We start from the raw sequence: 61,887 nt of genomic DNA, 5'->3' as shown, positions 1-61,887 counted from the left end.
TTTTTATTTTTTGTCTTGGAAGAGCATTTTTTTGCGTAAATATCTGCAAACCAATGATAAAAGATTGCTGACAAAATATCAGAGCACAGATTTGCATATTTAGTTCGAATATTAATGTTTTATGGCTTAAACCGTTACTAACGGTTTAAGAAAAATGTATAAAACATGAATTTTTGAACTTAAATATAAAAATCTGCGATCTGATTTTTTGTCAGCAGTCTTATATCACTGGTTTTCATGGATTTTCACAAAAATTGGCTTGTTCCAAGACAAAAAATACAAAAAAGTTGTCAAAACGTCTATCTGTGAGAATGCAGCTTTAAAGTAAAAGGCAAGAGTGCCAGGACTGGCCTAAAAGATTAATAGTGAATATGGGTTCAGACCATCCTCATCCGTATAAATTTCGGTTCCGAGGGTGGGCGCATATCGAAAGGTTGCGACCCTGAGTTACACACCCTTTAACGTCAAAATCCTGCACTCGCCCCTGCCCAGGGCCATGTGCATGTATCTCGTCGAAAAAAAAATGCACTGATAGGCTATAAACCACGAGAATAATTACCAACATAAAACAAATTTTGTATTATATGCATATAAAAAAATATGAGCGGAGCGTCGGACAATTATAATTACAATTATAAATAAAATCTTAAAACGCGTTCAACTTTACAGCAGTTTGGCAGTGGGGATTTTTGAAACTTAATAAATGCTTAGAAATTGTGCAGCCATGTCAAAAAATCAAAGTGACTAAACTTATTTCAACTGTTTAAGTGTAATAAGAATATATTTACTTATAATGTTGATACTACGTTATAATTCACAAATAGTTCCACGACATTCATCAAATTTATTGCAAAACTCGAGCACATAATTAACACACATTATAACAAAAAAAATAATAAAAATAATAATAATAATAATAATAAACGTCGATCTACATGTACAGCAGCACAAAAGTATGAAAAGACAAAATCACAATGCATTTCTCACGTCATGTTACATTGTCTCAAACAAACACTGTCTCTTAATTTCAAAACATTCTTTACTCCATTCCCCAATTCAGTCCGCTTTCCTTCTCTTCTTCTTCTTCTTGTTCTCTTTCCGACGCTCTTCATTCTCCGCCAACCGCCTCTCCAGCATTTCCTGTCGCCGTCTGTCCAGTTCTTCTTCTCTGAGCGCTTCCGCAGATACGCCGGAAACGCCGCCGATGCCTACACCACCGACGACACCAACAAAACTTCCTGAAGCCGATGCCCTCGCCGCCTTGCCAGCCATGTCGGATACCATGGAACGGAAGTTGAGCTCCCTCTCAGGGAAATTTGATTTACTGGCAGAGCACTCCGCATGTAACTCGGACATGAGGTGACCTGCCTTGATCCTCTGTGTAGCATGAGCTTCTTTGATAAATCTGTCCGCAAGCCACTCCGATCCCCCGTCGGCGGCGAAATGCACATGTGGCATGAACGTGCCCTTTTTTGAAGTATTCGAAGCAACATCTGAGATGTTTGAGAACTTTTGGCGGGCTCTGTCATGTGGATTTGTATGCTGATCCAGCCAAGAGTTTGCGCAACCTAAAGACACAAAAATAACTTGTAATGTGTATATTTATTTGTTATTGCGTTTCAAACTTTTATTGTGTTACTTATATTTGACATTATCAAGGGCAGTAATGTCAGGTGCGTCCATGCTTCCCGGTTCATTGTTTTGAGTGATAAACGTCCTCGATTCGGTGAGTATCGAGGACGTTTTCCACTCAAAACAATGAACCGGGAAGCATGGACGCACTTGACATTACTGCCCTTGTTATCTTATTAATAAAATTGTAAAAAGTTATCTAAGAATGTATATTTTGTGTAACTTATGTACCTTTATTACCAATGGGCGTCTTTGCAGGTTTGATACCGAAACCCTGCACGGCCAGCATGGGAAGATACTCTGACACGTGCTGAGTTCGATCGTCACGCGCCACGCTGTGGAGCCTCTCACGTGACTTTGTCGGTATCCGCGGTAAAGTCGGATTGTTCCGACATTCTACAAACAACCATGTGTATATGATTAGTAACAACATAATAGTAGACATGAGTTCCAGGACCCTTAAAAGTATGGAAAATTATTCTTTCAGAGAGTAACTGAAATTACTAGTATTAGCTTTATAGCAAAACTTTAACAAAGCAGTAGAATACAACCTACAGCTTTCAGCCAATGAAATTGCAGATAGGCAATCGTTTTAGTACTAATCTTAAGCATTTAGAATTTCTGCTTTCGCGGGTTTTCAAAGGTCCGCCTAATGCCACTCATCCGATACACAATCCCTGCGACATATTTTTATGTACAATGTGTCAGCCAATGAGGATTTACTCTAAGTCAGTTAGATGACCTAAAGTTCTATCTTAATGGTTAAGAAGGGCTCGTTCGCTACGCCCACTCTGCCCATTCTTGATCATTAAGATTAAACCTCATATCATTTAACTATTACATTAATTATAGAAATGTAGAAAAGAAGTAGACAAAGGAAATGTATAATGTATATACCTAACTGTGCACTGCATTCGCTTCTGTCAGAACACGACGAGCTGGAAGGGAAATCATTATTTTGCAGAAATGAACACCCTTATTCGATGTAATCACGTTTCTGAAGTAAGTAGAGATACAAATCAAAGGAATCGCATTAAATAAATAAAAACAAACACTTACTGTGTCATACTTGTTGTCTGTTTCTATGTTGATTTTGAAAATGTCGACGTTTCCAAGACGTGACGTTGCTGTGTATGACGTCATAATAAAAGACGTAATGATTTTGATTCGATTGTTTATTTCTTCAATATTAATACTACCTTATAGTTCAGAGCCATACATGATAACCGGGGTAATTAAAGAGTCTAATAGTGACAGATAGGTTTTCACATCAAATATTGCAGGACTATATATGGACAATAAAGGCTTTTCAATATTTTAACAATACATATGTATTTGTCATATATACAGTACAGAATAATAAAATCTTAACAAATCATCAACAATTTCAATATCTTCCTCATTAATGATGATGTTAAATTACAATGACGTTTTCGACATTCAAGTACACATACATGTATTGTTGTTTTTATTACAATATTTTAGTCCCCAATTGCACGAATATTGGTGGACTTAATATATTATAAACAAACAATCAGTTGTGCTTCTTTTGTCTCTTAAACTTAATTGTAAAGGACTAAACATGTTTTTATTTTTTCCACCAAATATCAGCCCTACTGCGTTAACATATACCGAAACTAATTTAGCCATAACATTAATGAGATAACTTCCTTTATAACTTAGATTTATAATAGTTTCTATAACTTCCACTATAATTGCAAAGCAACAATCGAGTTCTTCGACATATAATTGTACATTTTCATCGTTATAATCTTCCGCATTAAACGAGATGTTAAATGCAGTATAACTGCCACTACTTCTATGTATAAACTGTTAAAAATCATACTGACATCCTTTCTGGCATATATTTTATATTTATTGATAAAAACTTATAAACTTCCTGTTTACATTGTTTATATCTACTGATGAAGGTGTTACGGCGAATCGTTTAAGATAACTTTACGTGTTTGTGTGGTTTATTTAATTTATATTTATTGATAAAATTCCAAAACTTTTCTCGGATTGGTTTCACTTAAATTCGATGTATTTATTCTTTATCACAATATTTTCTTTTGGCATGTCTTTAAACAGTACAATAAACTAGCGGACCCAGGGGAGGGGCCTACCCGACGCCCCCCCCCCCCCCTTAAATCGTCCACGTGTACTGCATTATATGAGAGAAAAAGTTATATAATACCCCCAAAATGCACCATTACGGACTTGAAATTGAACATTCTCTGGATGGTGTACCCTTAACCCCCTGCCAACAGATTAATCCAAACAAATTTCGGTTCTGAGGGAGGGGTGCACCTTAAAAACTTACGTTCCTAAGTAACGCCCCTTTAACGGCAAATCCTAGAAGCCGCCCTTGCAATATATAGTTTTTTTTCTAACATACAGCAATACATTCCAAATTTCATTGTTGGCCTTCAAAAAGGTCCCTTTTAAACATAAAAAACCCATTACGTTGCCTACGTCTGTCATCGAACCATTAAGGCATTCTTGTGAGTATAACGTGTTTTTTTTGGAACGAGTGCCTTTAAAGCTGCACTTTCACAGATTTTCAACGTTTTGATAACTTTTTTTTATTTTTTGTCTTTGAACAACCCAATTTTTTGCGAAAATCCATGGAAACCAGTTAAGTAAGACTGCTGAAAAAAATAGATCGCAGATTTTTATATTTAAGTTCAAAAATTGATGTTTTGTGCATTTTTTTAAACCGTTAGGTTTAGGCAATTCATTTTCGAACGGATATATGAAAATCTGCGATCTGATATTTTGTCAGCAATTTTATATCATTGGTTTGCACATATATAAAGGCAAACATTTGCTCTTTCCAAGACAAAAAATTAAAAAAAAGTTGTAAAAAAGGTAAATATGTGGGAGTGCAGCTTTAAATGATTTACCATGAGAAGAAAAGAAATACCGTGATAATAGTTGAAACATGAGGACAGGTTGAGTATATGAAAGGTGCATAATAAAGATTCATGCATTTTATTTATTTTTGTGTATTATCATGTTTAACTGATAAAAATGCACGTAGCTATTAAATGTAATACTACATTAAAACAACTCTTTTATAAAAGCTAATGTATACCATAAAACAACTACACTTGCACCAAAAACTATTCCTACAGAATTTGTAGCATGTGAATAACCTTTTACTCTTATTTCCTCCATGTAATATGACGAACATAATGATAAACTGTATGTACATGTATGTACGTGTACACATCTTACATAATAGTACAAAATGAAGAATATACAGATATATAACCATAAAAAATAACTGTTGGTGTATCAACAACTTGTCGAATATAGCATTTTAAGCCAATGTGAGTACCACAACGCAGTACATGTACATCCAAACAAAATGTTTATTTACAACTAATGTAGCCATTAATCTACGTTTAAATAACTATTAATACAATAAATATCCGATTGTCGATGTTCAGTCAAGAAATTTTAAATTCAAATTCTGGAATTCAAATCACCAACAATTATAATATCACCGTATTGGTTATAATGGCATAACTAGGTATGGTAAAGTCGACGAGGCAACACATATAAACATCATTGTCAAAACCAAAGTAAGAAACCTTAATGTATCCTAACCAATAGGGGATTCAGGGAGGGGGAGGGGGGGGGGGGGGGCGCACCTTAAAATCGTCCAAGTTTACTATTTATTTCGATGTAGGAGAAGAAAGGTAATAATATACGCCCAACATGCACCATTTCGAACAAGAAATTGTTAATATATTTTTGGGGGAGGACCCTCCCCCCCCATTCGACACTTTAAACCAAATAAATTGCGTTACTGAGAGAGAGGTGCAAGTCAAAAGGGTACGCCCTGCAATTACGCCCCCCCCCCCCCCCCTCTAGCGGCGAAACCTGAAATCGCCCCTGATAACCATCATATTTATACATAACATTTCTCCCCCATCCTACATATCGTTTTGCCTTTTGGGCGAGGAAACGAAAATCATTCATGATTATAAACTTATAAATGTTAAATTTGCATTCCAAGCTTCCGTTAATAATAAAATGTCGTAACTACTTGTTGTCGCTGGCATAGGTCCCTGGACATTCCAGGACAAAAAAGGGTCAGCGGCTTCCGGTCGTCTCCCAAACCGTCAGTCGAGCGTCCGTCGGCATGGCTGCTTCTGGAGCCGTCAATGTGGTGGCCGTTCCCGGAGTTCAGGGAGCCGCATGGAGGCAGTTCCGGAACCGGTCTTAGGAACGGACGGCTGTGTGTAGTTATACAGCGTTTGTTTGGTGTTCCGTTTGGCTTCAACCAAATGCTTCCTGCGGCGTTCTTGTATGGATTTTGGCATTTGGACACTCACACGGATAACAATGTCCCTCAATTTCTCGCGTACTGTATCTTTAATTTCATCTTTGTTCGATGATAGTCACTAAACTCTGGGGCTGAATAACGGGTAATGGCTGAACATGAAAAACGGGAAATGGCTGATACCGCAATAACGGGAAATTCTACACATGGATAACGGGAAACGTCTTAACACGAATAACAGGATATAGCTTAAAAGACAGATCATGCTAACGTTAAAACACTCAAGGACAACACAACAATTAACATACTTCAGAAAGAGAAAAAAAATGAAATTATATTTTAGTTGGAAAGAGTACGAATTGATTTGAATTTAAGGTCTATCAGTTATTTTTCTGAAATGTGAAGTATGTCAGATTTAAATAAATTGATGACGTCGCCATATTAAAACACTTGGCGTCATTGACGATTCCGCTGTTCAAACGGCACAAGCTACCTCTCAAAATAAATACCAAGGAATCGAGCGTGAATAGTTATGTACATGTAGTGACAATCGAGTTAAAAGAAAATCCTTTTATTAATCCGACGTCAGGTGTCTGCGGGGTACAGGGTACGTGACACTGGCTTGTGCATACATATACGTTTAGATATGATTTCTAGTACAATTTACTGCAATTTTAACATTTGACTACAAATCGTGATGTAAAACATTCTTTTATGAATGAGTACTATATGTACATGGAGTCCCGAATGTGTGTCACTAGGTCACTGATGGGTCAATATACTCGGGCATGTTATAGAGGTTTCTGCTTTATAGTATTAATTATATACACCCACAAAATACTCCTTGTAATTAAAGATAGGACGTGAAATAAGATACAATCAAATGCCTGGTTTATTTTTCGCGATAAAACATATTTCGAGAGAATGTACAATTTTTAGCGATTATTAAACGGCCCTCATTTTGTTGCACTTACAGTGCGGCCCCTAGCGGCGGGTGGGAACTAGGTTAGCCGTAGTATGCACTAGTAATTTTATACGCACTAAAAATAGTTCTAAACTTGCGTGGAAAGTTTAAAGTAAAAATCCGGTTGTCATGATAAGGGCTTTATATATTTTGGTAAGATATAAACACATAAGAAGATCGTTCTTTAATGAAAGTAAATTATTCATTCTTTGATTGATTTTGGACATTACGTGTATGGATATGTTATGCTAATTAGATGATAATGCAATGACCTAGTGCGAAATCGAGTGTTATTTATGGAAAATCAGCGGATACACAGCTGTAAATTCGTGGATATTTAGGTCGTTTGGCTGAATTGGGTCAAATGGATGACAATCTCCAGCCTCCTAAGGCTGCTGTTAACAAAGGTAATACATTTACATTAAAGTATTTCCTTCTATTTCTGTGTTTATTTGAAGTTTTCGCGGCGGTTTGCAAGCTCAGTTTTCGTAAGGCGCAAAACGGCCATGTGCAAAATCAGTCTGACCAGGGTATTTAATCCGACCGTGCAACCTACTTTTCTTGTTTACGTTCTGGAACTATGTCATGCACATGGTCGATTATATTTTACATTTACTAATGCAGTTATTGTCATCTGCATGGCGATTGCTATTTGATATCAATTTCTATCTTCATTTTGAAACCCGTTAGTCGTTTGTTCGTTCCACATTGCGTTTTCATCTTGATCAATTATTGTTTGTTTTTCAAGATATTTTGACTTATTTTTTTCTAATATTTACAACTGTTTACTCAAATGCAACTTCAGCTTAATCAGTTATCGCGAATCGTTTAGTATATGCTGATGAAACGGCGGTTAAATATGCTACGTGGATGAAATGGAATTTGCTTTTCATTGGACGAGTCCATTGTGAATATTGGAGGGGCGTTCAATAAATGTTGTATAAAATAATCTCTACTTTCTGTTTCATTTTGATATTTCTGGATATCTCAAATGATATACATCACCATAAACACATAAAACTCCATGAAAATAGGTCAATGACAGAAAAGGGCTGATTGTCACATAAATGCAGTAATTAGTATTTGAGTTGCTCGAGCGCTTATGGGCGTTCGGACATATACATTTGCTTGATTAATCTCTTGGATATTTGAATTAAATGACATTTCAGGAAGAAAATTTCATGATGATATCACTAATATTGCATTAGATAAGTGTTTACAAGTGAGACCAAGTATTGTGTAATTTGTATACTAAATTTGACATTTTGCACATGACGTCGTTACGAAAATTTCATTATTGAAATGACGTGTAGCATGACTGTATCAATAATACAACTGGCTTATTACTTAAGTTGTTTTCCTTAAACAGAATTTTTTTGGACCATAAATAAGAAAAAAATTATGTACCTTTTTTGTATTTAGCACAGACTATGAATGCAGTCAAAATAAGTTGGAACAAAATCTGTGGTTGTTATGGAAATATGAGTAAACTTATGGTCATAAATTGTCAAGAAAATGATGCACCAATGACAATCCTTTATTTCAAAAGAAAGAAGTTCGTAAGAAATGAATTTTAAAATTTGTTATTATTGGCATTTTTTTTATAAATGATTTAATACTTGATTTGTAATAAAACCAAAGGCCCTAAATCACACAATGCTGCTCATTTATTAGTTAAATTTCTGAACATTCTTTTAAAAATGAATCAAACTCAGGGTTCTCAATAAGTTTTGGTTGAACCGTCTCAGATAGTAAAGTAACCGACCAGCTTCTACTTATTCTACTGAAAATCAATTTAGTTTTCCAAATTTGAAGGGGCCCTATTGCCACTTGAACCGTCCATTTTGGCCGACAGCCGGTATTTATTGAGAACACTGAAACTAAAATGAATGTCGGTTTGAAATCTACAAGTTTCGTTGTATGTTTCAGCAGCAGCCTCCTCGTCAACATACACACCAGCTAAAAGTAAATCACTGAAAATTTATTTCTAGTTCCAGTGCTTTTTAAAGAGACGCTTGCCACCTTAATTTCAGAAATTTTATAAACATACTTATTAATATGAATTGAAAATTTCAGGAGTAACTGCCTTAATTGGTACATGATTTTAATGGGTTAGAATATAATTAAAATTAAATAATTGTCTGACATTTTAAGGTTTGGATTCCTAGAATTAAGTATATTGTTAGATTGAGGTGATTCATTGTAAGAAATGTGGTCCCCTACAGCATTTAACGTGATTCTTATATTACAGCTCAGATCGAGGTGATTCCTTGTAAGATATGTGGAGACAAGTCATCAGGTGTTCACTATGGAGTCATCACATGCGAAGGATGCAAAGGATTCTTCAGGTAAGACTTAGTGATTTTATGTCAGATAGTAAGAGGTTATTCTCCAAAGAATATGATTAAAATTATTGCACAAGTATAGGGTAGATTGACAAGATTCTATGTCAGATTTTCAATGAGAGAATTGCTCCCATTTGTCCATAATCCGTGAGAGAATTTGAATTTCAGTGAGACTCTTAATATGATATGCATAACACAGTGATAAAAGTTTTCTGACCTGACATTTTGTGAGCTTTTGAGAATGCTTCTGATATTGTAGATGATTTAGGCTTATTAAATGCAGATTAAAACCTGTGTCTGCAGTGGTCAAAATTAGTACAAGCCTGCAAGCCCTGCACTGTTAAATGTCTTCCGAGCTTGCTCAAATTATGAATAGCAGGGCTTGTTAAAAAATTGATGCCACGCAATGGTATAAGAATTCAGGCTTGTTCATCCAAAAGTCTTATTTCGATGACTGTGTCTGCGTCGCATAAATGCTTAAAATTAATATGATGATATAGATGAAAATAATCAAGATGGCACAAGCGGACAATAAAAGACAGTGACACCGTAATTTAATAAACTAAAAGAGAGGCCATGCAAATCGAGCATGAGAATATCTCTCATTTATTAAGGTGTTTTTTATGTGAATAATCGTGAATGCTGGCTCGAGTTATCCCTGCGAGAACACACACATATATATATATATATATATATATATGGTGTAAAGTATAGAAGAAAACAAACAATTCCATTTAAGGCTGTTTTCAGAAAGATTCTGAAATTCATATTTTTGAGATTTTACCTGATATTTCTTATTAATTTTTCTCTGCATATATTCTATCCTAGCATTATATCTCTTGTATAATTCAGTGCACTCTTGTTGCGATTTCTTAGATGATTGTATTTCCCTCAGATGGTTCCATTGCATTTGTATTCCAATGAATGCAACATCTTCCTAACACCTTTGATTCTAGAAAAGCCTGGTTTGTGTCTTAATATCTCAACATTTTTTACTAGGGAAAACACATGATAATTTAGTCAATAAAAGAAGTGACGTCATTAAAGCTGCAGATGTTTGAACAATTGATTTTAATATACATTTTAAAATGTGTATTTATTTTGTTATTTCAGGCGTTCACAGTCTGGTCCAGTGAACTACCAATGTCCCCGCAACAAACAGTGTGTGATTGACCGAGTCAATCGTAACAGATGTCAGTATTGCAGACTGCAGAAATGTCTGGCTCTCGGCATGTCTCGGGATGGTAAGAATGGCAGTGTTGGAATAAACAGGGATTGTTCAGCTTCTTTTTCATGTTTTCAGCAGTGATTATACATGTAGCTCTATCAATGATTTCAGTGACGATAATTAGTTTAATGTCTAACAATTATATGACATAATCAATTAATGTGGATATAGGATAAGTATTATATGACTCTTAATGCTTGTAAACATAATTGTTTACAGATTGTACTGTCTAAAGCCTTGATGAATCTTTGATTCATAGGATTTAATTGCATGTGTGAGATGTCAATTTTATTTCATCAAGTAATAACCAAAATTGGTATTTTTAAGAGTGGCTCAGCCAAGATATAATCTAATCGATATATTGTTATGCCTCATATTTTTACCAAGGTATCAATGATATCCCATCAGTACAATATCTATAAACCTATTGGAAAGCATGTAATAAAAACGTAAATTTGCATTGTATAAATACTATTTCAGCGGTGAAGTTTGGCCGAATGTCGAAGAAACAGCGTGAGAAAGTGGAGGGTGAGGCCCAGCTCATCAAGGCCGGGGTCCAGCCAGGTGTTAACGGGTACGCGCACACCGAGCTCCCTTCCCCAAATAACAACTCCCATTTCACGTAAGCTTTGTAGCGGTATTTTGCGCATGTACACAACTGTATACAGAACTGTATGGTTTTCAAAATCTATGGGTGAAGAATGTATTGTACATTATGGTCAGGATTCATCATTTTTGGTGTATCTGTTTTTCAAATATTTTTATTATTATTTTCTAGGTACAATGATTTTTACCTTGGCAATAGCTTCAAAAACTAGCAATGCTCCACATGAACAGTTTAGCTCTTTGATGACGTGAAAAAAAGATAAACAAAATAACACTATCACCTGCTTTAATATGAATCTCTGACAACAAAGTAATGGGAGTTTTGTTGTGATTTATTTTTAATCGATTAACATTTTAAACAATATTACTTCACAAATAAATTTAATAAAATTAATTGAATTAAAAATTCAGACTCCTAAATTTTCATTCAGACTTCCTGTACTAATGTTTTAGGTAAAGGAGTCGGAGTGAGCCCTAAGTAACTTGAATACAAAAATATTTCACAGGCTGTCTCGTTATTCTTAAAGCTATAGCCATTTTGTGCACATTTCTGTATACAGGGTATAGCATTGATCACTGTAAGCTTGAAGCTGTGTCAGGATTTATTCCTAATGTACACTCCCATCATTCACAAGGATGCACCATACTCTTATTTACAGGATTTAAGTTTTATAGTAAATTTTGTTCATGAACACTAGGTTCAAGCTTTCACTGGTATTGCGTTTTTTAAAATATGCTTTATAAATCATGCTTTTTAAAGAAGAAGAATCCTGCTTATATATCAGGTCAATTTTATATCATCAAAGCAAACAATGAAAGTCCTCTTGAAATGATCTGAAAGGGTAGATGTAAATCTGGGAACAAGATAAGTAGTAACGCAATTAGCTGAGCAGGGCTTTAATTAAGTTTTGAAATTAGGCAGTTTTCACTTCCTGATATGGAAATTTGGAAGCATGACATATTTTTTAGCAAGTGTTGCCTTGTGTTTGTAAAGTTCCTTAAATTGGGGAATTTTATAGTGCGTTGAACAAGCTTTTCTGTCTTCTCTCTTGGGACAGTGCAATATTTGTTAACATAATGTTCTGAAATGCACAGTTGTGTTTTCTTCTAAATATGTGTAAATTGGCCTGAATTTGACATAATTGAATATATTATACTATTTATCATAAACTGATCAGAATTGTCTGATTTTCAGTTAATACTTTTGGTCATATTAGTTTCTTCCTCGGTATTTAATTGCTAACATGTCAGTGTTGTCCTAACAAAGTTGTTACGTTAGATTTACTTAATCATCCTTATTTCTTTGATGAAATAGTTCTTAGACTTTGTTCTTTTCCTCACAATTGTTGACCAAAAATCATCAGTTATATTTATTGCATTTATCACCAGTATTCTTCTGGCTTTATTGTAAACAAAGTCCTTTACATATTTTGTTTTTATATTCTGTTAGCTCAGACATGTTTTCTTTTAATCTCAATCAGGTAAATTTATCTTGTGCTTAAGCAATTATTTATGACCTTAGTTAATATTATTAATTGCCTGTGTACCTTTATTGTCAACAAATAGATATGCCTAGGCTTTGCTTTGCTTTTTAGCAATTAACTTTTCTGAAAATCACCAGTAAAAATACTAATGGGGCTTAACTGACAAGCGTTAAAGACCCTAAGCCTGATATACATGTTTGTGAATAACATAAGCTATTGAAAATAATATGCTTTTTCTTTTGGCCACAAACAAGTTGTCTGTTTGAAGCAGTAAAGTCAAGGAAGTGTGATAGCCGTAATGTTGGCAACATGGTACACTTGTTGCCATAGGCAACACACACATGTTTGCAAGGCCCATAACTCTGACTTCAATGATTGTTCATTTATGCCCTTTTTTACCTTGATATCTTCAATAACTCAAAACTGGTGCAAAATATTCAAATGAAACTTGGTACACATGACACCAGATGCATTATGCACATGTTTAGGAAGGCTCATACTTAAATAATTGTCCCATATTGTTCATTGCTTGATAAATAAAACCAGAAGACAAGCGCTTGCCATTTGTTCCTAATCATCTAATTTATTCTACTGGTACTTTTTTGAATTTATTTATTCAAATGCATTTTGGCATATGGTTAATATTTGTGTACATGTAACACATGATTATGAGACTGCTATTCTTTGCTACAGTTACAACACAGATAACTACGTGTACTCCCCGAACGGTTATGTTTACGGAGCAGGAGAGAGCACAAGTCCCGTCAGTCCACCTGCTAATGCCTACAGTCCAACAGCCACTCCCCCCACGCCAGTGGTACTGAGAACTGTTGATTTACTGGACAATGGTAAGTAAACCACTGCAGAAGTTTGTCAAGTGTATATTTGAAGGATAGTGATAGGCATATCAGTCTTACAGCTAGCACTTACAGCCTGACAGTTAACATTTCCTACTGCTAATGCATCAAGTCAGACAACTACGGTAACCCTTATCTGTACAGTTTAAACAGCCAGCCACTACTGTCTTGCAAGCTAACCCATACAGTCTGACGGCTAACCCATACAATCCTCAAGCTAGCCCCTACAATCTGACATCTTACCCCTACAATCGGACAGCTTTCCCCTACAGTATCAATGTCTGACAGCTAACCCCTACAATCTTTCTATCTGGCAGCTTACCCCTACAATCTGACAGCTATCCCCTACAGTATCAATGTCTGACAGCTAACCCCTACAATCTTTCTGTCTGGCAGCTGACCCCTACAATCTGACAGCTATCCCCTACAGTATCAATGTCTGACAGCTAATCCCTACAATCTCTCTGTCTGGCAGCTTACCCCTACAATCTGACAGCTATCCCCTACAGTATCAATGTCTGACAGCTAACCCCTACAATCTTTCTGTCTGGCAGCTGACTCCTACAATCTGACAGCTATCCCCTACAGTATCAATGTCTGACAGCTAACCCCTACAATCTTTCTGTCTGGCAGCTGACCCCTACAATCTGACAGCTATCCCCTACAGTATCAATGTCTGACAGCTAATCCCTACAATCTTTTTGTCTGGCAGCTTACCCCTACAATCTGACAGCTATCCCCTACAGTATCAATGTCTGACAGCTAACCCCTACAATCTTTCTGTCTGGCAGCTTACCCCTACAATCTGACAGCTAACCCCTACAATCTTTCTGTCTGGCAGCTTACCCCTACAATCTGACAGCTATCCCCTACAGTATCAATGTCTGACAGCTTATCCCTACAATCTTTCTGTCTGGCAGCTTATCCCTACAATCTTTCTGTCTGGCAGCTTACCCCTACAATCTGACAGCTATCCCCTACAGAATCAATGTCTGACAGCTATCCCCTACAATCTTTCTGTCTGGCAGCTTATCCCTACAATCTTTCTGTCTGACAGCTTACCCCTACAATCTGACAGCTATCCCCTACAGTATCAATGTCTGACAGCTAACCCCTACAATCTTTCTGTCTGGCAGCTTACCCCTACAATCTGACAGCTATCCCCTACAGTCTCAATGTCTGACAGCTAACCCCTACAATCTTTCTGTCTGGCAGCTTACCCCTACAATCTTTCTGTTAAATGTAGATAATATGCCGTTATTCTCGCAAGAACATATTTGATCAGATATAGTTCTATTTACCTCCTCCTTTCTTGAACTCCTGTGATAAAGAAGATGACTGTGTGTATTGTATGAATACTATTTGGAAAAGAGGGCACTGGTCATGTCCCTTTGCCCTCCGATAGCCTTAAATGAAAATGGACAGCTCGATCATAATTAGAAATATGTCAATTAAATGAGGATTATGTATGTTAAATTTTGAACAAGACCAGTTTACATTCATCAAACAAGTGTCAGACTTTAGAGAATGGACCTATTCAAAACACAGAACAAAATTATAGATTTAATACAAGTGTTTTAGCCAAAGAGTTATGTAAGGCTGCTACAACCTGTTCTTTTTTGCTAGCACCCTTCTGCCCTCATGGAGTCCAGCGTAGGCACCCTTATGCCTTCATAGTAGGCACCCTTATGCCTTCATAGTAGGCACCCTTATGCCTTCATAGTAGGCACCCTTATGCCTTCATAGTAGGCACCCTTATATAGTACCCTTATGCCTTCATAGTTGGCACCCTTATGCCTTCGTAGTAGGCACCCTTATGCCTTCATAGTAGGCACCCTTATGCCTTCATAGTAGGCACCCTTATGCCTTCATAGTAGGCACCCTTATGCCTTCATAGTAGGCACCCTTATGCCTTCATAGTAGGCACCCTTATGCCTTCATAGTATTAATTGCATAATCAGCTATGTCTTTTTGTTTTGACTGAAACATATAAAAAGATATTTGGCAGTGAAGACCTAATATTAAGTTTCAATTTATCACTATTCATAACAATTTCTGCCAAATTCATTATGTTCAGGTTCTTCATAGCCCGAAACAATGTGCCCTTTTTACCATTAGCACCCTACTCTGCAGCACCCTTCCATTTTAAACCCAGCAGCTAAAACCCTAATAGAGATTTAGATACATTAAATGATGTATGTCTAAGTTTAATTCTTTATTTCAGTGGCATTTGGGAAAGCAATTTTAGAGGCTCATCAAAGGACCAGCCCTTATAGTGTAGAAACCATCGCTCAACTGAAGGCCACCCCTGTCAGCTCTGAACTTATAACCCTCTACCAAAATATGGTGAGTACAATATAGGAACCATCGCTCAATTTAAGGCGAACCCTGTCAGCTCTTAACTAAAACCCTTGACCAAAATATGGTGGGTACAGTGTAGAAATCATTGCTGAACTGAAGGCCACCCCCGTCGGCACTGAATTTAAATCCTCTACCAAAATCTGGTTATGTATGATATAAATGTTATGAATGGCTTTCCGGGCTTGCTCAATTTCTTGATATCAAAGAGCATGGCTTGTTGAATTTGGTTTCATGTCAAGATTTAGGGTCAGCGTCGAGGCTTATCTATGAGGACGGGATAGGCTGTAAAATGCATGTTCCTTTTCAAATGCCTTAAATATTTCAAGTGTGTGGTTGTTTTTCTTTCTTGAAGCACATACTTAACAAAGTTTTGGATTCAGTAATTTTCAACATAAATAAATATGAATATTTACTTTTTATTCATTTCCAGACTCACAGACAGGTATGGGCCGAGGTTGCCGATAAACTCACATTTGCTGTACAGCAGATTATAGAGTTTGCCAAAATGGTTCCCGGTTTCATGGATCTCTCACAGGATGATCAAATTATGCTGCTAAAAGCAGGTAACCAGACATGTTAAAGGAAAACAAAATCTAACTTTTATAAAAGCCTTGAAAAAGCCAAGGTAACACAGTCCACCAGTATTACCGAATGAGTTATATAGGAGGGTGCTGTACAAGTATTACCCTAATGGAGATCAGCAAATCTACCCTGTTGCCTTCATAGAAATTCTTTTCTGTTCAGTAACATTTTTTAAGATGATTAGGTCAGAGTTCAAGTTCATGGTGACCTTTGCTAGAAAAAATGACTGGCACATTTTTGAAGAAATATAGTCTAATATATGTACCCATTACACCATGTAACACCTGATATATATTTTTTCTGTTTACAGGAAGTTTCGAGCTGGCCTTACTTCGATGTACAACGGCATATGACGGTACCACTGACAGTGTCATATTTGGGGATAGATTTGTTCCATTAAAAGCCTTCTCAAACTTAAGTAAGTAGTGATTCTAAAACTAAGTGGGTTGTATCACAGAACTGCTTTTATTCGGCCTTTTTTTGAAAACCTTCTCACAAACTCATTCTTGATCTCAAAGTGCTGAAAAAAGTACTACAGCCAGTTTAGTATGTGTAAAAAGGTATTTTGCCCTTATTAATTGAAGATTTTGCAATATCTTTCCAAAGCCATTTTATACTGACGTAAAAGCATGGCCTCTAAACGCCAGCTCCACCACTTTACGGTGGTGCAAAAAAAAGAGCTGTCGACACTTCCGTGGTGGAGCTGTGCCCTATAATTACATGAACAAACATGAGTATGATTTATATTTTATTTGATAATTTCATTAAACGGACATATTTCGAAAATTGGATAATGTGGTACTGTGTAAGAACACTTCTACTGTAGACTGGTTACTATTTCGTTTCGATATTGTGCAAACTGTGGTGCCAGGAGCTTTTCTCCCGAATCGGACTTGTGCATATTTTGAGATCTGATTGCATAGCAAGTACATTTCGGTACTTACACACCCCGTAAGAACATTCTCACGCATGCAAACATAACTGTTGTGTATAGTACCTGTGCCGGAACACAACAAAACTGATAAGCACTTCTTAAAAAGGAAAAATGCACGTATTTATAAAAGTGGTGGCGCTGTTGCCCTAATGGTGGCGCTGTTGCCCTAATGGTGGCGCTGTTGCCCTAGTGGTGGCGCTATCGAGTATGTTTTGCGCTTGAAGTAATATAAAAGTAAACGCTTTTGGAATGAATACAACAGTTGCTATGTTAACATTCATTGAACATTATGCTGGTTATGCATACTACTTGCGGAAACAAAACCAAATTTTACAATATAACTATAAGTATCTATCATGTGTGTCCGGTACAGATAGAAAAATCCGACCCAAGTGCACGCATGTAAGCCGGTAACGAGGTTTGCCGAGCAGCGTGGCCAAAGGACGGATTTTTCAATCCGGACCGGAAAAACATGATTGAATTTTTTCTTGCATATCTAAAATGATCAATTTGTGGAAGAATTGAGGTAGAAAACACACTTTTGGACATTTTACCAAAAAGCGCGTGAAACGTTGTTTACTGACGTCATAAAGCGCAGTACTTTTAAATCACTATTGATGTCAAATAGTAACTATTTAAATCGCGTTTTTACGATTATTCATTATAGATCTATTTTAATTAATTGCATACTTATATAATTGATTGCGCTTTATTGAAATGAAATAATGTAATTTTCATAAACCATACAATAAAAGAAATAAGAAGGAGCGCGTTGTTGCGCATAACTCATCTTACATGGTGGTGTAAGATACGTTTTTTCAGCATTGGTCAAATGACCGGAAACACACGTCTGGTATGCAAGAATACCTCTCTCATAACCGGACACACATGTTAGATACGTATAGTTATATTGTAAAATTAACAGCATCTAGCCATTTGTTTTCGAAATAGTTTTCAGTGAGGTTAAGGTAGTTCGCGTAGAAATTTGTTTCCGCAAGTAGTATGCATAACCAGCATAATGTTCAATGAATGATAAACATAGCAACTTTTGTATTCATTCCAAAAGCGTTTACTTTTTATATTACTTCAAGCGCAAAACATACTCGATAGCGCCACCACTAGGGCAACAGCGCCACCACTTTTATAAATACGTGCATATTTCCTTTTTAAGAAGTGCTTATCAGTTATGTTGTGTTCCGGCATAGGTACTATACATAACAGTTATGTTTGCATGCGTGAGAATGTTCTTACGGGGTGTGTAAGCACCAAAATGTACTTGCTATGCAATCAGATCTCAAAATATGCACAAGTCTGATTCGGGAGAAAAGCTCCTGACACCACAGATTGCACAATCAAAGTCCAAGTCAATTTAAAAACAGCGTCGTTATATGTATCTGTACTAATCATGTGACTTTCACATGCTAAGTATTGTGCGCTATTTTTAAACGGATTCATACATGAAGCTGAGACAGGGACAAGATATTCTTTTAATCATGTAGAATGATGTAGTATCAGTCGCATACTAGCTGGTATTGACACTACTAGGCTTGTCTTTGTGAAATAATGTATTTGCCAATCATTGGACCATCTGGTGTTGAGTCCCTTAAGAAGCATACATGTTTATCAGTAATATGATGAACCTTTTTCATGTTTGCATGTATGGCTTATAAATAGTTGTTGATTGCTTTAATATTAGTGGTTGCTCTTTCTTTATAGCAACACTTAAAATATGCAATACCAATTATGCAATACCAAATATACAATACTATTTTTATATGAAAGATATTGAAAATTTAAGTAGTTTTAAATACACAACATGATCAAATCAATAAAAAGTTGCAAAAATTAAACCCTCGTTACATTGCAAGTCTACAGTTGACAGGCATGTAAATTGATATAAACATGTTATGTACTTGCAGCCGAGGAAGAAGTATTACTGCAGAACCAGATATTTGACCTGGTGAAGACGATACAACATATTAGCCTCACAGAGGGCGAGATTGCCCTGTTCAGTGCAACACTTCTCGTACGACCAGGTAAGATGCATTTCCTGATACAAGACTTAATCCCATCATTAAACAATAAAGCAATTTTGATGAGGGTATGAGTTGTTTGTGGTGTTTGTGTATTTGTTGTATAACATTTTTTGGTCTCTGTTTTTGTGTTTGTAATGTTAATAGTGATGTTTGTGTCTCTAGCTCATTGTCATTTGGGCCTTTAGCCTTGTGCTTCTTAACAGGGTTTATGCCCACCTTTGAAGAAGAGGGGGTATATTGCTTTGCACATGTCAGTCGGTATGTCGGTCAGTCAGTCTGTCAGTAGACCGAAGCTTGTCTGAGTGATAACTTCTGGACCTATAGTTGTCAAACTTGACATGAAGGTTGGACCTGACCAGTAGATGACCCCTATTGGTTTTAGAGGTCATTAGGTCAAAGGTCTCAGTGACCTTAAATGCGAAGAGTTTGAGTGATAATTCGACAATGCCTGCACCTATGGGCATTTAACTTGACCTGGAGGTTGGCCCTGACCAATAGACAGTCAAATTAGTGTTCATTTCTTTATTGTGGCCTCATGTTCTTTTGTCTATTTCAGATCGACCTGGTTTAAAAGACTTAACAGACATACAGAAGTTGTATGAAAAAATCACCTCAGCCCTAAAACTGGAACTTGGTAAAAACAATCGTGAAGATGAGAATATGATTACCAAGCTTAACCAAATAACTTGGATTGTTCGGAACTTGAACACCCAACACATTAACGTGCTTAATAAGTTTAAACAAGCGGAGCCGGACGTGGAATTCCCTGCTCTTCATAAAGAGCTCTTCAGTGTTGAAGGGCAGGATAACTCTTGAAGTATTAAGTCAAAGAGTGACCTCCCTTTGAGTACTCTGGAAAACATTGAGAGTAACCTCCCTTGAGTACTGTATGATTGGGAAAACATGGATTGAGAAGGGTTCGATGACTAAAAAAACAAGGGTGATAAACAACCCTGAACATTGAAATTGAGAAATAGTATAAATATTGAGGGAAAATACTTGTTTTCCTTTTTATAAATGAAGGAATATGTGTAGTTTGGGTTGCATTAGAGATCCGACTGGATCCGTGGAAGGTTGTTGTTGGAATTATCAGAGTGTGAATTTTATTTAGGCCCCAAGCTTACTAAAAGGCTGCTTTTTATTTGTGAAACTCTTTATTAGGTTTAAGCGTGACATTCCTGATTAGGTTATATTGCCTTAAACAATAAGGAAATCTTTTTTCTATGGACTGTTATTAAGTGAACTACTATCAATATAACTGATAAGAAGTCAATGAAATATTACTCCCTCGATTTTTTTGAATACAGGAAACACTTCAAATGATATACCACTTTATAAAATCTTAATCTAGTTGAAACACCTGCTTTTATGATAGACTAAATGTTAACTTTAACAATCTTATGATACATAGTGGGCTGGTTCAGAACGTTGCTCATATTAAGAACAATGTTAAAGATGATCATAGTTAACTTTCAAATCTTAACTTCTCATTAAGTTTCATGGACATGTTTATGATCTACAGTAGTTCTTACACATGTTAAGACAACTGTTTCAGCTCTGTTTGTTTTATTCAAATATAGTAGCACATAAACTATTTCACATTTAAAAGATTACTGTGATTACATAGTTCTGAATGATCAGCCCAGTGACCATAAAGAAGTAACCAATAATTCATGACCCATTTTATCAATGGGATAACTGATCACCAGGAAGAAAAATGATTAACTTTTAAGTTTAATGATAACTATTGTGCACTTAATAAATTATTTGAAAGCATGTAATTATTATCGAAGAAAATCAAATAATTGCTGGATCTCTTGCCTAAAGGTGAAATGAAATGGTCTGTGACTAACATGTACTCTTTTATTATTGGGAAAACTCTTGCATACAAACAAACTATTTTTGTAAACTTAGAAAATAGAAATGTCAAGGAGTGAGAAAATAGAAATGTCAAGGAGTGAGAAAATAGAAATGTCAAGGAGTGAGAAAATAGAAATGTCAAGGAGTGTCACTTTAATAATAGGTATTTGGTGCAGGTTTTGGGTCTGTTTTTACACATTTATGATTGATTGTGATATCGAGTTCAGTTGTTATATTAGGAACATGATATTTGGTTCAGTATGGGCCCCAGGCCACAATAAATAAATTGTTTGTTTTTTTTCATTCCTGATAGACTCCCAAAAATTACATGTAACCAGATTATTTTTAGCATATTTTTTCGTTTTTCATAGTGATATTTTTTCTTCTTCTGTATTAAAAAAACAAACAAACAAAAAATACGTAAACTTTGTTGGAAGGGAAAGGTGAATTAATTTTTAATTTAAGGTCAGTGACAAGGGAATCTTGTATGTTCATTAGATAAAATTCCATAATTATTTGTGGTTTTAAATTTGGCATTAGTTTTTAAACCAGTCTTTTAATTTGTACATACATAAATATATATACATATATTTGATTAGAGAGAGAGGAAGAGAAAATTATTAATATCATGTGCTAATTATGAAATGTTTGAATTATAAACTTCATGTAAAATTTTCTGTTTTTTGTGAAGTATTTTTTAATCTTAAAAGAAACCATTTTAATCTGCCTCAAGTATACACTGTATTAATGCTTTCTTATTACAAGATAAATGATTTAACTAGACTGAGTAAAAGGATTTTCATGTATATACATAAATTTATAGAATACTACTACCTTTCTGAGTTGGTATTTATAAAACATCTAATTTCCTAACTTAAATTGATTTCTAAAGTTAAGTATTTCCCTGGTCATATGATATACATGTAAAAACTGAATCTTTGCTTAATATGACTTCGATATTTTTAGAAAATCTACCTTAATTAAGAAATTACTGAAGAAATTTTATTAATATCACCTAAAATCAAAGAAAAACATTGAACTACATAATAACTACAAATCTGTACCCTCGTCATGTATTTTGGTAGGAACTGTTTTTTTCAATGCTGTCATTTAGTCCCAGTCATATAATGCAACTAAAACCAGTCCTGTTATATAGTTATTTTAGTAGTATTTTATACATTGGTAAACTCACAAGTGTGATTTAAAATTACTACTGAAAATATCTTAGGGTATGTACAGAACATGTGGCTTGAAAAGTATTGGTAAATTTTTAGTGAAAATAATAGAAACATGTAGAAAAAGTGTATTTGAATGTGTGGAATAGAAATCTGATGTCTAGTACTAGTATATGTCAGGGAATCAATTCAGGGGATCTGCTTTTATTGTTGATTAGTTGGTTTAGATAGTAACAGGTGCTTAGTTAAGTATATTATTTACGATATAAATTCATTAACTAGTATGCACATTATCTTGTGACTTGAACAGCTTACTAACAGATACATTTTCTGAATTTGGTATTATTTGATGGTTATTGCACCCACAAGATCAGTGTCTGGAATAATACAGTAGTGCGAAGGGAGAGTTGTATGATTTCAAGCACTAGATCAGTGGGTGACGTTATTAACGGCCTTGTACTGTTGTCAAGACAATGTTTCAATAACTAGCGTACTTATAAGTGAATACTGCTGTAATTTATTTGCTCGCTAGTAATTAAACAGTAAAAGTCCTGTCTACTGGTTGTTCGGTTCAGAAATGAGAACAAAACACAAATTTACACAACTTTTGGCAATTTTGTTCGACTATCATTGTGTACAGTAGTGGTTGTTTTTTCTGTATACACATGAAGCCAGCAGGTGCCATAGGAATGCTTTTCGCATTTTTTGGAGTTATAATGTTAACATATTCATTGTTCATGTCTTAGAATAAAAAAATGGTATAAAACTATATTTTACATGACAACCCACACACTCTTTGAAGCTGGATTATAAAGCATGTATATCGGACTTGTTACTATCAAATCTAACTGTTTGTATCTATAAAATATTGGCGTGAGATGCTTTTATGAATGTTTATCTGCAATGGCGTAAGTCTGATATAAAGGTTGTTAGGTCATTTAAAAAAACATGTAATTTTGTTCTTTACATTAGTATTTTGTTTTAACTTGAAATTCTTAATCCAGATAAAATTTTAAAACTGAAATAATTTTGTAAGTTCAGGGGCTGTATTCATGAATTAAGTGGAAAATTAACTGATTGTACAAGAAAATATTAATTAAACGCCCTAAATGAAATTTAAATGCAAGTATTTGATGAAAGAATTGAAGGGGTTTTAAAAAATAAATTGCCAAAATTAGGAAAATTACACTAGTTCCTTTTTACACTAAGATAAAGAATACAGCCCCTGGCCTCTAGCTCAGGTTTAAGGGTTTTCATTGATCCCAATTTGAACGCCTGCAAGTGTAAGATAGAAAAAGCAGGCGCAATGCTTTTCTGACTTGTAATAACAAAAGGTAACAGTACTTTTCATAACTATGAACATAATCAGAGACTGCTTTTTTCAATTTCCCTCTAAATTGTAGCTAGGTTTCATATATGTAGGATTTTAATCAGAGAATTAAAAAAAATATGACAAAACTTAAAATGTCAATATTATTTTGTTAGTTAGTCCTTGTATTGTATGTTATATGGAAGCTAAGAAATAGTGTATTTTTAATGGTCTCTACATTTTGTTTAACTGTTTAAGTAGCTTTTTCATATTAGAATGTTTCATGTATTCATAACAAGGTTAAGGTCATGTCTCATAAATAAGTCCTTATTTAAAGGCATGATTTGTATTTTGTTGGGACTGGTACCGTGTGAAATATACTGCAGCAACACGTTAATGCATCTTAAATGTTTACCGGTGAGGAACAAGTTTTGTTGACCAGTGTTCTGCAGTGTTTTTACTTAAGATTGTGGTTGTAAAACACTACTTGTACATGTATGTATAGCTGCCTTGATCTGTATAACACTACTAGTATATATGTGGGCAACTTTTTAGCTGAAAAACACTATTATATATATATGTGGACTGCTTTTGAACGGAAAAAACCCTACATGTATATATACATGTGGACTATTTTCTTACTGGAAAACACTTCTTGTCTACATGGACTACTTTTTAATTGAAAAGCACTACTTGTATACATACATGTGGACTACTTTTTAATTGAAAAGCACTACTTGTATACATACATGTGGACTACTTTTTAATTGAAAAGCACTACTTGTATACATACATGTGGACTACTTTTTAATTGAAAAGCACTACTTGTATACATACATGTGAACTCCTTTTTAATTGAAAAACACTACTTGTATATATACATGATGAGTACTTTCGTACTGAAAAAACACTGCTTGTATACATACATTTGTACTATTCATGAGCTGAAAAACGCTACTTAATATGTGTACATATGGACTTGGTCTGACTATTTCTGAGCTCAAAAAGACTATTTGTATTATGTACACTACTTTAAAGCAGAAATACAATGTATCAAACAATGCATAATATTTTAACTGGAAAAAACCATAACCAGTATGTGTTTATGTGCACTTCTTATGAGCAGAAACTCTACTTTTACCTGTACATGAATACTACTGTGACATCAAGTATTATTATGTGTAAAATTTCAACTATCTAACATGTTCAAAGTTTTGAATATAAGCTATACATCACTCACATTTGTATTCTCTTGAGAACTGATTTAATATGTAAGATTTTCATATGACTGAAACAGCTGTTCATAGGAAGCTGCACTCTGATATACTTCGTATACTACCGTCTTGTGCATGTCTACTCGTCTTGTGCATGTCTACTCGTCTTGTGCATGTCTACTCGTCTTGTGCATGTCTACTCGTCTTGTGCATGTCTACTCGTCTTGTGCATGTCTACTCGTCTTGTGCATGTCTACTCGTCTTGTGCATGTCTACTCGTACATGTAGCTTACAAGTAGTGTTTCACAACCTCAATCATGTTACTTTAAACTTCCTCTCACATTTATGATTGTCATACAGTCTATATCACAATATTAGAGTTAAGAACCTTGTTTTATTTTTATCACGAATATATCTTGTAAAATTGTACATTTTTATAAGTTTCCGACTATTTTTATTTTAATAAACATGCAATGAGGGCAAATGTTAAATATATATTCAGTAATAAATTGCAAATGGCAACAGACATACAAATATTTAAAGCAATAAAAATATGGCCCATTAAAATGGATAGACACATATCTCTGTAATTCTAAGTTGGATATGAGCCTTTGGTATGTTTTACATGGCTAGGTATTTCAACTGCTCCAACATAAATCATTTGTAAACAGATTTTCTTGACCTGACTCAGATTTGAACTGGTGTGTGGTTTGCAATATTTCTGTCATTGATTACAATATAAACAAGTGAATATTGCCTGTCATTGATTACAATATAAACAAGTGATTATTGCCTGTCATTGATTTCAATTCAAAAAAGTGATTATTGTCTGTCATTGATTACAATATGAACAAGTGATTATTGCCTGTCATTGATTACAATATGAACAAGTGATTATTGGCTGTCATTGATAACAATATAAACAAGTGATTATTGGCTGTCATTGATTGCAATATAGACAAGTGATTATTGCCTGTCATTGATTACAATATGAACAAGTGATTATTGGCTGTCATTGATTGCAATATAGACAAGTGATTATTGCCTGTCATTGATTACAATATGAACAAGTGATTATTGGCTGTCATTGATAACAATATAAACAAGTGATTATTGCCTGTCATTGATTACAATATGAACAAGTGATTATTGGCTGTCATTGATAACAATATAAACAAGTGATTATTGGCTGTCATTGATTGCAATATAGACAAGTGATTATTGCCTGTCATTGATTACAATATGAACAAGTGATTATTGGCTGTCATTGATAACAATATAAACAAGTGATTATTGGCTGTCATTGATTGCAATACAAAAAGGGATTATTGCCTGTCATTGATTACAATACAAACAAGTGATTATTGCCTGTCATTGATTACAATACAAACACGTGATTATTGCCTGTCATTGATTACAATACAAACACGTGATTATTGCCTGTCATTGATTACAATATACACAAGTGATTATTGCCTGTCATTGATTACAATACAAACACGTGATTATTGCCTGTCATTAATTACAATACAAAAAAATGATTGTTGCCTGTCATTGATTACAATACAAAAAAGGATTATTGCCTGTCATTAATTACAATACAAAAAAATGATTGTTGCCTGTCATTGATTACAATACAAACAAGTGATTATTGCCTGTCATTGATTACAATATACACAAGTGATTATTTCCTGTCATTGATTACAATATAAACAAGTGATGACTGCCCGTCATTGATTACAATACAATGAAGTGTTGGATATTGATAGTGATTATTTTTAACTTGTATATGATCATGTTGAACATTGTATATATGATAACATTTGTACTTACTTTGTTGAATATATGTGCATAATTGATACCATGCATGTACGATAATAAACACAAATATAACTGTACTCTTTTGTTTGTTTATACACTAGGATATGCTGAAAGCTGTTGACAGTTGGCTGAAGTCTCTGTCAGACCTTGAATATCAAACCGAGAATGTCAAATCGAAACTGTCAGACCGAGACTGCCAAACCGAGATTGCCAAACTGAGACTGTCAAACTCAGACCACTGTTCTGATTCATCGGATGTATTTATAGAACCGAAAACATGTTTGAAGGGATATATTGGAGATAGATATAATAGCATCCAGTAGTATAGAATAATGTGAGACATTTATGAAAAATAACAATTTAAGGACATACAAGAACATTTTTAATGAACAACCTTCACCTGAACCGTTCCATATCGCCCATATTTTTCATCATATTGAAGATATATATTGGTATCACGAACATTTATTGAAACAAGTCATTAACGAGCATGCCCCTGTAAAACAGAACCCTAAAAAGGAATCCACTATCTTTCATGAACTAGATACCGTGTACTTATTTACAAGACCCGTCTAGCAAGAAACACCTATAACAGAAATCAGAACATGGCATACTGGTTAAGCTACACAAAATTCAGAAATCTTACACCAAGGTCAAAAGAGAATCTATAATTGTTTATAAAGAACGGTGACATAGTGGAGGGCCCTAATCTAAAAACAGGCCGACAATTTTACCCTTTTTGTCACAAAAACCTATAAATAAATATGACAACCCAATGATACTCAAAGACAACGTAATAATTTCGGTTTTTGATCAAAACCTGGTGGCAAATAAAATGAATTCATTTTATATCAAACTAGTGGAAAATATTGGAATATCTGGAACTCGGCTTAAAGATAAGCACCCTAGTATTGACAAAATACCAAAATTGCAAAATGTCATCTAATTTTCATTTTACCCCGGTCGCCGATAAATATTGGAAAATATATTGATACTAGTATGTAAAATCCAGAAAAAGCAACTGGGATAGATCTGATACCCCCAAATTCATCATACAGTAGCTGGTAGATATACTTAAATAGTTCCCATCCGAAACAATGAAACCATAAGCCAAGGATCATTTCCAAATAGTCTAAAACTAGCACTAGTTACCCCATATATTTAAGAAAGATGACCCAAAGTAAAGAACAATACATCAGTGAGTATTTTACTATTAATGTCCAAATTATATGTACGTGTCATTAGCGAGAAACTGAAAAGTCAGTTTGATAAAATGTTTCATCCTTTCCTGGCATTTTTTGGAACAACATATGGATGTCAAAGTATCCTGTTAAGTGGGTGGAAGACTAGAAAAACCATTGATGAGAACAAATATATAGTTGCAGTTCTAATAGACCTCTCAAAGACATAAGACTATCTGCCCCGTGATCCCATCTAAGACAAGTTTCATGCATATGGTCTCTCAGCCCTAGCATGTCAACTAATGCATAATTCTCTAACGAGCATAAAACAACGGGTCAAACTTGGTCAAATTGCCAGTAAGTGGGAGTCCATCCTGAAATGCGCGCCACAAGGATCACTAAATGCCTTTGGTGCATGCCGGGTCCGGCCGGTGTGCATGGTCAAAATTACTGGCGAAGATCTGTGAGTCGGTAAATAAACAGTATTCTTGCAGAGCTATCAAAAAAAATGCGAACACGCTACTAGTTTGTGCTTGATGAGCGATTGCACCTTGGAGATAACTTTCTTCTGAACATGCATGCGGCATATACAGTTGTTTTATCGAAAAAATCTTGTAGATCTGAGCTCGTTTCCATACATATGTCTCAATTCGAAATCTGCTAACCTTCCTAACTACTTGCGTTGCGAATGATAAAGAGTGTATGAAATTTAAAAATATTTAATGTGTAAAAATTAACGACCAAAAGTGGATTATATGTTTATTATGTGTATCATAGAATACTAAAACACATTTTTTTATGATTCTCAGTCCAAGGGACACCTTAGGGACCAAATCGCTCGAATCAGGTAGCTCGACTGGCCAAAAATGCTGTCCAAATACCAAGTAACTGTGGGTATATCACTAGTATAGAAAGTTTTAAACATAACATGTTCACATTTTAACGTGTCCACTGAACTCATTTATGTTTATAGGAATTTATGAAAACAAATAGGGTCGGTCTGGTTTGTGGAAACAAATAGGGTCGGTCTGGTTTGTGGAAACAAATAGGGTCGGTCTTGTTTGTGGACACGAATAGGGTCGGTCAGGTTTGTGGAAACAAATAGGGTCGGTCTGGTTTGTGGAAACGAATAGGGTCGGTCTGGTTTGTGGAAACAAATAGGGTCGGTCTGGTTTGTGGAAAATAGGGTCGGTCTGGTTTGTGGAAACAAATAGGGTCGGTCTGGTTTGTGGAAAATAGGGTTGGTCTGGTTTGTGGAAAATAGGGTCGGTCTGGTTTGTGGAAACAAATAGGGTCGGTCTGGTTTGTGGAAAATAGGGTCGGTCTGGTTTGTGGAAACAAACACTTTTTTAACATCTCATCCTCCAACTACTTATTATTTTTTTAATTAGTTGTGTCATTTATCATAAGCAAAGCTGAAAGTGACTACAATTTCTTGACATTTTATCTCAGTGTTAGTATTATTGTGGTTACATAATCTTTTCGTGTAATTATGATTTAAAATAGTTTTCATAATCATTGAATGTTGAATTATTATTTGAACCTGTTGTGAACACATGTATACTATATATACATGCCTATATTTGAGTAAACGTTCAAAAAGGTAAAATACAACAACAAGTAAACCCACTCTGTAACTTTTTTTATAATGACGAACGTGTACAGTTTCAAAATTTGCAATAGTGAACATATGATGGAACAAAAAATATTAAACATTCCCAGGCCATAATCAGAACTAATAACATTAAAACTATTTACCATTCTTAGGTCATAATCAGAAATAATATGTGTTTATTATTTTTATTTATTTACCATTTCTCGCCAGAACGTATCATCGACGAAGACCATTGCGAGAAAATAACCACGGATCCACTCACCGTCTGTTAGACATGCTTACCACTATGCCATCATAACCATTTTGTCATTCAATGAATTTGTGTTCATTTTCAGACCTTTTTTATTCCCCGAAGTGTCACCCGGTGGCATGTAGTATTCGCACTGTCCGTCTGTCCGCCAGTGCACCTACTTATATCTAGGCTTTATGGGTTTTCTATATGAAAAGCCCATACACCTGTTTATGGGCTATTTTCAAAGAAGGAAAACCCTCATAAATGTTAAATGTTGGATCGTCCGTCCGTCCGTGTGTCTATCGGTTACAAAAGATTGTCCGAACAGCAACTCGGTTCCACCTTTGACCATCAAATTTAGTGGTAGGTTGTCATTGACCTGGTCCAGTAGTTGACCCTAGTGTGTATATGGTCACTAGGTTTTCTTCCGCATGTTTCTGACTAAGCGTTCAGAAGGCATTATGCTTGAGAAACATTTGTTAGTAAAATTATTAAGCTAAAATCAAGTGTTTTATTGAAGAATATCTGACAACAACTTCAATGTAACAGCAAAAAGAGCAACAAAACCAGCGTCTGGAGCAACAAGACCAACATCTATCCTACGACCTCTGGACCTCTAAAAGTTAGAACATATAAAATACGTTTAAATGATATTGCCACTTTGCAATGAAAAAAGAACACTCAAGGGTCTGTTCTGATGATGAAACTGGTACTAGTGTTACCAAAAATATAAAAAATAACACCAGACCACACTAAACTGATGTTTCGTAACACGGATTTACAAATAATTATGCGATCGCACCTATATTTTCACCGCATGCCGGATTTGGTTTGAAGTAGCCAGCTTTTATGAAAGCCGCAATTTAAATTGTTATTGCATGATATATTTTAGGATGTCGTTTACGAATGATTGTGTTGATGACACGTCTTACTCATCTCTCAGTTCACAGATGTAGTTCTTCAGCTGATGGCAAGGAATATCAATCCACTCTCCGTTTGGCGCCAACTGGACACAGTTTTCGTCTGCATTGTAATTGTCTGGTTGCCCGGGGCCCCAGTTGAAGTAGGTGGCTTTATCATGACTCTCCCCCCAGACCCAAACACCCTCCTCTGCTATGTCGTTTAGGGCTATTATGTAATACTCTGAAACACCACATAAGTGTCATAGCGTTAGTAAACAAGAATATTGTCGGGAATGTTTAAACACATGATATGAAAATATATTTTATTTTGGCCGAAAAAAAGGATGCATACTTAATCATTACTTATAACACACATATGATACAGAACAATAGCAGCCACATCACCCTTAGATCTGGGAAATATGAATACAACACAATAAATGTAATTGCAAATAAATTATATAAATTTCAATATTAATACAGTACATAAAGAGCGGGAGGGAGGGTAAAAATATTAGACCACCGTTCCCGCGACTTAAATTCTAACAATAAATGTGAGCGCTAAATTAAAGAAATCAAGCGTAGAATTACTGAAAAGGGATTAACGGTACCTTATAATTAAGATTTTTAAATTAAAAATTGCACATTAAATCACTATTTTCAAGCCTAACAATACGAGTTTGAAACTCAAATAAAAAACAGAAGTTCTTAAAGTGAAACACCTATTATAACAGATCAACGCTTTATTCAGAATATTTACATTAACAATTATAAAAACTCAAAGATAAAATGAGGCCTATAATAATTCCGTTTTGATTTGTTAATGAAGGATCACATTATGAATTTGAAACGATGATATAATCAATGAGAAACAGTGGCATTATAAATGATAAACTTTTCTTTTACTGAGGTATTGAAATAAACTTAGATTTTATGGTCCTTTTCCATTAAATGCAAAATACAAAATTTGAATAATGTTCAAGAGTTACTGAGTTGAGACAGGACACGTATTCATATTTTCCTGATATTTAGCCAAACATATTGGTGCTTTTATTGCTGATTATCATACAAGAAAGAGTTTTTTTTTATAACGGAAAACTATACTTTTGGTTGATGTGCACTCTGAATACACGAAGAGAGAGAGAGAGAGAGAGAGAGAGAGAGAGAGAGAGAGAGAGAGAGAGAGAGCAAGAGAGAGAGAGAGAGAGAGAGAGAGAGAGGGGGGGGGGAGTAAAAAAGTAACTATATTTACGGTTATATCGTTTAGCCTCTGCGGCAAGGAATGCGTTCTCTTCCGCGGTCTCGATCTCCACCAAGGTACTACCACTGAGGTCGTTGTGACATATGCTCTTAAACATTCAATAATACATGTGTCACCTATATATAATTAGTGCACTTGCCTAAGCTTGCCATACAGCAAAATAGCAATGTTCAATATATGCTACATAAAAAAGTTAACTGAACATGGAACATGTTTTTCTTTGAAGGCCATACAAAATGTATTATTTCCAGAGAGGATAAAAAAACATAGAAATGTCGAGAAAAAACAACAACCATATTATCTTATTATTTTAACGTTATTTGTACAAAGCAAATTGAATACTTACTGATTGAGAAGGTAAAACTTTACATAGATTTCTACTATACTGAACGTGTTTACGATTATAAAAGCCCCACATATGGAACTTTACATATAACCGATTTGGTATGCCCTAACTTTCTTGCCTTAGCACTGTTGTAGGTTTCCGTGTCATGACTGTAGTGGTAGCATGTGTAACTGTCTTACCTTAGCACTGTTGTGGGTTTCCGTGTCCTGACAGAAGTGGTAGCATGTGTTACTCTCCTACCTGAGCACTGTTGTAGGTTTCTGTGTCCTGACAGAAGTGATAGCATGTGTTACTCTCCTACCTGAGCACTGTTGTGGGTTTCCGTGTCCTGACAGAAGTGATAGCATGTGTTACTCTCCTACCTGAGCACTGTTGTGGGTTTCCGTGTCCTGACAGAAGTGGTAGCATGTGTTACTCTCCTACCTGAGCACTGTTGTAGGTTTCTGTGTCCTGACAGAAGTGGTAGCATGTGTTACTCTCCTACCTGAGCACTGTTGTGGGTTTCCGTGTCCTGACAGAAGTGATAGCATGTGTTACTCTCCTACCTTAGCGCTGTTGTAGGTTTCTGTGTTATGACAGAAGTGGTAACATGTGTTACTGTCTTACCTTAGCGATGTTGTAGGTTTCCGTGTTATGAGTGAAGTGGTAGCATGTGTTACTCTCCTACCTGAGCACTGTTGTAGGTTTCCGTGTCGTGACTGAAGTGGTAGCGAGTGTTACTGTCTTACCTTAGCACTGTTGTAGGTTTCCGTGTCATGGCTGTAGTGGTAGCATGTGTAACTGTCTTACCTAAGCGCTGTTGTAGGTTTCCGTGTTATGACTGAAGTGGTAGCATGTGTAACTGTCTTACCTTAGCGCTGTTGTAGGTTTCCGTGTCATGGCTGTAGTGGTAGCATGTGTAACTGTCTTACCTAAGCGCTGTTGTAGGTTTCCGTGTTATGACTGAAGTGGTAGCATGTGTAACTGTCTTACCTTAGCGCTGTTGTAGGTTTCCGTGTCATGACTGTAGTGGTAGCATGTGTAACTGTCTTACCTTAGCGCTGTTGTAGGTTTCCGTGTTATGACTGAAGTGGTAGCATGTGTAACTGTCTTACCTTAGCGCTGTTGTAGGTTTCCGTGTCATGGCTGTAGTGGTAGCATGTGTAACTGTCTTACCTAAGCGCTGTTGTAGGTTTCCGTGTCCTGACTGCAGTGGTAGCATGTGTAACTGTCTTACCTTAGCGCTGTTGTAGGTTTCCATGTCATGGTTGTAGTGGTAATATGTGTTACTCTACTACCTGAGCACTGTTGTAGGTTTCCGTTCCATGACTGAAGTGGTAACATGTGTTACTCTCCTACCTGAGCACTGTTGTAGGTTTCCGTGTCATGACTGAAGTGGTAGAATGTGTTACTCCCCTACCTGAGCGCTGTTGTAGGTTTCCGTGTCGTGACTGAAGTGGTAGAATGTGTTACTCTCCTACCTTAGCGCTGTTGTAGGTTTCCGTGTCATGACTGAAGTGGTAGCATGTGTTACTCTCCTACCTTAGCGCTGTTGTAGGTTTCCGTGTCGTGACTGAAGTGGTAGCGCGTGTTACTGTCCAACCTTAGCTCTGTTGTAGGTTTCTGTGTCCTGACTGCAGTGGTAGCATGTGTTATTGTCCTACCTTAGCGCTGTTGTAGGTTTCCGTGTCGTGATTGAAGTGGTAGCATGTGTTACTGTCCTACCTTAGCGCTGTTGTAGGTTTTCGTGTCATAGCTGAAGTGGTAACATGTGTTACTGTCCAACCTTAGCGCTGTTGTAGGTTTCTGTGTCCTGACTGCAGTGGTAGCATGTGTTATTGTCCTACCTTAGCGCTGTTGTAGGTTTCCGTGTCGTGATTGAAGTGGTAGCATGTGTTACTGTCCTACCTTAGCGCTGTTGTAGGTTTTCGTGTCATAGCTGAAGTGGTAAAATGTGTTACTGTCCTACCTTAGCGCTGTTGTAGATTTCCGTGTCCTGACTACAGTGGAAACATGTGTAACTGTCTTACCTTAGCACTGTTGTAGGTTTCCGTGTCGTGACTGAAGTGGTAGCGCGTGTTACTGTCTTACCTTAGCACTGTTGTAGGTTTCCGTGTCATGACTGAAGTGGTAGCATGTGTCCGCATGCCGTAAAAATCCATCAGGGCAATTTGAAACTGAAATGATGTTCAGATGTCAGAATGTAATTAAAAAATATATGTATATTTTTCATGAAAAGAAGCAAATCAATATTATCATTATATCCCGGTTTGAGTATTAAATTACTGGCTGTTAATCTTCTATTTCAGGTACATGTATGTAATAAAAATATATCATGTTGATATCTTACTCATGGCTCCGTAAATTGGATCTCCGGACGGATTGTTATTTTAAATTAAACATTTCGAAAGCTCTGATGAAAACGATGGCCAAAGTTCTGTCAATCTTTTTGTATGAAGTGGTTGATTCAGCGGTTTGTGCTTGTGCGATGGACATTTAAATGTTTTCGCGCTACACAACATATTTATTATTTTTTTTTTTTAAATTTAATAAATACATCGCCAATATTTTTCAATTATAGTTTATCACTTGTTATACATGCAGTCAGCGCGCAGAGTTACATGTCCTGTATTTCGGTCATTGGCGTACGTGGCTAAGTGTTGAATCGTCATACCTAATATAATCATGACGGTAAAGTTGGAAGGTAGTTGGTAGTTGGGGATTCGAATATTCAACTGCCTACCAGTTGCCAGTTGGGGATTCGAATATTCAACTACCTGCTAGTTGCCAGTTGGGGATTCGAATAGTCAACTACCTACCAGTGCCAGTTGGGGATTCGAATATTCAACTACCTGCTAGTTGCCAGTTGGGGATTCGAATATTCAACTACCTACCATTTGCCAGTTGGGGATTCGAATATTCAACTACCTACCATTTGCCAGTTGGGGATTCGAATATTCAACTACCTGCTAGTTGCCAAGTAGGGATTCGAAAAACTCAGAGTTAGATGTTGATGTTGATATTAAGCTACTCGACTATTTCCAGTCGGTTATTCGCGAATATCCAACTACCAGTTGGTAGTTGGGGTTTCAGATTGTGTCTATATATATGGTTTTAAAGGTCACATATGGAAAAATCAAACGCCAAATGTTTCTTTATCCATGTACACATATGTATCTTCGTTACATATACTGTTTTAATTCACTTTTATTCGTATATTCGCCAGTCGCATATTTGACCATTTCCAGTCGATAATTCGCGAATATTCAACTACTAAACAGTCAGTAGTTGGGGTTTCAGATTATGTCCATATATATGGTTTTAAAGGTCACATATTGAAAATTCGACCGCCAAATGTTTCTTTTTGCATGTACACATATGCATAAACAAACATATTCGAATCCCCAACTACCAACTAACAACTACCTTCCAACTTTTTACCATCATCTAATAATCTGTTTAACCTGAGTTTAAATGATAAAATATAAGCTATCGTTCAGTTACTTCATTTGAACAGATTCCATTAAAGTGACACTCAAAATTAGTACATACACATGTTTAACAAACATACATTTTGATTGATAAACCTTTAACTACTTTCTAAATAAAGCATTTATGGAAAATATTAATTACTTGTAACAAGACTGTAACCATGTATTTATTAGCTGAATAAGCAAAAATATTAAATAATTGGGGAGTGTTAAAAGATTTACTGCGATCTACTATCGTCTTATAAGGTAAAATACCGTGTTTTCTGCACCTTTATTTCAAATTTAACTCGGTATCCTTCATATCCTTGATTTGGACATTTATTCATCATTTTTTGTATATTAAAACAATTGTATTAATTGTGGTAAAATTTAATTGGGACTAAGAGTGCATTATTATAATTATTATACGTATGCATATGACCGATTTCTAGCCTGCGCTGCTCTCATGCCCTATTTAGAAGTAGAAGTAGATTGATAACATACGATCTCAACGGTATTATAAATAACTATTGAATACATGATTGAAGAGTACGTACGCGCGTGTGCTATACACATGCTGTATAGAGCGACTGTAGTAATCCACATTATGCCAGGACGTGTGTACAGAAATAGTAGAAACATATTTACTTCTTATCTAGGCTACTGACTAATGCGTCTGCAAAGATAACGTTAATTATTGTGTAATGATTTATTTCATAGGTGCTGTTTGAGTAATTTAAAGTGTATAGATAAATATAATATTCAAAGGAGCGACAGTGAAACTGTCATCATGATATTTTATCGTTGACAGTTCGAACAGTAGATCATCAAGTGTGACTTTATGCACCAGTCAATTGTAACCACCCCCAGGCCCGGGGATATACCGGGGATAGCCGGGGAAATGGGCCATGTTTTGCCTTCCAGGTGGTCCCGCAGTGCCGGGTGAATGCAGTGGTTTTACCTTCGCGCCCAAAATAGCGGGGAATAGACCTAACCTAGGGTCCCTGGGGTGCGGGGGCGTTTGGCGGGGATTTTACCAGCAGTTCATCCCTGGACCTGGGGGCCGTGGTTACAATTGACTGGCGTATTACAGTCAAATAAATAAATCGATACACTTACGTACGCCAATCACCAAACTAGAGGGCACGAACTACTTGGATTTGAAGCGACGCACTATTTAAATCATTATACAATGTCAATGACACCATAGTTACAATACCACTACCCGATATATTGAAATCATACACTAGCGCGTCAGCAATGAAATCATGGGGGAAGTAACTGTTCTGTACCAACTAACATTCAATATAACTAGCATGCGTATTAGTTAAGAGCGTTGTATTTTATCACCATGACTTTTACAGCACGGTTAAGCTCAGCCCACTTATTACCATTCCGATATGACTGTATATACTCAGTATTTATGTTAGGAAAATGTTAAGTAAACAGGCTGGTGAATCACTTTGCTTACACAGATAAATGTGAATAGAGTATAAGTGTCCTCGTCGGATACACTCTGTAATGGATTACGCTCTGCGATTCTTCATGTGAACCTCGCCATGCAGAAATATGTCTTATACGACTCGTAATAGCTATGGCGTGGACCATAAATATACTTCATTAGTTTCATTTGACAATAATTAGAAAAGTGATTGACTCATATATTTCATATATTTATATGATGCCAGCAACTGAAACTTCAACGCAAAAATAGTATACCTATTTCATCTTGTCACGGTTCAGTTGATAATTCAAAACAATAGTATGAGACCTGTTTCTTATTGCCACGGTTCAGTTGATAATTCAAGACAATAATTTGAGACCTTTTTCTTCTCGTCACGGTTCAAACGATAACTCGAACCACTAGTATATGACCTATTTCTTCTCGTCACGGTTCAAACGATAACTTGAACCACTAGTATATTACCTATCTCTTCACGTCACGGTTCAAACGATAACTCGAACCACTAGTATATTACCTATTTCTTCACGTCACGGTTCAAACGATAACTCGAACCACTAGTATATGACCTATTTCTTCACGTCACGGTTCAAACGATAACTCGAACCACTAGTATATTACCTATTTCTTCTCGTCACGGTTCAAACGATAACTCGAACCACTAGTATATGACCTATTTCTTCTCGTCACGGTTCAACCGATAACTCGAACCACTAGTATATTACCTATTTCTTCACGTCACGGTTCAAACGATAACTCGAACCACTAGTATATTACCTATTTCTTCTCGTCACGGTTCAAACGATAACTCGAACCACTAGTATATGACCTATTTCTTCTCGTCACGGTTCAACCGATAACTCGAACCACTAGTATATTACCTATTTCTTCTCGTCACGGTTCAAACGATAACTCGAACCACTAGTATATTACCTATTTCTTCTCGTCACGGTTCAACCGATAACTCGAACCACTTGTATATATGATGACGGTTTTATTTAAAAGATACAAGATGCCTTCTTTTCCAGTTGCAATGGCATGCAGCGACATTGTTCCTTTTAGTGGTTTTATTAAAGTTTTCCTCTTTTCAACTTCTTCATGACAAGTTTGATACTCCTCCGGTGTTTTGAGCTGATATTCTATTTCACTTTGAGCACTTATTGCCCAAGCAAAAAAATCATGTGCATCTTGAATGACGGCCTTCGATTGTTTGACAGCCATATCGGCATTTCGTTTGGCCGTTCCACCGACACCATCGCATGCACTTTTGCCATGCCCCGATTCAAAATAGTGCCAGGTAGCTCTGCAACCGTGCCTACTTTCAAAGTTTGATAGTCGAAGATTGACCTATTTCGATACTGAGAAGACGGCGAGTCTGTCCAGAAATGAATCATTGCCAGGTTAGGCACAAGTTTTTTAACAGCTTCAACTGTTTTTGTAATGATTGCCGATACCATTGATGCATTGTGGTTAAGAACTTCAGACACGAACACCATGCTTTTGTGACTGAGAGTGCCATCATCTTCTTTGAAATACAAGATTGTTGGATGGAGGGTCACCATTGAAGCGTTCCAATATGCTGATTGTATTTCTTCAACTGTCTGGCAGTTATAATTCTCACTGAAGTCCATCTGGACCAGAACATGATTCTTGGGCAAATTTTCCTTCATTAATTTCACTGATTTATATTGCTTGGTTACTCGATCTACATGTGAAACAAACTCTTCAAACTCTTTCTTCATTACACGTACATATTCATCACGTTGTAACTCTACCTCAACTATTCGCATTCTTTCCTTGCCGTTGGGTAATTTCACTCTCTTCCATTGTTGAAACTTTATATGTTCTTGTGTTATTTTTTCTATCATACTTTCAAACTGTACTGGCACACTCTTGTACATTTCTACAAATCCATCTGGACTGGTGCAGGAACAAACATTCATGTTCTTCAGTGACTTAAGTTTAAAGCCCATGTTCTGGTGCCTAGCGCAAAGACACACACTTCTTGATGTGAAGTTTACTAATGTTACTTCTTTTGGCCGTAGTCTGCAGAAAGATGCCTTCGAAATCTTGTAGTCCGACTCGGAAACAAACTTGAGATGGAGGTTGTGTAAGTAATCATTCAATATCTTCTTTTGCTTCCTCACAGCACCAACCTTTACAACATCCCCCTTTCCTGGCATAACACGTGAGTTATCATCTCTGTTGAGAAAGTTCTCTAAATCACCCTTTATTTTCTCAGCTTTAGATCTAATCATTCGTTTCCTTTCAGTGCTATTTTTCACCACCTTCCGCCTCTCTACCATTGACCTATTTTCCAGATATGATCTCATTCTGTATTTCTTGATCACTTTGCCGCTAATCACCTTTTGTAAGTTAGCCATTTCCTTTGGATTTTCTGACATTGTGTTTAGGATCTCTTCATTTACACATTCAGCATACAACAACTGTTTCCTAATATCAGGAACATCTGTAGGTCTTAGTCCAGCTCTCTTCAGTAAAGCATCTGTTTTGCTCTCAGGGGTTGTGGCTTCCTTTTGTTTAGTGCTTTCAAAGCGTTCAATGCGTTTTTGTGCACTTTTGAGCTTTCTCTTTAATGTTTCATTTTGGTCTGCTAGAGTTTCAATTCGTGCATACGATATTTTCAATTCACGTGATTGCCTTTTCTTTGGGCCTTTCTTCTCGTTCGACTTGGATTCTCTAAACTGTAAAAGCATCTTGACCGTCATCAACTCTCCAGCTGTCGTACTGCTTACGTTATTATCCCCACTACACCCTTGTTGAGGTTCATGGGCATTTTCAGAGTTCGCTTCAGTATTTCTAATGTTCATTCCATCATTATTGCCAGGCGTTTTCTTGTAAAGTTTGTAAAATGTTTTGGCATTCTTTCTGTTCTGCCCACGCCGTTTAGCATTTTCCTCCTCTGTTAGCAGAGCTGATGGTGTGTAACATGCCTTTACTCTTTCACGCTCCCGTTTCAACCATGCGTCACCTAGTTGTTCCTTTTTCCTCGCTCGATACTCCTTCATCCGTTGAGCCTTCGTTTTAGCCATCCTAGAAAAACAACGATTTAGCATATTATTATATTTATATCTTATTGTTATATATATATATTATATATTTAGGCATTTTATGTTAGGTAGAATAACAAAAATCAATAGAAACATATTTCTAACTTACGGGACAAATCAATTCTAATCAACGGGACACTACATTAAACGGTCGTACATTCATAAAAACACTGACTGGTTCATTTATCTACTTTATTTTCTATAAATGACCAATAAATAAACACAATGTAAGCTGTTTTTAACACTGTTGCCTATATCAAACCGGTTGACAACTCAAAATATTTTATATCAAATATATTGACACAAGGATTATAAATAAACATAACTTCAAGTTGTGTTTTATTCAATTTACATCCGCCAAAAAATGTATTTAACTAAATTGTACTGTTGAAATATCTCTTAATAACAAATGCCACAAAAGCTTTAACACAGATGCTACGTTTCACCATGCTCTTTACACGAAATATTAACTATATCTACGGGACATTTTCTTCTAACCTACGAGTCATACACGTGGGAAGCAAAATCTATGACATTTACACAATCCCATCAAATGCACAGATTTAAAATCTAACTACTATCAATACACATTAATATTCATGCTCTAAAATTCCAAATGATTAAATCATATGCTTCCAATACACTCATAGTTATACTCACCCAATTTCATAGGTTTAGCTCACAACAACTTCTCGAAAAAATGGCGTATAACAGAGACTGTTTACTTCCGGTTGACTGCAAAATACCGCACCGTATCGATATAAACGAAAAGATGGAAGAATACTGTGACACCACTGACTTTAGGATGGGATTTGACTCGTAAATTATGTCCCGCAGACTATAAAGTCAAGTGAATTATTATTTTTTTACCACTGTTATTTTAATAATTTTTAGTGAAACCTTCGCAATTCGCCATTGAAGGATACTACAATATGTGTTGTACGGTAAATACAGAATTACTTTACTCAATATAATCCTATAAGCTGAGCATTCTCACATATAGAAAAGACTCGTAAATTAGAACGCTTATTTTCAGTTTTAAATTATTTTTTGGGGATCGTTGTTTTTTCTGTTAGGTCCAGGAATGTAGTTAAATGTATTCACCATTATGTTACTTTACTTTAATCGAACACAAAACATGCAGAATAGTTCAAATTTACAACTGCAATGTTCTACGTTCTTTTAAAAATTTGACTCGTAGATTTGGTCCATTTTGGAGACAGGGCAAAAATCGGCCCGAAAAATAAAAATCGTGAAACAATTTTGTATTTCAATTTTTCATTTAACAGACACACTACTAATGACCTAACCCATCAATTTAAATCAACATATTTCCACTAAAAGTGTCTTTATAAACATTCTATAACACAGAAAAACATAGTGGCGACATAGGAAACCAATTACCCCTTGATGATTCTGTGCGTCATATGTTTTTGTCGGAGCTGATATTCTTCATGCCAATAATGTTAAAATGTTAAAAAAGGCCAGTACTATCAATATAAATGGTTCATTCAATGTGCATGCTTGTTTAAGAATAAATGTAGCTACACAATTACGGGAGACATATATTGTCAATGTTTCATAAGACTGGGTCTAAAGTTGGAAGGTAGTTGGTAGTTGGGGATTCGAATATTCAACTACCTACCCGTTGCCAGTTGGGGATTCGAATAGTCAACTACCTGCTAGTTGCCGGTTGGGGATTCGAAAAAGCAGAGTTAGATGTGGATATTGAGCTACTCGGCTATTTCCAGTCGGTTATTTGTGAATATCCAACTACCAACCAGTTGGTAGTTGGGGATTCAGAGTATGTCTATATATATGGTTTTAAAGGTCACATATTGAAAATTCGACCGCCAAATGTTTGTTTATGCATGCACACATGTGTATCTTTGCGACAAACACTGTTTAAAATCACTTTTATTCGTATATTCGCCAGTCGGATATTCAACCATTTCCATTCGATTATTCGCGAATTTTCAACTACTAAACAGTCAGTAGTTGGGGTTTCAGATTATGTCTATATATATGGTTTTAAAGGTCACATATTGAAAATTCGACCGCCAAATGTTTCTATATGCATCCACACATATGTTTCTTTGCGACAAACAATGTTTAAAATCACTTTTATTCGTATATTCGCCAGTCGGATATTCGACCATTTCCAGTCGATTATTCGCGAATATCCAACTACTAACCAGTCAGTAGTAAGGGTTTCAGATTATGTCCATATATATGGTTTTAAAGGTCACATATTGAAAATTCGACCGCAAAATGTTTGTTTATGCATGTACACATTAGTATCTTTGCGACAAACACTGTTTTAAATAACTTTTATTCGTATATTCGCCAGTCGAATATTCGACCATTTCCGGTCGATTATTCGCGAATATCCAACTACTAACCAGTCAGTAGTTGGGGTTTCAGATTATGTCTATATATATGGTTTTAAAGGTCACATATTGAAAATTCGACCGCAAAATGTTTGTTTATGCATGTACACATTAGTATCTTTGCGACAAACACTGTTTTAAATAACTTTTATTCGTATATTCGCCAGTCGGATATTCGACCATTTCCGGTCGATTATTCGTGAATATTCAACAACTTACGAGTCAGTAGTTGGGGATTCAGATTATGTCCATATATATGGTTTTAAATGTCACATATGAAAGATTCGACCGCTAAATGTTTTTTTCTATGCATGTACGATATAAACTCTAAACAATCGTTAGCATCCGTTTTTGTTTGCAGTTGATTTACGCGAGGAAACATATTCATTCATGCACTATTCCATGATTAATACATTGTGTGTACTTTCATTGGAATAGTATTAGCACATGAAAATACATGTCAAAATTTGACATTTCCCATGAACCATGGCATTACTTCTGGACTTGATTATCACCATACCATCCGGTTATATACCAGAATTATTTGTTTCAATGCATTTGCGTGACAGTATTCACTTTATGCCGACATCAAATGCGTAAACGTTATCAGTCGAAATGTCTTCCACAAAAATTCTGACATTTTGCTAGTAAGAAATTTAAATTTCTGATTGTCATTATTCTACATTCAAACGTCTTACAAATAATGTTCACTGACTTTCCGGCCTTTGTTAATCAAACTATTAAGTTAAATATCCCAGTTCTAACAACAATCACCGTAAAGCCTAAAAGTAACACATTATGTGCGCGATAGGCACTTACATTATTAAAGCTATGTTAATAAGTATTTTGTGTCGACTGTAGAAATACTTTTCGTGTTGTTTGAAAGAGTCACGAGCGAGCAACGTTGATGTTTACATATATACCGACAGTCATTGAAAATGTATCACTTATCAAAAAAGAATTCTGTCGTAAAAAAGTATTGAGAGCCTTAAAATCAAACACAGTCGAACAATAAGTCTCCCAAACACGTGGCTAGCGTTGATAAAATGCGCCGCTTGCTCCGCCAACATGTATCCTTCTGTGTCAGGATCAAGACATTTAGTTTTCATACTATCACATTGTAAATAGTTGTCTCTATACGATGACAAATTTGTAACGCTGACGTCTTGATGACGTTAAGTATATTGTTTATAGTCTAAATGAGTGGACGTGACGTGGTGACCATATTGCAAACTTGTCCCTGGACGTGTGTTGTATGCATGGTGCGCTATCAAAACTAATTGGTTATGCAACTTCTAAACAAAATTACCCCGAAATGGCGGGGGACCAATCTGTGTAGCGTTTTCTTTGAATGTATGCATACTTCAACGAGTGTACAAGTGAATCATAAAACCCCTCCATTATTGTAAAACAATGGACATACATAGTTAAAGTGACACTCTTATTCAAAATCACTACCAATACATGTTTAACAAACATTAATTTTGAGCGATAAACCTTTAACTACATACTTAATAATGCATTTATGGAAACTATTAATTACTGATAACAACATTGTAACCGTGTATTCAATAGCAGAAAACGCGAAAAATATTAAATGATTGGTGAGTGGTAAAAGGTTTACTGTGATCTACTATTGTTTCATAAGGTAGAAATACCTTGTTCTCTTACCTTTCTTTCAAATTAATCTCGGTATCCTTCATAAGCATTTTTTTTTTACATTTATTTATTATTTTTGGTCTATCAAAACAATTGTATTAATTGTGGTAAATCTTATTTGGGAGTAAGAGTGCATCTTTAACTGTTGTTAAGTGGACATTAGTCAAATAAACAGAGTTATAACCCCTTATGAACAAATAAGAATTTTAAAAGAAAAGTGAAAGGTAGACACATGAATGGTACCGACATATATGTACCATATGTATCGTACTATAAAACCCCTTCTAATTTTGATGAAACATCGGATCACTTTCAACCAACACGAGATCGAAATTCTTTTTTTATTACATAAGCGTCTAGTTTACCCTTCTTTGAAAAATAAACACTATCAAACACTGATCGAATAAGGTCAGCTTAATGGAACCTTCAACACATTATACAAACTTACGTTTGTAGCAAATTGTCTATTCAAAAATTTCAACCTGCCATCTGTGATTTTAAGTGAAGAAGACTTAAAGGTCGGCTGCGATGCAAAAGTCCAAATCGACTTTAATTTAGTTTTGAGGTTCCGTTTTTATCAACGATGAATCATATATAACAACAACAACAACAACAACAACAACAATAATAACAGCAACAACAACAACAACAACAACAACAACAACAACAACAACTTTTAATGCATTCAGGCAATAATGACTAAACCATACAAACAGTTTTCGAGCAAACAGGTAAAATTTAGCGAGAAGCATTAAAATAAAATGTGAACAAAAAATAAATGATTCTTCGTCAGTAGTAGTGAACTATTTTGCAATTAATGGTAAATCTAGAAGGTTTATATAAAACATTTTGTTATAAAATTTAACAAGTAGTTCACAAAAGTCCGAGTGTTTGTATAACAGAAGTTAGATGGAGTAGTATTTATCCAGTCGTGAATATCATGAGCTAACGCGTGTTTTTGTATGTACTCAATGACTTGACACCCACGTGCTATTTGGTACTACAACCAACTTTCTATGAATGAAAAGTATTATACATTTGTGAATGACATTCCAACCGTGGATATATAGTGAATTAGTTGCAGCAATGTATGGTAAGTTGCAATATTTTGTATGATATAATTCATATGTAGACTGTCCAACTGGTGAGATTGAATAATGATGTAATTTATTTTAAGTTCTTAGGTTATTTGCATGATATATATATTTTGCCATACTGATGGTTGTGTTAATGGTTTCTTCGTATAAAAGTTTTGTAAAATTGTTAACGTACATCCCGAAATTTTAGACATACTGAAAGAAAATGGTATTCCGATTTTACTTGGTTTTTACTGCGGTTTGTACAAATTCTCTTTGTTCTTGGTATATTGTTATATCTCCCCGTTTCTATTTGTAGTGTGTGAGAACTGGTTCTAAATTTGTTAATGCTATTCGTTATTTTTTACATTTAATTCGGTCCACAAGCGTCTGAATCATTGATATTCTGAAAACATTAAACTTACGCGTATAACTCCAGCCGTATTTGTCTACCTTTGATCAGCTGTCTGTGTAAAATGTGGCGCCGATTCTTTTTTATCGAATGTTCGGGGCCCGATGTCATTTTTCAAAAGACTTTTTCGTTTCGTATACTATATTATACTTTGCTCAAATGGTAACATAAAATTTAAATTGTGACAAAACAACGTATTTGTACAGTTAAATCAATAAAGATGTGCCACCAAAATACATTACTAGCCGGCCCGCTGGGGGGGGGGGGGGGGTCACGGGCCCTATATATTATTCATGAAATCCGTGCATGACCAGCGCGTCTACACTCTCAGTGGAAGTTTCGAAACAAAATAGACTAGTTAATAATAATATGCATTCTAGCCCCTGGACATGTGTACGTATAGGTGTGAATGCATGGAAGCGATAAATTCAGCCTTGCATTGGTCAGGTGAAGGTGGGAACCTGGACAAGATGGACGTTTCGTAATGGTTGTATTCGGGATTACAGGTATGTTGTGTGTCTTTTACATGCACTTTGCTTACTGTTAATTTTAATGATTTGTACGAATATTCCGAACTGTTTCTACTGGTTTTATGCTGTTTTTTTTGCTTTCAATTGTTGTCAAACGGCAAAAAATGTCCACAATGTTTTTTGTGTGTGCAAACAATCTCTTTCGTCAATGAGGGAGATGAGAAGAAGTCTTATTTTTTATTTCTTCTCTATGTTTAGCTCACTATAGCACGAAGTGCTCAAGTTAAGCTATTGTGATCGGTATCTGTCCGTCGTCCGTCCGTCAGTCCGTCCGTCCGTCCGTCCGTCAACAATTGCTTAAAAACATCTCCTCTGAAACTGCCTTGCCAAATTCAATGAAAATTCACAGGAAGCTTCCTTGGGTGTCCCTCTATCACAATACAACAAGGGGTTAAAATTGATTAACAACAACAACAAAAAATGCCCGACTTCCTGTTTTGCTTTAAAAACCATCTCTTCTGAAACTACCACTTAAAATTCAATGAAGCTTTACAGGAATCTTTCTTGGGTGTTCCTCTAAAAGATACAGCACGAGTTCACGATTGGTCAACAACAACGACAACATGACCGACTTCCTGTTTTGCTTTAAAACACATCTTCTCTGAAACAACGTGTACAAATTCAATGAAACTTTACGTGAAGCATCCTTGGGAGACCCTATACAAAAATACAACAAGTGGTCACGATTAATCAACAACACCACCAACAGCAACAAAAAATAGCAGATTTCCTGTTTTGCTTTTAAAAAACATCTTCTCTGAAACGACCACTCTAAATTCAATGAAACTTTACAGGAAGCTTCCTTTGGTGACCCTTTCCAAAAATACAACAAGGGGTCACGATTGATCAACAAATACAACATCAACAACAAAAGGGCAACTTCCTGTTTTGCTTAAAAGACTTCTTCTCTAAAACTATCCGGCCAAATTCACTGAAACTTAACAGAAAGTTTCATCGCATGACCCTCTACAAAAATTTCTGCCTATTCATCTTACAATAAACATTCTTATACAGGCGTCTGCTTCTTTCCCTATATATTTTAACCGAGCCTGAATACGTATATATTTGTTTCATTTTCGTATATAGTATTACATATCATACTGCAAATCGTTAAATTGGTTAACAGTTTAATCTTACTCCCAGGTTTAATTAAAGGTAGAAAAGGCCGTGAAAAGCATAAGAAAGAATACAATTTGTATAAATATACGAGCCACATCGTACAAATATAGGCCTTCGTTCAAAACTATTACAAATGAAACAATCATCAATAAAAATGTATATTAATTTCTTCTAAACTTCTTTCCTTTGAAGGATTGACATTGGCGCATCAATGACGACTTATGACCATTTATTTACTCTTGTTTCCACAGAAAACACGGATTTTGTCCCTTCTTATTTTGACTGAATTAATTGTCTAAAAAAATAGAAGTTGTCTTGAACAGCACTACGGATTATCGGTACAAAAATGACTCACGAAATGTTTCTTTATTTATGTCCCAGAAAGATTCCTTATTAAGAAAACAACGAAGATGATATGCATATATATCGAAATATTAATGCGTCAATGTTTCACGTGATTTCAATTAAGTACTTTCGTTAATCTGTCATGTGCGTGACGTCAAATGTAGTTTTCTAAATGTGGAAAACATTTTTCTCCCACCTCAGATAAGTAGATCCAATAATTTAACCATGCTAGATATTCTTTTCTCCCACCTCAGATAAGTAGATCCAATAATTTAACCATGCTAGATATTCTTATCTTGCCCACGGGCGAAGATAAAATGCCCGTATGGAACTCCTTTTTTTAACGGTCACCACATTATAATAACCTCACTTGTTGAAGACTGTCGTCAGTAGCGTCATGGAAACCTTGTCTTATGGTAATATTTAGAACGCTAATTAATTATTTCTCGCTTCAAATGTCACCATAAAACAGTTTTCACGCACCATTCAAGAAATAATGCTTCATTTTCCTTAGAACTATTTTAAAAGACCGATTTGACTATTAACATTAACTGGATCACTGCGCGCGTATCCATGACAACCACGTGCTTTCGCATATCCATACGCAATTATTTTCACTAAGCACAAAAGAGTTCCAGCAAAAAATACATTTTTAATTAATTTTGTTTAACTGAGGTGGGAGAAAAAGCATCTACCATAGCCGCTCGTGTCACCCGACCCTCGCGCAGGGTGTTTTGCGGAAACTCGGTAAACCTCGTTTCCGCAAAACACCCTACGCTCGGGTCGGAATGAACCTATCTTACACTCTCGGCCATGGAAGATACTTATAGTCTTACTTCTAAACACGTATCTTTCTAAACAAAAGTGATTCATCATGAGATTTTGAGTAATTGCTTTCTGAAATGTTAGACAATAACCGTAAACGAGATGACAGAAGGCCCAAAATGGCGCAATGCGGCTCATACATTTTACTTCGGTGTTGCATCTTAAAATGTCTTTTGTTAATGATGTTAGTTAAGTGGTATTCATGTTAACTCTTGAAGACGGCATTTTTGAACATACATATTGGTTCAATGTTTCAGCGCCAACGGTACCGGAAGTGTCGCTCCATCTAACCGGAAGTGAAACCTTTCCAATAGAGTTGGCTAAAGAGACGCAATCAGAAACACATCATTGGTGGCGCAATGGTGGATAATTAAGGTTAGCTTTTTATATGAAAGAAATGATTAAGCAATGGGTCGATTGTTCAGAACTTGGTTTCAGTTTTTAATGTGATAAACTACTTCGTTGCTAACCTTTTAACGTGAAGTAGTTGAATATTCGCTCATAATTCAGTAGAATTAGTTCAGCTGAAACAGCTGTCCCAAAGCATGATACAAAAATCGTTAAGGGGGCAAGTTTTGACACAGTATGATAATATGAAATAAGGCACTGCCTTAGACGGGCTCTTATGTTATCAACTACAGAAACTTCTAATGCAGTACATTTTTAGGGTGAGCTATTGTGATCGCCCTTTGTCCGTCGTCCGTCGTCGTCCGTCGTCAACAATTTGACTGTTAACACTCTAGAGGTCACAATTTGGTCACAATCTTAATGAAACTTGGTCAGAATGTTACCCTCAATAAAATCTTGGACGATTTATGACCATATGATCATGACCCTTAATCAGAATGTTATTCTTGATGATCTTTAGGTAGAGTTTGAAACTGGGTAATTAGAGGTCAAAAACCAGGGCACTAGGTCGAATCATAGAAAATCTTGGATTGGATACAGGGCCTTCAGGGCCCTCTTGTTTCTTAAATAAACAAGTGTAAAAGGCAACATTGATTTTATATGACATACTATGACTACGATCAATTAGATCATTTAAGTGCATCACAAGTGAGCTTAAGCCAATGCAAAGCAAATTTGATATTTTGATGCTTGAGAAAACACATAATTACAAACACAATAAAATACTTATTTACCTTAAATACTGAATATCATACAAGCAGTTACAGAACAAAATAATGTTTCCAACTTTAAACATAACAAGGTAAACAAACCTTAACTTAACAATTAATGATCACAGTTATCTGGCAATCAACCTGTACTTTACTATTGTAATATATGTAAAACAGCATTGTGAATATTTTAGATGTCAAGGTTCTGCAAATAACCCTAAAAATGGTTTGACCCTCTCAGCAGTTTGAAATGAATATAAATTCCCTGTAGTTGACGTTGTTAGCACCATTTCATAATTTAATATAACAATGTATGCAGAAAGTATGAACATATTTAATTATCTAAAGTATGAGACCTTAAACTATATAATAAACATTCAACAACAATACATCTATAACATTTAAAAAACAACAACAACATAGATTATTCAACAAAACATGAGTCATTGATATTAAAATATAATATAATATATATATGCTATTATGCATTTCTGCTTTATTGTGAATATATTACAAGTTTACATATATAGACCTCTAATTACCTTAAATATAATATATATGTCACAGTATTCTAGACAAAGTTAATTGCCCCCTCCCCTGGGAAGGGCTTAGTGGCATACTGACCAGATGACTGTCACAAACCATGATGTATTGATCTAGTGATAAGAGATGCAGCCTTTCACATACTTTATATGACTCAAAAATGAACATCCAATAATTTGTGTTTATATCCAATTTTAACATATATCTATAAATATATTAGAATCAGGACCTGGTTTTTTAGCAAAGAAGATATTCCATCATATGGTACACAAAATGAAAGGTAATTCTAAAATACTTACAAATAACATTTCTGCAAGTTGTTTAAAACAATTTCAATAATTATAATATGATAAGAAAGATTTGTAAAAGAAATAAAGGTGTTCTACAAACACTTTTAAAAAAACAACATTAGTGTTTAAATGAAGTTTTTTTCATAAAATTTAACCACTTTCACTTGTAAATCAAAATTAAAAAGATATTTATTACAGTCTATGATGCTTTTTTGAGAACACTTTGAGATGCATGTGCAATTCTTGTCTCTAAGTTTAAATGTTTGTGATGATTACGGTACTCAAGTCATCAATCCCAGATCCAAAATGCACCCTGGATACTAGGGTACTGAAGTGATCGGTCCCATATGCCAACTCTGGTATCCCGGATATAATGTTACTGGTGAATAATGTACTGAAGTGATCATTCCAAGATGCCACTCTGGTATCCTGGATAAAATGTTACTGGTGAATACGGTACTGAAGAGATCAATCCCTGATGCCACTCTGGTATCCTGGATAAAATGCTACTGGTGAATACGGTACTGAAGAGATCAATCCCTGATGCCACTCTGGTATCCTGGATAAAATGTTACTGGTGTATACGTTACTGAAGAGATCAATCCCTGATGCCACTCTGGTATCCTGGATAAAATGTTACTGGTGAATACGGTACTGAAGAGATCAATCCCTGATGCCACTCTGGTATCCTGGATAAAATGTTACTGGTGAATACCGTACTGAAGTGATCAATCCCTGATGCCACTCTGGTATCCTGGATAAAATGTTACTGGTGAATACAGTACTGAAGAGATCAATCACTGATGCCACTCTGGTATCCTGGATAAAATGTTACTGGTGTATACGGTACTGAAGAGATCAATCACTGATGCCACTCTGGTATCCTGGATAAAATGTTACTGGTGAATACCGTACTGAAGTGATCAATCCCTGATGCCACTCTGGTATCCTGGATAAAATGTTACTGGTGAATACCGTACTGAAGTGATCAATCCCTGATGCCACTCTGGTATCCTGGATAAAATGTTACTGGTGTATACGGTACTGAAAGATCAATCACTGATGCCACTCTGGTATCCTGGATAAAATGTTACTGGTGTATACGGTACTAATAGCTAGCGTTTCTGATCATTCCTAGATGCCAATATGGTATCCCTGATAAAACGTTATTGGTAACTATGGTACTGATGTGATCATTCCCAGATGCCACTCTGGTATCCCGGATATAATGTTACTGGTGAATATTGTACTGAAGATATTAATCCCAGATGCCCATCTGGTTTCCCGCATTACTGGTGAATTCAGTACTGAATTGGTTCCTGATCTGAAACAGATTTACACCAAACTGAAGCTATACACATTGGATCAATTTGTTCACATTGACACAGATGAAGAGGCTATCACTCTAACAAATGAATTCACCTTTATTAAAAGTATGTAAATATGGCCCAAGATCACAATGGTTTTTAGCTCAACTATTCGAAGAATAGGTGGGCTATACTACTCGCTTCGGCGTCGGCGTCCGGTTAAAGTTTTAGGGCAAGTTGGGATTTTCACTACCAAGTCCAATACCCTACATTCAATTGACTTAATACTTCACACAGTTGTTCAGGGCCATCACATGATGAGGTTGGATAACTCCATATTATTCTTTACACCGATTATGGCCCCTGATTGACTATGGAACTTAGGTTAAAGTTTTAGGGCAAGTTGGAATATTTATTAATAACTTCTATATCCTTTGTTCAATTGACTTAATACTTCACACAGTTGTTCAGGACCATCACACAATGAGGTTACATAACTCCATATTATCCTAAATATAAGTTATGGCCCCTGATTGACTTAGGTTAAAGTTTTAGGGCAGGTTAAAGTTTTAGGGCAAGTTGGGATTTTCAATTAAAACTCCAATACCCTTCATTCAATTGAATTAATACTTCACACAGATGTTCAGAGTCATCACATAATGAGGTTAGATAACTCCATATTATCTTTTATACAAATTATGGCCCCTGATTAACTATGGAACTTAGGTTAAAGTTTTAGGGCAGGTTGGGATATTGTTTAATAACTTCTATACCCTTTATTCAATCGACTTAATACTTCACACAATTGTTCAGGACCATCACCCTATGAGGTTACATAACTCCATATCCTTAATACAAGTTATGGCCCCTGATTGACTTAGGTTAAAGTTTTAGGCAAGTAAAAGTTTGGATTTTAATAAAAAAACTTCTATTCCATTCATTAAATGCACTTAATAAAATTCAAAATTATTTACGACCATCTTACAACAAGAAACATAACTCTGTTTTAACCCTAAATACAAATTATGGCCCTTGATTTAGTTAGGTTTGACAAAGCGATCAAACTTGGTAATATTACATCGTTATTGTATTCTAAGTCCAAGCGGCGTAGTCGAGCGCGCTGTCTTATGACGGCTCTTGTTTATCTTGTATGTTATGTTTCTTTGCCCCAATTTATGGAAATATTTTATAACAGGTTCAAGCTTTTTAAGTCTGTTATGCTTAAGATTTATTGAGAAGCTGGGGTATTATCGCACACAGATTTGAGTGAATCGCAGACTGTGTGTTTACAGGGTATTTACTGTCAACAACACAAACTTCTTGAGGCATCTCATTTAGACTTTTTTACTAAATAACAAGCAGGAATTTTGACACAATAGCTATTTAAAACAAACTTGACCATGAGATTGAGTGTGAGCAAGCCAGTAAAGCTTGACTTACCATTTGGGTGAAAAGTTACTAAATGGCGATGTAAATTGAAAAAAATGGAGTTGCACCTAGTTTTTTACGGTGCAGGTCTAAGAAAAGGCATGGCAGTCTAAATATAGAGGTGCAGTTGTATATTAAAGATGTGCACCTCCATTTTAGATATAGAGGTGCAGTTGTATTTATGAAAGAGGTGCACCTACATTTTAGAGTTTAAAAAAATATATATAGAACAGAACATATTCATGAATAAAGAGATGCAAAGCTTAATAACATACAGGTGCACCTGTAAAGTAAGTGTATTTTAGTAACATTGATGATTCTCTCACAAAACCATGTTGTTTCATGGAATGGGTACGGCAACTCTCACTCAGTCATGGTGGTGTTCGGCAGGATGGTTCGCCTTCTCCACACCCTGGACAGACTATTTAGTTACAATATTTCACACGATCTGTGGCCCACAGCAAAACCATCAACCCGCATTTGCCGATTTTTCTTTCAATCCCAATCTCGCACTCTTATAATGTCAGCCTCCCTCTCTTGTCAAACATTTAAAAAGTATTGTAAAAATCATAATGACAACTACTGAAGAATGAACTGTCAGAATAGTGACCTTCGTTTAGAATGGTCAACAATGCGTATGAATATCTTTAGTGAACAAGTGAAAACAAAATATAGCGATGAACACAACATCTTTGGATCGGTTCGGATCGCAATTCATCGCATAACAATATATGTACATGAAAACGATTGATCTTGTTTTGGTTTGTATTGTGTCAGCAGGTCCCGTAAAATCTATATCAACATTTTAGAAAGTGTTAATTTATTCTATTTAAATGTATTAATTGTTGCCATTAGGTGAACAGTGTTGTAAAAGTTTTGTCTATATAAATTTAAGTGTGCAATGGTGGTTCTTGTTATAGTCACAGGCATCTGAATCATTGTTGTCACTAAAATGTTGTTTAAAACCATTTTGGGTACATACAATGAGAAACACAACACATCTAAAGAAATTTAGTACCATTTTAGTGACAAACACTGATTCAGATGCCTGTGGTTATAATTAATTAGCCGTTTATTTTATTTTTTATTACTTTTGAATAATATTAGTTAATTAAAACTAAATATGTTTAATATGTATTCATTTTATTCAGCTACTTGTTTTAATTATATATATATAAACTCTTTATTGAAATAAATGACTGCATGATCAGATCAATGTTTCAGTGCCCACTGTACTGGAAGTGTCCAACGTCCAAATGAAGTGATGACACATGCAATTGAGTTGGTTATGGGCGACAACTCACTGATGATGGTACTTAGCTTGACAGCTGGATTGAAGCGGGCGATCAAAGTGTATGCAACTTAGCATCTTTAGGTAAATATATAGATAATGCTGGAAATGATGACAAAAATGCATAGTCCGTGTACAAGGGTTAAGTATGTAATGGATGGTGATGATGATGATGATGATGATGATGATGATGATGATGATGATGATGATGATGATGATGATGATGATGATGATGTTGATGATGTTGATGATGATGATGATGATGATGATGATGATGATGATGATGTTGATGATGTTGATGATGATGATGATGATGATGATGATGATGATGATGATGATGATGATGATGATGATGATGATGATGATGATGACGACGATGATGATGACGATGATGATGACGATAATGATGGTGGTGGTTGCCATAATGTTTTTTGTTGTGGTCAAATATGATGTTGGTGATGAAGATGAAGAGGAAGATGTTGATGATGGTGATCAAGATATTGATAATGAATATCCCTTAGCTTACCTTTGAAGCTCTTTAAATGTCTTGTCTATAGTTCCTAAGCTGTTAGATTGGTGGACACCGGGAGACATTGGCATGATGGTGGTTGTGGTGGTGGTTGTCATGACGGTGGTGATAGTTGTGATGGGGCTACATTGGCAGTCTTGTTCGCAAAATAGGCTGTGGACAACATCAATAACAAAGATATGTATTTTTTGCTCAATCCTTTGTATTAAAACTTGTTCAAAGTAAAATAATCTATAATGCATTTAAAATTGTGAAGAAATGTCGGATCAATTTTGTTATTTTAAATAGAAAAAAAACAGCCACCATTGAAATAATCTTCTTCATGAGCTTATCATTTTTTGTCTAAAATTTATGGACATAATTATCAATTCTTTATTATTAAATCAACATTTTTGATTCATTTTCTAAAAAGTTCTTTGAATTAACAAATCCGATTTATTTTTTAAGAAAAACACGAAAACTGAAAATGGCATTTTCTGATGTTTTTTTAAATCTTATAGTGAAAATGCTAAAAGGCACCAGCATTCTTTCCCAAGATTTTCTTAACCAAACCCAGGTATCAGAAAATGTTTATTTCATATTTGTGTATATACTACATTAATTTAAAAAGTTGAACAATTATGAGGCTTCATATTTATAATTTTGCACGTGGCTTATAATAGACTGGTAGGAAAGACTCATGCATTGAGAAGTGAAAAACAGTTTACAGCAATGTAGATATATTAGTGTAGTGAACATATTTTAAATTAATTTTAAACAATATTCGTTAAATATAAGCATGTTAATTAATATATTTGATATTTGCTTCTTTAAATATGATATTTATTTGAATTATGTATAAGAGTTTTATTGCAATAAGTGACTGCATCGGTTCCATGTTTCAGTGGTGGATGTGCTGATGGTGGATAGCATGGTGGTGGTGGTGGTGGTGGTGGTGGATGTGCTGATGGTAGATAGCACGGTGGTGGTGGTGATTGTGGTGGTGGATGTGCTGATGGTGGTAAGCACAGTGGTGGTGGTGGATGTGCTGATGGTGGTAAGCACAGTGGTGGTGGTGGTGGTGGATGTGCTGATGGTGGTAAGCACGGTGGTTGTGATGGTGGATGTGCTGATGGTGGTGAGCACAATGGTGGTGGTGGTGATGGTGGATGTGCTGATGGTGGTAAGCACAGTGGTGGTGGTTGTGATGGTGGATGTGCTGATGGTGGTAAGCACGGTGGTGTTGATGGTGGATGTGCTAATGGTGGTAAGCACTATGGTGGTGGTGGCGGATGTGCTGATGGTGTTAAGCACAGTTGTGGATGTGCTGATGGTGGTAAGCACGGTTGTGGTTGTAGTGGATGTGCTGATGGTGGTAAGCACGATGTTGATGGTGGTTGTGGTCATGATGGTGGTGAGCACGATGGTGATTGTGATGGTCATGATGGTGATGAACACCATGATGGTGGTGGTGGTGGTGGTAGTCATGATGGTGATGAGCACCATGGTGGTGGTGGTGATGCTCATAATGCTGATGAGCACCGTGGTGTTGGTGGTGGTGGCAGGAGTCAATATGGTGATGAGCACTGTGGTGGTGATGATGGTGGTAGTCATGATTGTGTTAAGCACAGAAGTGATATGTGATTATGATGGTGATGAGCACGGTTGTAGTTGTAATGGCTATGATGGTGGTTAGCATAGTAGTGATGGTAGTGTTCAAGATGGTGGTGATCACGATGGTGGATGGTGGTGGTCATGGGTGTGGTGAGAAAGATGGTGGTGTTCATGATGGTGATGAGCACCGTAGTGGTGGTGATGGTCATGATGGTGATAAGCACGGAGGTAGTGGTTATGATGGTGATAAGCACCGTAGTGTTGGTGGTGGTTATGATAATGATGAGACCGTGGTGGTGGTGATGGTCACGATGGTGACGAGCTTATTGGTGGTGGTGATGGTCATGATGGTGATGAGCACCGTGGTGTTGGTGCTGGTTATTATGATGATGAGACCGTGGTGATGGTCATGATGGTGATGAACATAGTGGTGGTTGTGATAGTCATGATGGTGATTAGCTTGGTGGTGGTGGTGATGGTTATGATAGTGATGAGCACCGTGGTGGTGGTCAAAATGGAGATGAGCACTGTGGTGGTGGTGATGGTGGTAGTCATGATGGTGATGAGAATGGAAGTGGTGGTGGTGATTATGATGGTGATGAGCATCGGGGTGGTGGTGATGGTCATGGTGGTGATGAGCATGGTGTTAGTGGTGGTGGTGGTAGTCATGATGGTGATGAGCATCGGAGTGGATGGCGGTGGTGGTGATGGTCATGATTGTATCATGATGGTGATGAGGAAGGTGGTAGTTGTGATGGTAATGATTGTAATAAGCACGGTTTTGGTGGTGGTGGTGGTGGTCATGATGGTGATGAGCACGTTGGTGGATGGTGATGGTCATGCTGGTGATGAGCATGGTACAGGTTGTATTGATGGTAATGAGCACGGTGGTGGAAGGTGATGGTCATGATAGTGATGAGCAAGGTGATGTATGGTGGTGGTCACGATGGTGGTGAGCAAGGTGGTGGATGGTGATGGTCATGATAGTGGTGATGAATGGTGATGCTCATGAAGGTGGTGAGCAAGGTGATGGTGTTAATGGCCATGAAGGTGGCAAAAATGGAGGTTGATGGTGATGGTCATAATGTGATGCTCATAATAGTGACGAGCAAGGTGGTGGTGTTGATGGTCATCATGGTGGATGATGATCGTCATGATGGTGGTGAGCAGGGTGATGGATGGTGATGGTAATGAACGTGATGGTGTTAATGGTGATGGGCAAGGCGCTTGTGTTTATGGTCATGATGGTGATGAAAAAGGTGGTTGATGGTGATTGTCATAATGTGATGATCATGATAGTTTTGAGCTAGGTGGTGGTGTTAATGGTCAAAATCGTGATGAAAAAGTTGGTGGATGGTGATGTTCATGATGGTAATGAGCAAGATTGCGGATAGTGATGGTCATGATGATGAGACATTAGATGGCGGATAGTGATGGTCAAAATGTGATTGTCTTGATGGTAATGAGCATGAACCTGGGGAGTGATGGCTATGGTGGCGATGAGCAAGGTGGTGGATGGTGTTGGCCGTGATGGTGATGAGCAAGGTGGTTGATAATAGTGTTTGTGATGATGATGAACAAAGTAATGGATGGTGATGTGGAGTTTGAAGTGATAATGGTAATGGTGATGGTGATTGATATGCAGTTGGAAATTGTGATTGAGATTGAGGTGATGATGGTGATGGTGATGGAAGTGGTGTTGATGGGGTTGGATGGGATGATGGAGGTGGAGGTGATGATGCTGGTTGTTTGTATGGTGAGGTTGATTGAGGTGGAGATGTTAATGGTGGTTATGGTGATGATGATGATGATGATGATGATGATGATGATGATGATGATGATGATGATGATGATGATGATGATGATGGTGATTAAGGTAGTGGTGGGAATTGTGATAGTGATTGAAATTGAGGTGATGGATGCGGAGGTTATGGTGATGGAGGTAGTGGTGATGGAGGTGGACTTGATGGTTGAGGTGGAGGTGATGATGCTGGTTATGGTGATGGTGATTGGGGTGGAGGTGATGGTGATGGAGGTGGTGGTGATGGAGGTGATGGTGAAGGTGTAAGTAATTGTGGTGGAGGTGGTGGGTGAGGTGGAGGTGATGATGGTGATGATGCTGGTGATATATGTGTAGTTGGAAAAGGTTTAGGTGATGGACGTGGAGGTGATGGTGGTGGAGGTGGAGGTGATGATGGTGGTTATGATGTTGATTGAGGTGGAGGTGATGGTGATGGAGGTGGTGGTGGTGGTGGAGGTGATAATGCCGGTAGTGGTGATGGTGGAGGTGAAGGTTATGATGCTGGTGGAGGTGATGGTGAAGGTTGAGGTGATGATGCTGATGGTGTTGATGGTGATGGTGATAGATGTGGAATTGATGTTGGTGGTTGTGATGGAGGTGGAGCAGATGGAGGTGGAGGTGATGATGGTGATGGTGCTGTAGGTGATGATTGAAGTGGAGGTGGTGGGGATGGATGAGGAGGTGTTGATGGTGATGGTGATGGTTATTGTTGTGCAGTTGGAAACGGTGGAGGTGATGCTGGTGTTGATGGTTATGGTGATTGAGGTGATGGTGGAGGTGATGATATTGGCAATGGTGATGGGGATGGTGATTGAGTTGGAGCTGAAACTGGATGTGATGAGGGTGATGGTGATTGAGGTGGAGGAGGTGATGGTGGTGGTGATGGAGGTGATGGTGGAGGTGGAGGTGATGGTGCTTGTGATGATGTGGATAGTGATTGAGTTGGAGGTGATGGAGGTTCAGGTGATGATGTTGATGGTGATTGTGGTGACGGTGATGGTGGTGGAAGTGATGGTGGTGGAGGTGACGATGGTGATAGTGATGGTCACTGAGGTGGAGGTGACAGTGGAAGTGATGATGGTGATGATGATGGTAATTGATGTGCAGTTGGAAAGGGTGATTGAGGTGGAGATGATGATGGTGATAGTGATGGGCATAGAGTTGGTTGTTATGCTGGTGGAGGTGATGGTGAAGATAGAGGTGATGATTCTGGTGGTGGTGATGGTGATTGAGGTGGAGGTGGTGGTGATAGAGGTGATAATGGTGGTGATGGTGATAGTGATTGAGGTTGAGGTGAAGGTGGAGGTGATGGTGATGAAGGTTGTTGTGACGGAGTTGGCAGTGATGGTGGAGGTGGAGGTAATGATGTTGGTTTTGGTGATGGTGATGATGATTGAGGTGGAGTAATGGTGATGGAGGTGGTGGTGATATAGTTGTAGGTGGATGTGATGATGATGGTGGTGGTCATTGAAGTGGCGGTGGAAGTGATTGAGGTGGAGGTGATGTTGAACGTTGAGATGATGATGGTGATGGTGATTGATGTGCAGTTGAAAATGGTGGCGGTGATGGAGGTGGGGATGCTAGTAGTGATGAGATTAAGGTGGTGTTTATGATAGTTGTGGTGATGGAGGTGATGGTTGAGGTAGAGGTGATGGAGGTGGGGTTAATGTTGGCGATAGTGATGGAGGTGGAGGTGGTGGTGATGGAGTTGGAGGTGATGATGTTGGTGGTGGTGATGGGTACGATGATTTAGGTGGTGGTTAAGGTGATGGAGGTGGTGGTGATTATGGTGATGGTGATTGAGATTGAGGTTGAGGTGGTGGTGGTGGAAGTGATGGAGATGGAGGTCATGATAAAGATGGTAAATTAGGTGAAGGTGATGGTTGAGTTGTGTGTTTATGGTGATTTTGATGGTAATTGATGTGCAGTTGAAATTGGTTGAGGTGATGGAGGTGGAGGTAATGTTGATGGATGTGTTGGTTATGGAGGTGATGATTGAGGTGGAGATGATGATGGTGGTTGATGTGCATTCTTAAATGGTTTAGGTGATGGACGTGGAGGTGATGATAATGGAGGTCGTGGTTATGGAGGTGATGGTGATGTTGATTTAGGTTGGGGTGATGGGAATGGGATGGTGGTGGTGGAGGTGATAATGCGGGTGGTGTTGACGGTGGAGGTGGAGGTTATGATGCTGGTGGAGTTGATGATGATGGTGATTCATATGTAGTTGGAAATGGTGGAGGTGATGCTGGTGGTGATGGTGATTGAGGTGGAGTTGATGATGGTGGCAGTGATGAAGGTGATGGTTTACGTGGAGGTGATGATGTTGGTGGTGGCGATAGGGATGGTGATTGAGGTGGAAGAAGTGATGGTGCTGATGATGGATATGATGGTGAAGGTGGAAGTGATGATGCTGGTGGTGTTGATGGGGATGGTGATTGATGCTGAGGTGATGATGGTGATGGTGGTGGAAGTGATAGTTGTGATGCAGGAGGTGATGGTTCAGGTGGAGGTGTTGGGATGGATGTGGAGGTGTTGATGGTGATGGTGATGGTAATTGATGTGTAGTTGTAAATGGTGAAGGTGATACTTGTGGTGATCGTGATTTATGTGAAGGTGATGATGGTGATCGTGATGGAGGTGATGGTGGAGGTGATGATGCTGGCGATTGTGATTGGGATGGTGATTGAGGTGGAGGTAGAGCTGAAGGTGATGATGTTGATGGTTTTTGAGGTGGAGGAGGTGATGGTGGTGGTGATTAAGGTGATGATGGAGGTTGAGGTAATGATGTTGGTGGTGGTGATGGTGATTGATGTGACGATGGTGATAGTGATATGGATTGAGGTGGAGGTGATGGTGGAGGTGAAGGTGATGATGCTGGTGGTGGTGATGGTGATTGTGATTGAGGTCGTAGTGAAGGTGATTAGAAGTGATGTTGGTAATGGTGATGGTGATTGATGTGCAGTTTGAAATAGTGATTGAGGTGGAAATGATGATGGTATTGGTGATGGAGGTGGAGGTGGAAAGGATGGGATGGAGGTGATGGTGGTGTTGATGATTATAGTGATTGAAGTTTAGGTGATTGAGGTGGAGGTGATGATGATGGTGGTGGTGATGTTGATAGTTTTTGAGGTGGTAGAGACTTAAGTAAGGTGGAGGTGATCGTGGAGGTGGAAGTTATGTTGCTGGCGGTGGTGATGATGATTGATGTGGAAGTTATGGTGATGGAAATGGTGGTGATGGAGTTGGAGGTGGATATGATGATGCTGATGGTATTGATTGAAGTGGGGGTGGTGGTAATGGAGTTGGAGGTGATGGTGAAGGTTGAGGTGATGATGTTCATGGTGATGGTGATTGATGTGCAGTTGGAATTGGTGAAGGTGATGACGGTGTTGATGCTGGTGGTGATG

General features: G+C 36.7%; 2 protein-coding genes across 5 annotated transcripts; one reads left to right on the top strand and one right to left on the bottom strand.

Annotated features, from left to right (window-relative positions):
* Window positions 1-7,167: 7,167 nt before the first annotated feature.
* On the top strand, window positions 7,168-26,779 carry LOC128222214 (probable nuclear hormone receptor HR3). Of its 4 annotated transcripts, none has more exons than XM_052931140.1 (11): window positions 7,168-7,297; window positions 8,823-8,855; window positions 9,142-9,238; window positions 10,349-10,479; window positions 10,944-11,085; window positions 13,247-13,401; window positions 15,635-15,756; window positions 16,202-16,334; window positions 16,664-16,771; window positions 19,207-19,323; window positions 19,880-26,779. In XM_052931140.1, exons 1-11 carry the CDS (start codon window positions 7,255-7,257, stop codon window positions 20,137-20,139), a joined length of 1,341 nt encoding a protein of 446 aa, XP_052787100.1. In that variant the 5' UTR covers window positions 7,168-7,254; the 3' UTR covers window positions 20,140-26,779. The 4 variants fall into 4 exon arrangements, with proteins under 4 accessions (XP_052787100.1, XP_052787102.1, XP_052787103.1 ...); XM_052931143.1 differs by having other exon boundaries at window positions 7,173-7,297; window positions 8,820-8,855; window positions 10,944-11,037; XM_052931139.1 differs by having other exon boundaries at window positions 7,173-7,297; window positions 8,820-8,855.
* A 3,476-nt stretch (window positions 26,780-30,255) lies between these two features.
* On the bottom strand, window positions 30,256-36,322 carry LOC128222221 (asialoglycoprotein receptor 2-like). Its single transcript, XM_052931153.1, has 5 exons — window positions 36,246-36,322; window positions 34,310-34,395; window positions 31,885-31,981; window positions 30,663-30,873; window positions 30,256-30,346 (listed from the first exon to the last, which is right to left on the bottom strand). The coding sequence occupies exons 1-5, from the start codon at window positions 36,292-36,294 to the stop codon at window positions 30,325-30,327; spliced, it is 465 nt and encodes a 154-aa protein (XP_052787113.1). The 5' UTR covers window positions 36,295-36,322; the 3' UTR covers window positions 30,256-30,324.
* Window positions 36,323-61,887: the final 25,565 nt, after the last annotated feature.

The sequence above is a fragment of the Mya arenaria genome, chromosome 16 (assembly GCF_026914265.1).
Source record: "Mya arenaria isolate MELC-2E11 chromosome 16, ASM2691426v1".
Classification (NCBI taxonomy): domain Eukaryota; kingdom Metazoa; phylum Mollusca; class Bivalvia; order Myida; family Myidae; genus Mya; species Mya arenaria.
Note: the sequence above shows the minus strand (reverse complement) of the source record. Positions and strands in the feature narration are given on the sequence as shown.

Excerpts from the sequence above, each read along its gene's own strand:
- LOC128222221 (XM_052931153.1), bottom strand. The coding sequence starts at position 36,294 with ATGTGGATTACTACAGTCGCTCTATACAGCATGTGTATAGCACACGCG. Across the intron at positions 31,982-34,309 it reads AAACCTACAACAGTGCTAAG|AGCATATGTCACAACGACCT; the intron begins GTAAGACAGTAA and ends TGAATGTTTAAG. Across the intron at positions 30,347-30,662 it reads ATCTGTGAACTGAGAGATGA|AGGTCCAGAGGTCGTAGGAT; the intron begins GTAAGACGTGTC and ends TCTAACTTTTAG.
- LOC128222214 (XM_052931139.1), top strand. The coding sequence starts at position 7,255 with ATGGATGACAATCTCCAGCCTCCTAAGGCTGCTGTTAACAAAG. Across the intron at positions 10,480-10,943 it reads TCTCGGCATGTCTCGGGATG|CGGTGAAGTTTGGCCGAATG; the intron begins GTAAGAATGGCA and ends ATACTATTTCAG. Across the intron at positions 16,335-16,663 it reads AATTATGCTGCTAAAAGCAG|GAAGTTTCGAGCTGGCCTTA; the intron begins GTAACCAGACAT and ends TTCTGTTTACAG.